This window comes from Dendrobates tinctorius, unplaced genomic scaffold (genome assembly GCF_039654945.1).
Source record: "Dendrobates tinctorius isolate UK_male_01 unplaced genomic scaffold, ASM3965494v1 ptg000104l, whole genome shotgun sequence".
Lineage (NCBI taxonomy): Eukaryota > Metazoa > Chordata > Amphibia > Anura > Dendrobatidae > Dendrobates > Dendrobates tinctorius.
The window spans coordinates 13,524,074-13,596,162 of record NW_027361772.1 but is presented as its reverse complement, the minus strand read 5'-3'; the positions used below and the strand labels follow the sequence as shown (position 1 = coordinate 13,596,162).

General features: G+C 46.3%; 1 protein-coding gene across 4 annotated transcripts; it reads right to left on the bottom strand.

Moving 5' to 3' along the window:
* Window positions 1-17,352: 17,352 nt before the first annotated feature.
* On the bottom strand, window positions 17,353-61,798 carry AKAP8 (A-kinase anchoring protein 8). Of its 4 annotated transcripts, none has more exons than XM_073588774.1 (16): window positions 61,567-61,798; window positions 57,068-57,179; window positions 56,755-56,851; window positions 54,980-55,043; window positions 54,198-54,233; window positions 51,510-51,575; window positions 50,336-50,401; window positions 50,040-50,084; window positions 36,942-37,090; window positions 28,379-28,427; window positions 23,710-23,776; window positions 22,311-22,482; window positions 22,146-22,224; window positions 21,588-21,718; window positions 20,504-20,599; window positions 17,353-19,653 (listed from the first exon to the last, which is right to left on the bottom strand). In XM_073588774.1, exons 1-16 carry the CDS (start codon window positions 61,583-61,585, stop codon window positions 19,354-19,356), a joined length of 1,548 nt encoding a protein of 515 aa, XP_073444875.1. In that variant the 5' UTR covers window positions 61,586-61,798; the 3' UTR covers window positions 17,353-19,353. The 4 variants fall into 4 exon arrangements, with proteins under 4 accessions (XP_073444875.1, XP_073444874.1, XP_073444878.1 ...); XM_073588773.1 differs by having other exon boundaries at window positions 51,510-51,578; window positions 61,567-61,794; XM_073588777.1 differs by lacking the exons at window positions 50,040-50,084; window positions 50,336-50,401 and having other exon boundaries at window positions 61,567-61,792.
* Window positions 61,799-72,089: the final 10,291 nt, after the last annotated feature.

Below are 72,089 nucleotides of genomic sequence, written 5' to 3'. Positions count from 1 at the left end.
TCATCTGTTTTTTTCTCGCCCGTATTATATGTGCAAGAGAAATTGCAGCATGCTGCGATTTCCACCGTATCTCGGCCAAGACTCGCCAATGCAAGTCTATGGGGGTGAGAAAAAAATGGATTACACACGGACCATGCGTGTGACTTGCGAGAAATACGCACCGGTGTCCTTTAGAAAAGCCGGCAATTCAGGTCCCTATACTGTAACATCACACTGAGAGGTTAATAAAGAATAGATAGAATGTGTATACAAATAGTATATGTGTGTGTATATATACACTGCTCAAAAACATAATGGGAACACTAAAATACCACATCCTAGATAACTCTGAATGAAATATTCCAGCTGCAAATTTTTATTCCTTGCATTGTCGAATATGTTCAGAATAATAAAATTATCAATGTAAATAAAAATGAATATCCCATGGAGGTCTAGATTTGGAATGATACTCAAAATGAAAGTGGAAAATCAAATTACAGGCTGATCTAAATTCAGTAGAAATGCCTCATGACAAGGAAAAGATGCTCAGTATTGTGTGTGGCCTCCACGTGCCTGTATGACCTCCCTACAATGCCTGGGCATGCTCCTGATGAGACGGTGGGTGGTGCGGGAAATGATGTCCCAGATGTGCTCAATCGGATTCAGGTCTGGGGAAGGGGCAGGCCAGTCCATAGCTTCAATGCCTTCATCTTGCAGGGACTGCTGACACACTCCAGCCGCATGAGGTCTGGCATCGTCCTGCATTAGGAGGAACCCAGGGCCAACTGCACCAGCATATGATCTCACAAGGGGTCTGAGGATCTCATCTCTGTACTTAATGGCAGTCAGGCTGCCTCTGGCGAGCACATGGAGGGCTGTGCGGCCCTCCAAAGAAATTCTACCCCACAACATTACTGACCCACTGCCAAATCGGTCATGCTAAAGTGTGTTGCAGGCAGCAGATCACGCTCCACGGCATCTCCAAACTCTATCACGTGCTCAGTGTGAACCTGCTTTCATCTGTGAAGAGCTCAAAGCGTCAGTGAAGAATTTGCCCATCCTGGTGTTCTGTGGCAAATGCCAAGCGTTCTGCACGGTGTTGGCCTGTGAGCACAATCCCCATCTGTGGACGTCGGGTACTCAGACCATCCTCATGGAGTCAGTTTCTAACTGTTTGTGCAGACACATGCACATTTGTTGGCTGCTGGAGGTCATTTTGCAGGGCCCTGGCAGTGCTCCTCCTGAACCTCCTTGCACAAAGGCAGAGGTAGCGGTCCTGCTGCTGGGTTATTGCCCTCCTACGGCCCCCTCCACGTCTCCTGGTGCACTAGACTGTCTCCTGGTAGCGCCTCCAGCCTCTACGCTGACAGACACAGCAAACCTTCTTGCCACAGCTCGCACTGATGTGCCATCCTGGATGAGCTGCACTACCTGAGCCACTTGTGCGGGTTGTAGAGTCCGTCTCATGCTACCACGAGTGTGAAAGCACAACCAACATTCAAAAGTGACCAAAACATCAGCCAGAAAGCATTGGTACTGAGATGTGGTCTGTGGTCCCCACCTGCAGAACCACTCCTTTATTGAGTGTGTCTTGATAATTGCCAATAATTTCCACCTGTTGTCTATTCCATTTGCACAACAGCATGTGAAATTGATTGTCAATCAGTGTTGCTTCCTAAGTGGACAGTTTGATTTCACAGAAGTTTGATTTACTTGGAGTTATATTCTGTTGTTTAAGTGTTCCCTTTATTTTTTTGAGCAGTGTATATATATATATGTATATGTATGTCAGTGAGACACATGTGTGTGTATATATATAGATAGCAGAATAGGTTAAAGTTCAATTGTCGGCATCTGTAAAATCATTGCAGAACCCGACAGGATATGAGACATGGTTTACATATAGTAAACCATTGGATATACGTTATTTTTTTTATATGTTCTCCCTAATAATGTTAGTTGTGTATGTGTGTTAAATTTAGGAGCTGTAGGTATTAAATTAAAGGATTAATTCACGGAAAAAAAACTGGCGTAGGCTCCCGTCCAATTTTCTCCGCCAGAGAGGGCAAGCCAGTAACTGAGGGCAGATATTAGTAGCATAAAAAAAATCTGCTCCAGCCACCCCAGAAAAGGCACATCTGTAAGATGCACCAATTCCAGCACTTACCCTCTTTCTTCCCATTGCCCTGCAGCGGTGGGATATGAGGTAATAAGGGGTTAATGTCACATTATTGTAAGGTGACATTAAGCCTGGTTAATAATGGAGGTGTCAATAAGACACCTATCCATTATTAATCCAATAGTATGAAAGGGGTAAAAAAAAAACCACACATTAACCCCTTTACCCCCAAGGGTGGTTTGCACATTAATGACCGGGCCAATTTTCACAATTCTGACCACTGTCCCTTTATGGAGGTAATAACTCTGGAACGCTTCCATGGATCTCGGTGATTCTGACTTTGTTTTTTTGTTTTCTCGTGACATATTGTCCTTCATGTTAGCGGTAAAATTTCATTCATATAACTTGCGTTTATTTGTGAAAAAAAAAAACAGAAATTTGGCGAAAATGTTGAAAATTTCACTATTTTCCAACTTTGAGTTTTTATGCCCTTAAATCACAGAGATATGGCACACAAAAAAATTAATGTAACATTTCCCTCATGTTTGCTTTACATCAGCACAATTTTGGAGCCAAAAAGTTTTGTTTTTTTTAGGAAGTTATAAGGATTAAAAGTTGATCAGCGATTTCTCATTTTTACAGTAAAACACCATTTTTTTTTTATTAGGGACCACATCACATTTGAAGCCACTTTGAGGGGTCTATATGATAGAAAATACTCAAAAATGACACCATTCTAAAAACTGCACCCCTCAAGGTGCTCAAAACCACATTCAAGAAGTTTATTAACCCTTCAGGTGCTTCACATGAATTTTTTGAATGTTTTTTAAAAAATGAACATTTAACTTTTTTTCACAAAAAAATTACTTCAGGTCCAATTTTTTTTTATTTTACCAAGGGTAACAGGAGAAATTGGACTTTAAAAGTTATTGTGCAATTTGCCCTGAGTATGCCGATACCTGATACGTGGGGGGGGGGGAACCTCTGTGCATGGCAGAGCTAAGAAGGGAAGGAGAACCGTTTGACTTTTTCAGCGCAAAATTGGCTGGAATTCAGATCGGACGCCATGTCACGTTTGGAGAGCCCCTGATGTGCCTAAACAGTGGAAACCCCCCCACAAGTGACCCCATTTTGAAAACTAGACCCCCAAGGAACTTATCTAGATGTATGGTGAGCACTTTGAACCCCCAAGGGTTTCACAAAAGCTTATAACGTACAGCCGTAAAATTAAAAAAAATTTCCAAAAAAAAAAAAAGATCTTTTCACCCCCAATATTTATTTTCAGAAGTGTCACAGGACCCCAAAAGTTATTGTGCAATTTGTCCTGAGTACGCTGATACCCCCACAAGTAAACCACTATTAGGGTGCATGGCAGAGCTCGGAAGGGAAGCAGCGCCATGACTTTTTTGGCTGGAATTGAGATCGGACACAATGCCGCGTTTGGAAAGCCCCTGATGTACCAAAACAGTGGAAACCTCCCACAAATGATACCATTTTGGAAACTAGACCCCCCCCCCCCCCAAGGAACTTTTCTAGATGTGTGGTGAGCACTTTGAAGACCAAAGGGCTTCACAGATGTTTATAACGCCCGGGCAGGAAAATAAACAAATCATATTTTTTCCACAAACATGATCTTTTAGTCCCCAATTTTTTTTATTTTCCCAAGGGTAACAGGAGAAATTGGACCACAAAAGTTGTCCAATTTGTCCTGAGTACGCTGATATCCCATATGTGGGAGAAAACTACTGTATGGGCACACGTCGGGGCTCGGAAGGGAAGTAGTGATGTTTTGGAATGTAGACTGTGATGGAATGTCTGCGGGTGTCATGTTCCCTTTGGAGAGCCCCTGATGTGCCTAAACTGTGGAAACCCCCTACAAGTGACCCCATTTTGGAAACTAGACTCCCCAAGGAACTTATCTAGATGTGTGGTGAGCACTTTGAACCCCCAAGGGCTTCACAGAAGTTTAACACGCCCAGGCGTGGAAATAAAAAAATCATATTTTTTCCACAAACATTATCATTTAGTACCCAATTTTTTTTATTTTCCCAAGGGTAACAAGAGAAATTGGACCCCAAAAGTTGTTGTGCAATTTGTCCAGAGTAGGCTGATACCCCATATGAGGGGGTAAACCACTGTTTGGGCGCAGGAAGGGAAGGAGCACCGTTTGACTTTTCCCAATGCAGAATTGGCTGGAATTGAGATCAGACGCCATGTTGCGTTTGGGGAGCCCCTGATGTGCCTAAACAGTGGAAACCCCCCAATTCTAACTTCAACCCTAACCCCAACGCACCCCTAACCCTAATGGGAAAATGGAAATTTTTAATTTTATTATTTTTCCCTAACTAAGGGGGTGATAAAGGGGGGGGGTTGGATTTACTATTTATAGCGAGTTTTTATGTTTGGCAGCCGTCATATGCTAAAAGATGCTTTTTATTGTAAAAATAGTTTTGGCATCACCACATTTTGAGAGCTATAATTTTTCCATATTTTGACCCACCGAGTCATGTGAGGTCTTATTTTTTGCAGGACGAGTTGATGTTTTTATTGGTACCCTTTTTGGGCACGTGACATTTTTTGATCGCTTTTTATTCTGATTTTTGGGACGCAGAATGAACAAAAACCAGCATTTCATGAATTTCTTTTGGGGGGTGCGTTTACACCATTCCGCATGTGGTAAAATTGATAAGGCAGTTTTATTCTTCAGGTCAGTACGATTACAGCGATACCTCATTTATGTCGTTTTTTATGTTTTGGCGCTTTTATGCAATGAAAATTTTATATAAAAAATAATTATTTTTGCATCGCTTTATTCTGCGAGCTATAACTTTATTTTTTTGCTGATGATGTTGTGTGGTGGCTCATTTTTTTGTGGGACAAGATGACGTTTTCAGCAGTACCATGTTTATTTACATAGGTCTTTTTGATCGCGTGTTATTGCACTTTTTGTTCGGCGGTATGATGATAAAGCATTGATTTTGCTTTGTTTTTTATTTTATTTTTTTAAAGGATTCACTAAAGCAGTTAACTAGTGGGACAGTTTAATAGGGTGGGTCGTTACGGACGCGGCGATTTTTAATATGTGTACTTTTATTGTTTTTTTTATTTCCAAAAAATAGAATTAATCTTACCGGTAATTCGGTTTCTAGGAACCTTCCACGACAGCCATATCGGAGGATGTCTCCCCTCCCTAGTGGGGACAGGAAATGCACAAGAGGTTAAATAACCCTCCCCTTCCTGCTACCACCAGTGTTTTTTCTGGACACACTAGCATGTATAGTTACCAAAGTGCAGGAATCATCCAATAAGAGTATCAGCTAGGGAGGGAAATTAGTGCTGTCGTGGAAGGTTCCTAGAAACCAAATTACCGGTAAGACTAATTCTATTTTCTCTAGTCACCTTCCACGACAGCCATATCGGAGGAATACCAACAACTAATTTCTTAGGGAGGGACAACAACCTGCAGAACACGTCTGCCAAACGTTAAATCCCTGTTGAAATTTAGTTTATAATGTCTGGTGAATGTATGGACAGACGACCAGGTGGCGGCTCTGCATATCTGCTCCGAAGATACGTTCCCTCTTTCTGCCCATGTTGTTGATGCTGAACGAGTAGAGTGGGCTTTCAGAGATGTAGGAGGAGGAACGTTCTGTGACGAGTAGGTGAGGCTGATCGCTTGCCTGATTCAATTTGTGATTTTATTTATTGCCGCCTTTGCCTTCATTCCGACCAGAAAATTTGAATGAATGAATTTTGGTAAATCCTCCAATTCTGTCTGCTGGAGGTAGAAGAGAACTATTCTACGGACATCAAGAGTGTGAAAGACTTATTTCGTGTTGGAGGGGTTTGTGCAGAAGGAAGGCAATATAATGTCCTGGAACCTATGAAGGTTCGAGACTACCTTAGACATAAGGAGGGATCAAACCTTAGGATGATGCTATCCTCCGTGATGGTCAGGTATGGCTCCTGTATTGAAAGGGCCTGTAATTCTCCTATGCACCTTGCGGTGGTGATTGTTACAAAACAGTTTTTAGTGTTAATTTTCCCAGAGTCGTGGAAGACAGTGGCCCAAACGGTTCCCTGGTCAAGCCTTTGAGAACTAGGCTCAAGTCCCAGGGGGGAATCTGACCAGAGTCTGGGACGAATTCTAGTTGCTGAGATCATGAATCGCATGATCTTGCCAGATCTTGATCGCAAAATTAACTAAGAGCTGACACCTGAACCCTTAGTGTACTAGGAGTGAGCCCCAGAACTAAGCCGTCTTGAAGAAACTTTAAGATCTGTGCGATATTAGGATGGAAGGGGTTTGGGCACTTGGGGAACACCAAGATGAGAACTTCTTCCAAGCCTTCCCAAAATGGCGTTAGTTATGCTCAGCCTAGAATGGACAGTCGCCCTGTAGAGATTGGATCACTTTCTCGGAAAGGCCTTTAGCTTTTAGAATTTCGGCTTCAGTAGCCAGGCCGCAAGGTTCATTCTGTGCGGGTCTGGGTGTAGTAGGAGACTGGCCCTTTGGGGCAGAATTGGGGCTTCCTGAGCCATGTTCCGTAGGGCTCTGTACCAGCTTCTCCCTGGCCACATGGGAGCCACTAGGATTGTAGCGACTTATTCTGCCCGTATCTTCTGCAGTGTTTTCGCTATCATGGGAATCGGAGGGAAGGCGTAAGCCAGATCGAACTACCCCGGATGGGAGGAGGCATCTACTCCCCACGCTCCGTTGGTGGGACTGAGGGAAAAACATGTTTCCACCTTCGCGTTTTGACCGATGGCAAAAAAGTCCACATCGGGATTTCCCCACCTTGACACCAGAGACAAAAATACTCTTTGGTCTAGGCTCCACCCCAGAATGAACGTCCTTCCTGCTGAGGAAGTCCACCTGCTGATATGGACAGACGTTTCTCTGCCAAAGAAAAAATTCTTGCAGCCACCAATTTTTTGGTTGAAGAGTTTCGTGTCGGATGTAGGACACTGAGGTCGCATTGTCCACGTACCTGCTTTCAACACTTCCTCTACAGCTTTCAGTTCTCTCACATTTGAGGAGCTGGTTCTGATGCCTGGGGGCCATACCCCCTGGAAGTGTGAATACTCCACTATAGCACCACAGACTCTGACTGGCATCTGTGGCAACGATTTCCAGGGAGAGCTGATCCCAGCTGACGCCCCGCTGGAGGTTCTGGTAGTCCAGCCACCATAGGCGAGACACATTCACCTGACCAGGAAAAGGGGTTCTCTTGGTCAGAGTATTCCAATACTTCTTTGAACACCAGAGTACATAGGACTGAAGGGTCCGAGTATGGGCTTGAGCCCAGGAAACAGCTTGGATGCACACTGTAAGTGAACCTAGGATGGACATTTGAGTCTCTCAGGGTTGGTGCTCTCTGGTCTCTGAACCTGGAAGTCCTCTGAACCAAGTCGAGTTGTTGCTCCTGGGTAAAAAAGATGTTCGCTTTCCTGATTCCAGGATTATCCCTAAGAACTTCTTCTTTGAAGAAGGAAGGTCTGATTTCTCCAGGTTGGGGATCCAACCCAAGGACTGTAAAATCTCCAGGGAGTTTTCTACGTCCTGGTTCAGGCGAGATGTGGATGGAGCCATTATTAGAAGGTCGTCTAAGTATGGGAAAATGCAAATCCCCTGCTGGCAAATGAAGATCATTGCCTCTGTCATTATCTTGGTAAACACTCGAGGGGCTGATGACACCCCGAACGGCAGGACATTGAACTGGTAGTGGTTGACCTGGGGACCCTGGGACCTGAGGAATTCCCCATCTGGATGAATCGGTACGTGAAATAAAGCGTCCCTCAGTCCATTGTGATCAATCACACAATTTTGCCCGTGATTGCAGGCTGGTCTCCCATTCTGGACCCAGCCCAACCCCAAGCTGGCCAGCGGCCGCCACCTGACGACTGCAGTCACGCTCAGCCTAGAATGGCTGGTGGCCTGACTTGACCGACTCCATCTTCTGTACTTTACCACTTGGTTCAAGGGTTTAAGTTTATTATGACCCTGTCTGAGGGTTTACACATACGGAGAGGCAAGTCTGTTGGGGAACTGAGGAGATCGTTCCTGACGGGAGCAGTCAAGTACAGCCTCCAAGCTTGCAGAAGTGTTTTTATATCTGACAGCAAGGATTTTTTGGAGGTGCGCCTGCAGGGACGTCACTCTTAGGCATTGAGGGGGAGGACTCAATCTCAGTCTATCGCGAAGGGTGCAAATAACCCATTGGTTTGAGGATATGGATTGCAACGATCTATGCAATTCGATAGTCGGCCCCCGACTGGAGAACCATCATTGTGAAAATTGCAAACTGTCGTATTGATCAGAAAAAACACTGTAGTGATCAGTACGTTGCAATCACCAGTACGTTCCTTGCTGTTGTTGTGGGCAAGAATATTATGCTCTTACCTCCTTTAGGATAACTCCACTGGCCCGCTTTTGCCCTTCCCCCTGAATTCTCTCTGGGAGGATTCTGGTCCGGGCCCAGCCTTAAGCTACTTAACGGCTGTTCTGGAGGCGACTTCTTTTTTATCAGTGGCTTCCTCTGGGATATCATCCAGAGCTGAGCCAAGTAATAAATTTCCCTGAAAGGGAATCGTAAAGTCTCCTCCCCAAGATTTGAGTTGGAGAGGACCGCAGATTTTGCTGCTACCCGGATGGAGTTAGCGGAAGCATCCACTAGGAACCCTGTCGCTTTGTAATAGGGGAAGTGAGTCAAGGGTTTCTTCCCCGGACCCGTTGATGGCCCGCTGGCTAGAGGTCTCCCGAGTGAGGTGATCCTCCAGCGTACGCCACCAGCAGAACAGGGAAGCAGGGTTGTGGACGCATCCCAGGATTTCCTAAGCAAGCTCGCCATTGAGAGTCGCTCTTTTAGATACCCTGGACTCCGCACATCCACTTTAGGGATTTCCCATAAGGAGCAATTTCCCTCCAAGGGACTAATTCCTCAATTTCTGAGGTGACACAGTCTCTCTCGGGAAAGGCCCATTCCTCCAGATTCCGGATAGATTCGTGAATGGGAAAACCCCTTTGGGTTTTAGGCTTTAGCCCCTCCCAAACGTCTCATCCTGTATAGAGAATTCCATTTCCTCCTCACCATACTAACTTTGGAAGAGAAATAGTAATTTCAGAACTGGGGGTGGAAGTGGAACCTTCATTTTCCCAAGCCTCCTCTGAGTTAGAGGTATCAATCTTACCCGAGTCAGTCAGATTCCACAGATGCCCATTTCCTTCAAGCAGGAGGGGCTGTGGTATCAGGTCTGGGAAAACGTCGCCATAGAAGATTAGACTTCTGTGATGAGTTTTTATACTGTCCAGTAGGGAGGCTGTAAGTAATACATCATCCGTGCAGGGCTGAGAAAGCTTCCTATATGAAGAGGGAAGCATGAAACCACACATGCACACGTCTTTTTAGGGCCAGAGGCCTTGTCTCCCTATAAGAGAGAGAGAAGTCATACTAAGTCACCTCCGAGACTACCCCAGGACAGAAAAGTGGGGACCCACCCTGCTACTTACAGTAGGAGGGTGAACACTGGGCTCCGCAGAAGCAGGCAGTAAGGGTTTGTCGCCGTCCATGGTCAGTCTGACACAGTGTACAGATAATGCCTTACCTGGACACACCCAGACCAGGATTTGGAATAACCGAGGTCCACCAGCGTGTTGTGTGCTCCTCCTCCCCTCGATCCACAGGTGGGGGGGGTCATTCCAATCACCCCTTCTCCACAGCTGATTCTCCAGCTGCTCAGCAGCTGCCCCTGCACACTCACCCCGTCGCCTGTGGGGGTCGGCGGTGCTCCATTGTTCCCGGCCCGCCTCAAGCTGCTTAAAGGCTGCCTGACTAGAGCAGTCCTGCTCAGTCTCGAAGGGCCGGTGGCCGGGGCCCCGGACCACGTCCGCAGTCCAGCAACTGCAGGCCGCAAGTGCGCTCCACACAGGTGGGAGGCAAACCGGAAGTTCGGCGCCGGTCCCGACGCCACTTCTGGTGTGCACGTAGTCCCAGCACATGCCGCATGGGGAGGACAACGCCGGGGAGCTCCAGGAGGACCCCGGCTGCACAGCAACGCCCCGCTTTACCCCACTGAGGGAGCGCAGGAGGGGCGGGCAAGGGTCCCGAGTACCACCGAAGTGGAGACGGGAGCAGCCTTCCCACGGAGGAGAGCAGAGCCCCCGTTGGCTGCCCGGCAGTCACATGTATTCTGTTGTAGTGCCTCCGGTCGCCGGCCACGGCAGCACTATCAGGACCTCTTCATGCCCCATAGGGGACAGGAAAAACACTGGTGGTAGCAGGAAGGGGAGGGTTATTTAACCTCTTGTGCATTTCCTGTCCCCCATTAGGGCGGGGAGACATCCTCCGATATGGCTGTCATGGAAGGTGACTAGAGAAAATGAATTTATTAGGAAATATTTTTTATTTTTTTTTAGGGATCTTTTATAAATTATTTTAACACGTATTTTTTTTAACTTTATTTTATTGTCCCAGGGGGGACATCACTGTCTAGTGTCAGATCGCTGATCTGACACTTTGCACAGCGCTGTCAGATCAGCGAAATGAGAGGCGCTGCTGCAGGCTCTCAGGGCCTGCTCGCAGTAGACACTGAGGAAGCCGCTTCCCTGCAGGTCCCCGCAGACATCTTGGATCCGGAGGCCTGCAAGGAAGGAGACCCTCGGAGCAGCGTAGCACATAGCGCTGCTCCGGGGGTCTCGGAAGCACACAGGGGGCCCCCTCCCTGCGCGATTCTTCCCTAATCCCCCGGTACACTGCGATCATCTTTGACCGCAGTGTGCCAGGGGTTAATGTGCGGGAGGCGGTCTGTGACCGCCTGACACATAGTGTCGGGTATCAGCTGTGATAATAAGCTGACACCTGGCTGCGATCAGCGGCGCTCCCCCCGGGGGCGCCGCTGATCGCGCTGACGTACTATCCCGTCCCCGGTCTATGGGCCCGGGTACCGTGGATTGGATAGTACGTCTGATGTCAGAAAGGGGTTAAGAATAAAGACTTTTAATGAAATACACACATTTTTTCCATCTTTATTACACTCCCCCAATCCATTCGATGCCATCGTTCTCCTGTAAAAAAAATAAATAAAAAAGCAACAATATCCCATACCTGTCTGCCGTACAGTCAAGTCCCACTCCGCAATCCATCTGAAGGGGTTAATTAGTTTACAACTGGGACCGGTGCTAATGCAACTGGCACGGCTGTAAACCACTGAGGAATGAAGGAAAAGCTGTCTGCGCAGCCTGACCGGAGATGAGCTCATTAGCGTGGGAAAGTTTCTGAATATTTTCCTACGCTGCTGAGTTCACCTCAGGTCAGGCGGGGGAGTCTGCGCAGCCTCAGTGACGTCAGCGGTATATTTGAGGCTATAGACCCATTACGGTATATGTCCATTTTGCCAGCCGGCGAGAAAATCTCGCCGTACAGATGACATACGAATGCTTAGATGCAAGGAAATCGCATCCTCGCATTGCACACGGATGGCATACAGATCACTGTTCATGAAACATTTGTGCGATTCTCGTCCGTGAAAAATGGACTGATTCTAGTGTGACTCCGGCCTTGCAGAGACTCTTCACTCTTCCCAGAATGCATCAGGAATATGCAAATTATCTTCCCCGATCTTCTATTTCTGGTTAACTATGTCTGGTACCATAGAAAGATGTGCACACCAGTCCTCGCTGGACTGGCCTGTAAACAAAAATTAAGGCCAGTCCTTGGTGATCTACACCACCTGTACCCAGTCTTCAGCTTAGACCCTCCTATCCTTCGATGAGCACGTACTCACCCATGAGAAATTTCAGTTTTGCTCTCAATCAGTCCCACTTTCAATTTGTGGCCCTCTCCTTTGAGTTGACCACGACTCCCCAGGTATGCACAAAGATCACAGCTGCCATCATGGCTCTTCCATGCATCAGGTGGTGGGAGGAAGGTACTTGTCATTCCCTACTTGGATCACAATCTGGTCAAGGCTTTCACCGACTCCTGGGATCTACATAGTCTGCAGATCACAGCGGACACACTAACTTCGCATGGATTGTCAATAAATCAAAGATATCGCTGATCTCTATTCAGTGCTTCATCCTTCTGGGAATGCTGTTCAACATAGTCCAAATTAAAGTTTTCCTTCCAGAAGACAAGATTTTGGCCCTGCAGACTAGCATGCAATCCCTGTACCACACATCTCTTCCTTTCCGTTGCTGCATGAGTCTTTCGCAAGAGGATTGAGGCCTCCAATCAATCCCGTTCTCAGTTACACACCAAGTCACTGCAACTAACGCTATTTTCCAGCTGGGATAAGTCTCCCCTCTGTTTGGATGACACAATTCTTCTTAACCCCCCGGGTCAAACAGTTTGCTATGATAGTGGGACTCGTCCCTCATTCTTTTCGGTAGTTTCTTTTTACCTATTCACGAGCAGATTGTGACAACGAAGGCCAGCCTTCTCAGTTAAAGAGCAGTCTTTCTGGAAGTTGACAGTGCAAGGTTGATGGAAGAGCCACAAAATCTTGCTTTCCATCAACATCCTAGAACTCAAGGCAATTTGTCTTGCACTGTCGCATTGGGAAGATCAACGGTCAGGTTTTCCAATCAGAATCCAGTCTGCCGTCTCTACTGTGGCTTACATTAACCACCAAAGGGGGGGACTGAGCTGTCAAGCAGGTGTCAGAGGTCTCAGATTTTTTCTTGGGCAGATCAAAGAATCCCAGCCATCTCAATGATCCAAATTCTGGGAGTGGACAAGTAAGCCGCACACTTCATCGGGGGTGGGGTGGGGGAGTGGTGTCTGCATCAGTTTTCGTTCAAATTTGTCTACAGTGGGGAACTCCAGATGTCGACCTGATGGCATCCAATTAGAAGGTGCCTATTTGTGTCCAGATCTAGCGATCCTCTAGCAATTCCTTGGTCCGTTTTTCCTTACTTATCTACTCCCGCTTCTTTCCAAGCTTCCTAAGATCAAGTCAGAAGACATCCCTGTAATCTTTGTGGCTCTGGGCTGGCCCAGAAGATCATAGTATGCGTAAGTGGTTAACCTTCTCGCAGATGTTCTGTGGAGACTTCCAAATCGACCAGATCGGACCTTCTCTCCCACGGTCCTCTCTTCTTCCACTTAAATTCCTGGTCACTCAATTTAACGTCATGGCTGTTCAAGGTGCAGCTGTAAGATACTCCACCTGGAGTATCTACCACCTGGAAGTATGACTTCTCTACTATGGTTTTTCTCTTCCCTCCCTTCTGGCAGTCAGGACTTGTTTGGCTTAGCCCTTATTTTTCTCAAGGGTCCGGATTAGGCCCTGTCCATTCTTTTTTCAGAAGGAAGAAGTCAAGACATTTCTTCAGGGTATGGCCCATTCTATTCCTCCTTACCGGCCTCCCTTGGATATTAATCTGATGCTCAACACACTAGTATTCCCCCACTCTGGCTTTCCTGGAAGGTGGTGTTACCGATTGCCATCACTTCTCTCAGGCGAGTTATCTGAACTAGCATTTCTCTCACTTTTTGTCCTTCAACTGGACAAGGTGGTACTGCACCCTGTACCTTCATTCTTTTCCAATGAGGTTTCTCCCTTCAACCTTAATATAGACATTGTTTTTCCTTTGTTTTGTCCTTCTAATCCTGCAGAGAAATCCTTACACTGTTCAGATTTGGTCAGTGCTGTGCATCACTACCAGAAGGCGACAGCTTCCTTTAGATGGTAACATTTCCTGTTAATCATTGCAGAAAGACCTTACCGTTCTCATTTAGCCTCCAAGGTGACCATTGCCTGCTGGATTCTGTCATCCTGGAAGCTTATAAAACCAAGAACAAAGCACTCTGCTGAAGGCCCATTCCTATCGGGCAGTGTGAGCATTCTGAGCTCTTTGCCATCAAGCATCACCCTTCCAGTCTTGAAGCTGCTACTTAATCCACTGTTTACACCCTCGCTAAAATTTTACAAGGTTCACACAGTCAGCACAATAACAGATGCGAGTAAAGGCAGAAAGGTGCTATAAGCAGCAGTCGCTTAGTTTACCTACTTGGGAGTCAACTTACACATCAAGAGGTGCTTCTCACTAAATTAGAATACCATCAAAAAGTTAATTTCAGTTCTTTCATACAAAAAGTGAATCTCATTATATAGAGTCTTTACACACAGAGTGATCTATTTCAAGTGTTTATTTCTAATGTTGATGATTATGGCTTACAGCCAATGAAAACCCAAAAGTTAATATCTCAGTAAATTATGTTATAAAAAAAACCCTACAAAGGCTTCCTAAGCATTTAAAGAGGTCCCTTAGTCTGTATCAGTAGGTTCCACAATCATGGGGAAGACTGGTGACTTGACAGATGTACAGAAGGCAGTCATTGACACACTCCACAAGGAAGGCAAGCCACACACACAAAAAAAAAAATTCACAAACAAATCATGGCTAAAGACGTTGGCTGTTCAGAGTGCTGTATCCAAGCATATTAATGGAAAGTTGAGTGGAAGGAAAAAGTGTGGTAGAAAAAGGTGCACAAGCAACCCGGATAACCGCAGCCTTGAAAAGATTGCTAAGGTCATGTACACACGCTGCGGATCCACAGCGGTTTTGGCCCTGTGGATCCGCAGCAGTTTCTGCTGCGGAGTACAGTACCATTAAAATCAATGAAAAATAAAAAATGTTGCGCACATGCTGCGGTTTCTAATCCGCAGCATGTCAATTCTTTGTGCGGATTCCGCAGCAGTTTTACACCTGCTCCATTGTACAGGTGTCAAACCACAGGGCAAAACCGCAGGTCTTTTGACCTGCAGATTTTGCAAAATCTGCAGCGTGTGCACATACCCTTAGAAAAGGACAATAAAAATTTGGGAGAGATTCACAAGGAGTGGACTGCTGCTGGAGTCATTGCTTCATGAGCCACCACACACAGACGTATCCAGGACATGGGTTACAAGTGTCGCATTCCTAGTGTCAAGCCACTCATGACCAATAGACAACACCAGAAGAATCTTTCCTGGGCCAAGGAGAAAAAGAACTGGACTGTTGTCAGTGGTCCAAGGTGTTGTTTTCAGATGAAAGTAAATTTTGCATTTTATTTGGAAATCAAGTTCCCAGAATCTGGCAGAAGAGTGGAGAGGCTACAATCCAAGCTGCTGGAGGTCTAGTGTGAAGTTTCCACACTCAGTGATGGTTTGGGGAGCCATGTCATCTGCTGGTGTAGGTCCACTGTGTTTTATCAAGATCATAGTCCGCGCAGCTGTCTACCAGGAAATTTTAGAGCACTTCATGCTTCCCTCTGCCGACAAGCTTTTTGGAGATGGAAATTTCATTCTCCAGCAGGACTTGGCACATTAAACAGAAATAAGCACTTGAAATAAATCACACTGTGTGTAAGGACTCTATATAATGAGTTTCACTTTTTGTATTGAAGAACTAAATAGTTTTTGATGATATTCCAATTTTGTGAGAGAAGCAGCGGTATATATATTTTCCCTCCCTAAAGACTGCTTTGGGATGTCTCATGGTTTGTGTACCCATATGAAGAGCCTGAGTAAAGAGGATTTTTGTACTCATCAGAAAATCTCTCTCATAGCCTGCATTGGAGACACAGCGGCCACTCTGCAGACCTATCTGACTGCAGCTTGCCAAATCCTGACAGGTTGCCTGAAAAACAAACAAACATGCCTTTAAAAGGGAATCTGTCACCTGATTTTTGCCCTATCAGATGCAGCCACCGCCATCAGGGGCTTATCTACAGCATTCTATAATGGTGTAGATAAGGCCCGATGTAACCTGAAAGATAAGAAAAACGAGTTAGTTTATACTCACCTCAGAGGCCGGTCCGGTTCGATGGGTGTTGCAGTCCAGTCCGGCACCTCCCATCTTCTAGCGATGACATCCTCCTTACTTCTGCCGCGGGGCTTCTGTGCAGGTGTACTATATCTGCCCTGTTGAAGGCAGAGCAGAGTACTGCAGTGCACAGGTGCCAGGAAAGGTCAGAGAGGTCCGGCGCCTGCAGTACTTTACTCTGCCCCCAACAAGGCAGAGCAGTACGCCTGGGCAGGAGCAGCGGCAGAAGTATAGAGGAAGTCATCGCTAGAAGATGGGAGGCGCCGGACCGGACCGCGACACCCATTGGACTGGACTCCGGGGTGAATATAATAGAACTCGTTTTTATCTTTCAGGTTACATCGGGGGCTTATCCACAGCATTATAGAACGCTGTAGATAAGCCCGATGGCGGTGGCCGCATTTCATAGCTCAAAAATGAGGTGACAGATTCCCTTCAATTTGAATGGCAAATTTCTAATTGTGAACCAAATAAACCAAGTGAAGGGATAACTATTAGATGTTATATCCTCCCTACTGCAGGAAATGATCCCATGGTCAAAAAACATTTTATAATTTACCATATGTACTAGTGTTTAAGCAGACCCCCCTAATTTTGCCACAAAAAATGAGATGCTCTATAGATTATGCCCCATAAGGTGCTCCATAGATTATGCCCCCATAAGATGCTCCACAGAATATGCCCCCATATGCTGCTCCATAGAATACACCCCCCATATGCTGCTCCAAGAAAATGCCCCCATTAGCTGCTCCATAGAATATGCCGCTCTATGTTGCCCCATAGAATACGCCCCCATAAGATGCTCCATATATTATGCCCCCATATGCTGCTGCTGCAAAGAAAAAAATGCCATACTCACCTCTCCTGCTCAGGACCCGGCACCTGAGATATTCACCTGTCCGGGGTCCATCGCTGCTCACCGCTGACTGTTCAGCCAGCAGAGGGCGCAGCGCGCACTAACCACGTCACCGCGCCCTCTGCTGCCTAAACGTCACTGACACAGGACGCAGCAGACAGCGGTGAACAGTGATGGACCCCGGACAGGTGAATATCGCTATACTTACCCCCTCCTGGCGCAGTCTCTGCAGCCCCCCCGCTTCTCCACAGTCTCCCTTCCTGCCTTTAGCGGTCATTTGGTACCGCTCATTACACTCATGAATATGCGCATATTCATGAGTTTAATGAGCGGTACCACGTGACCGCTGAAGGCGGGAAGGGAGACCTTGGAGAAGCGGGGAGGCTGCAGAGACCGCGCTGGGGGGGGAGAAGTACAAACCCCCGCTCCCCCTCCAACCCCCAGGTATATGACTCGTGTATAAGCCGAGAGGGGAACTTTCAGCCCCCCCAAAAATGGGCTGAAAATATCGGCTTATACACGAGTATATACGGTAGTCTTCCTCTGACCCTGATGTACCAGCTACAGGGTCTTAAAAAAATTACTCTGTTGTACAACTTATATTTTTTATTTATAGTTAAGATATTAAAAAAAAATTAAACTAAAAGCACAAAATGAAACAACCAACATTACATCCATACACAAAACAAAATGAAAAGGAATAGTGACCAATTACAGATTTCAGATCCAAGATCCTCTGAATTACCCGAAATGACACTGACCGAATGTTCATGGCAGTGCCGTGGACCTATATGGGATTGTCATCCTCACAAATGAAAATTTTAAGATGTGTCTCCATGTTTGTTGAAGGGGTGCCACTCATATCAGCCATTTAGGGTATAGCCACAGGTGATGCTATAACTGATACATGCAGGCCCCATATCTCTCTATAGAATGAGCCCATTTCACCGCTGTCAATGAAAAGTTGGCCTCTCCCCATTCACTTTTATGAGAAAACAGCCAAATACTATTTTTCAGCTATTGAGTATGTGCGGTGTAAGAGATGGAGCTCAATTCCCGACATATAGATGTGGGTCTCGCTTCTATAATTCCAGCTAAGAATGTATGAGATAGTATAAGGGTGTGAACTAGTGATGAGTGAACGTGTTCGGATAACGTGTTAGCGTCCTCGTGTGTTAATAGAGTATCTTCGGCATACTATGTTCGAGTCCCCGCAAGCTGCATGTCTCATGGCTGTTTGACAGCCGCAACACATGCAAGGATTTCCTAACAAACAGGTAATCCCTACACCTATTGCGGCTGACAAACAGCCATGAGACATGCAGCTGCGGGGACTCGAACATGGAGTATCTCGGCGTGCTCGAATACTATTAGCACACGAGCATGCTCCGATAACACCTTATCCGAGCACGTCCGCTCATTATTAGTATGGGCACAACTATTTTACATAATACACCCCTAAAATATAACTTTTAATATAGATCCATATTGTACTTCTTGGCTTAGTGGTTGTTATGGATACCCCCCCAAGATAATGTCTGTCCTACATATCCATTATATAATGTCTATAGTATGGACACCCCTGTTTAGGGATCGGTAGGGCAGACGATTTGTGAATGTGGGCGCCACTGCCGTGCTCTTATTAGGGTGCCAACCTCTGCGGCCAGAAAGGGTCATTACAGAGGACACTAGGGATAGCATCCTTTTCACTTTTCCCAATGTTCCAAACATCCAATAGCCCTTGGTCCCCCAGTCAATGGTAGAATCCTCTTATATAGTGGTCACTTACGGTTGTGGCCAAGTTGTACCATTCTATGACAAATTCAATATCTCTCCTTGGCTTTTTTTTTTTTCTTTTTGAGTTAATACTTTTATTCTGCATGTATTTCAGTAATTTTTGGTGGGAAATTTTTTGTTTGGAACAATTTTAATATCTATGTTAAGTTATATCTTAGAAGTGTCTCTCTTCTACAACTCACATCAAAGAGACCTTGACATTTCTAACTCATCCTATGGTTTTCATGATAGAAGACACTACCCTTTCCACCGGGGGGGGGGGGAAGAATGGGTAACTTTAACTAATCTTCATAGTCTCTTCTAAAGCTCTCCACTTTGGTCTATGGAGGTTGATTTTGTTTGTCAAATTCTTTCCTAATTTCCTTTAGGCCATGTCCAAGAAAAAAAAAAAAAAACCTGTTGTGCACGCCTCACATCTCATATACTATGTGTGTTACACCCATTTGAGACACTGCATGGTGTGCCCATATATCGTGAGGTTGGCCACTCAAAAAGCTGCCATGTTACATTCTCCCAGTGGCCATTGCAGAGGCTATAAATGGTCAGATGTGGCGACTGGATAATTACCGACCCAGGATCTATTTAAAAAAAGGTCATCTTGGGTAAAACAACCCATTTAAAAGGGAAATGAAGCACAAGGGCATACGGCACTTCTTTACTCTGCGATAGTAGAAGACCATCTTATTGAAGGCAATGGCTCCAGGGCTCATGCCTAAATGTTAATAATATAAAGGGCTTCAGAGGATGGAAATATAAATCAAACTAATAATTCACAGTGGGAGATAAATGACATCATGGGGCCTCGGCCGCCTCTTCTTCTTCTTCTTCTTCTTCTTCCTCCTCCTCCTCAGCTTCTTCTTTAGCCGTTTTATCAGTATTCATAGACACGGCTGGGCCAGAATCTTTGTTACCAGGAATCTCTTCACCAGCATTAGCAATGGTATCATCAGAGTGATCCTCCTCCTCCTCCTCCTCATCATCATCATCCGCCAGATTAACATAATCTTCATCATCCTCCTCAGCGACTAGGACTTCAGGTGTGCCGCTTACCTGCGATGAACAGGCCGCTGTGTCCTTAAATGGATTCCTTCCCTATAAAGACCACACAAAACGCAGACGTTTCTATAAAACATTAAAGCGTTCTCCCTACATTTGTGTGGGTTTCCTCCACACGCCAAAGACATACTGATAGGGAATCTAGATTGTGAAGACCAATGGAGACGATGATCATCACTATCATGTAATGGAATATGACTGCGCTAAATGGGTTACAACTAGAACGGTCGACACGTTTCTCTGGTGCCAGTCTTCTAGTTATCTAAAGCCCCCGTTACACATAGCGATATCGCTAGCAATATCGCTGTAACGTCACCAATTTTGTGACATAGCAGTGATATTGTTAGCGATATCGCTATGTCTGATACTTACCTCCGACCGGCTCCCCCGCTGCTCGTCATGCGAGAATGTCCTGGACCATTTCTCGTCGGGCGCTTCCTGCTGGGCTTCCTGTGGCGCCGACAAGCGACGCGTGGACGCGGGCGGGAGGACGTCCGGATCGACTAGTGTGACAGGCAAGTAGCGACCCCCGACCCCTGCTATGTCACTGGTGAGATCTGCCTGTGTGGCAGCTCACTAGCGACCACTTAGCGATGCACCAGCGATCCATATCGTTGTCGGGATCGCTGGTGCATCGCTAAGTGTAACGGTACCCTAACCTCTGCAACCAATCGCTAGCCTCAGACAGAAGAGTGACATCATCAGATGCACAGCAGACTACCAAATACACAGGTTAGGAAGCTGGAAAGTGTAGCTTTGTTTGTCATTTTCACTACATCTATGCCTCCATAATGTTTTTATCTAGCCCCCTGACATCCTCCTTGATCTTCACACTACACCTGCCCAACAGAAGAGAAAGACCCAGCTGGATGCGGTTGTTACTCACCGAGATGTAGGTTTTTAGCATTTGCAGAATTTCTTGATCCAGTAAAAGCTCCCGTGCTGCTGCCAGGCTGTTCACCTTTACGTTTTTAAATGTAACCTGGTAAAAAGCACAATGTTTAGGAATAAGGTAAGGAAACCATCTGAATGACCAGGCATCTCATTCGCAGTTCGTCCTCTCTGGAGTACATCACCATGCAGTGAAGGGCGGAAACATCACATAGAAGTGACTATGCATGCTCGACCATAAGAGGAGACACAAGGCAGTCGGTCTTATAGAGAGTGTCAGCACAGAATGACTGTACAAACCAAATACAGGCAGTCGGTGCACCCTTGGTGTGGCCAAACACTTCAGTGCCCCTTCCCACCTACTTGTTTTCCATCCCTCGTTTTTGATTGACAGCTCTGGCTTTGTAGGGCTAGAGAAGGACAGATGAATGGTGGGAAGGTGTACCGAATTGTTTGGCCACACCAAGGGTGCACTGAGGGCCTGTATTTGGTTTGTACAGTCATTCTATGCCGACAGATGCATTGCTTTGAGTTAGATTAAATCCTTACCTTCATTGCAGAAATCTGTTTTGGAGTCTCACAGCAATCCAGAGAGTTTGTACTTTATGGACATGAGCTTTGGGAAAGGGCCTTGCACTTGCAGCTATCCTGCCCTCCCTCTCTATTCCCAGTCTGCTTATGGTGTCAGTGACTGTCTTACAGGGAGATGTTTTCCCTACGAAAAACGCTCAAGAGCACCCGCTAGACCCTGGGGCGATGCATGCGCACATCAACTTTGCTGGTCCAGATACATCACAAGGACTTTAGTCCGCACGCGCTGAACCTGGCAATAATGGCGCTTCTGACAGATGTTGAGGCAGGTCAATCAAATAAAACCGATTTGTTACGCCGATACAGGCAGCGGAATATGAAGGGAGGGCAGGAGAGCTGCAAGTGCAGTGTCCCACCCATAATCACTTGCAGCTCATTACGATAACATTTCATCGCTAGATTGCTGAGGAATGCCAAAACAGATTTCTACACTTCAGCAATAAATCTGCCGGGTGTGAATATATCTTTATATTCCAGTCGATTTTTACCTTGCAATTTTGTTCGTGGACTTCCGATTTTATATGATTGGTCAAAAGTTCTGGGACATCTGGGATGAGAACGTTGCATGCCTGACAGAGTGCGGCTTGGACACGATGGAGGAAATGTTCCTGACCTATTCCTGAGAGACAGATGGAAATACAAGAAATTCGCTTATAGAAGAGATTCCCAATCGTATCACTGCAGGAAAATCCCTAATTCCAAGACTGTCTCTAACTAAGATGTTCGGTGCAGTAAACGGTAAAGCATTCCTTATTGTTGCCTGGCTCATTCACAGCAAATCCCTCACTCCCTGGGCAGAGCCAAGAAATCCCCGTCAGGTCCTCAGACTGCCCTCTTCATATGCTGCTCTCACACCCCTCCAGGGTTGCCCATGTTTCAGGCTGTGACCTCCTAATCCTGGCACCATACAGCACATACCATCAGACCCTTCTTGCTTTTTGTTGGTGTATTCGGGGAGACCCCCAAAAATATGTCAAGGAATTGGATAGGTTACACTGCCCCATTTTAAATAACTCTGACAAGGAAAGATCTGCAACAGGAACTACCTTTAAATTTATCCTTAATAGGCAGTAGGTTGTTCTTCTGCTCCATGGACATTTTCCTCTTCTTAAATAAGAGGTAGTTCTAGAAATAAAAGACACCACAGTTAACCCCCTCCGGGCCAGGAGTGAGCAGCTTTGCAGACGGAAATTGAAAAACTTCTCTCTCACATTAAGGAAGTCCACTCTCTGTCTGGGGTAGAAGATGTACAGATGTTTCAGGACCTCTTTGTGCTGGGAGGAATAGAAATGGACCTGCATTTCACGCTCGTCCGGGGTATAATATCGACACAAGCTACATGAGAACATTGTGCTGGTATCACCTCGCCATCCATGGATGGGTCTAATAATGAAAAACAGGAAAAAGAGAAGCATCGTAACCGGATGGTGATTCTAAGTTCCAGGTAGTTATAGGGAACCTGTCATTGATATTGGACACTGCACTGTGAAACAATGAGGCGTTTCAAAGAAAACACATTTTGAAAAACTGTCAGTGGACTAGGACTCTCAGATGACTAGTCCTATGTCGTTCTCCCCATCTGACTGAAAGGTCTCTCCCTATTTTTTGCACATAGGCAGAGACCTGTTGGTTTCGGGGATTTGAAAGAAGAAGCCAGTCAGGGGATCGCATCAGACTAGTCATCTGAGATACAGTTCCTGGCCGGTTATTCAAAGTTTACTCTTCAATGGTTGTTATCAAGTGATCCTCTATGGAGATCTTAAACAGTAACATTAAGAATTTAAAGGGAACCTGTTACATCCCATAAATGTTTACAATCGCTACTTTGGTGGCATATAGCCATTATATCAATGTTGACTTTTCAGTAGCACAATAATGCTTCTAATGTTAAAAAAAAAAAAAATGAAGTTTCATCCTGCGGCGTTGCATATTTTAATGAGGTAGGGCTAGTCCAGCAGAGAGTCTCTTCCCCAGGACTAGTCCTGTCTCCGATCTTTTAATCATCCCTGTGGGTGACAGACATCCTTGTCTTGTTAGGAATACAAAAAGAATCTCAGACGTGAATGGGACATAACGCCAGTCTTACCAAGACTGGAATTGCATCGAAGTTGTCAGGTATGACCTGGAAAGTGCATTTAGAAGATGTGAGGCAGGACTCCTCCTGGGGAAGAGACGCTCCAATGGACTAGTCCTACCTTTATATAATATGCATGGATAAAATGGCATTACTGTGACACTTAGATGACTTCATTAGAAGAGAGGATTTGCCATATGTCCCATTATTAGTAATGGTCAAGAATTTTTCACCTCTCGAACAGACTTTGTTCCCTGCACTGCTGCCCTCACTAAGGGGGTAGGAGGGGCAATTTGTACACGTCTATTCAAAAGAATAGCAGCTACGCTCATAATGGCCCCTATAAGCAGCTCATACTTGGGTATGTTACTTATATATTACTTCTATGGTTTGCTTGTATGGTCGTCATCTCGTTCTATTGTAATATGTGGATCACGTTCCGGACTGGGTGTGTAAACTCTTGTAAGCCATCACCACCCATGTTTCTGAAAAGCTGGGCAAGTGAATTACACATGGTCACCATCTATGGTTCTTACAGCACTGCTGGAAGCATCGTCTCTTCTGTCTTCAATTTCTTGTGCGGTGGAGTTGGCACATCAGCATCTAGGAATGGATACCAGTCTAATGTTAATTGATTAACTCCTTCATACCTGCACAATTTGCTTTTTTTTGCACTTTTTTTCACCCCTTAAGGAGAAAGGGGGAAAAATATGCAAAAAAAACCAACAAAAATTCACATAAACACAACCTTTTTTCAGTTTTTTTTTTTTTTTGCAGAACAAGTTATAGTTTAGAACATTCATCTTATGTGACATGCTGAATGGAAAAAAAACAATTCCACTACTGGGTTTCTGTTTTTGCGCTTTTCATCATTTGGCAAAAATGACCTGGCAACATGACTCAAGGTATGTGCACACGTTGCGGATTCTTGTGCGGATTTTTCTGGGCAGAATCTGCAGAATTCGCAGGTAAAATGAACTGCGTTTTACTTGTGGATTCATCATGCATTTTTACACCTGAGGATTCCTAGAATGGAATAGGTTTAAAAACGCTGCGGAATCCACACAAAGAATTGACATGCTGTGGAAAATAAACCGCTGCGTTTCCGCACAGAATTTTCCGCAGCATGTGCACAGAATCTGCTGCGGATCCGCAGGCCCAAATCCGCTGCAGATCCGCACCAGAATCCGCAACGTGCGCATACCCTCAAGCTCCAAGCGATTACGGCAATAAGGTACTTCTCGCTTTTCTGTCGAGCTGTGTGAGGGCTTGTTTTTTTGCGTGGCCAGCTGGAGATTTTAATGATACCATTTTAGGGTACCTCTAAGTTTTTGATCCAGTTTTTCCTTTTTTTTATGGCAGCAATGGTGACAAAAACAGGGTTTTTTACAGTAAAATCTGTTTCTCGGAGCCTTCATTGGGGGACACAAATCATGGGTGTATGCTGCTGCCACTGGGAGGATGACAACATGCACAAAAAAAGTTAGCTCCTCCTCTGCAGTATATACCCACCAACTGGCACTAGGTTAATCAGTTAGTGAGAAAGCAGTAGAAGCAAGATAGAGAGAAAACAAAAACAGAAAAAGTCAAACCGTAACAACAGAACACAGAAAAAAGAGCTGATAAACACGGGAGGGTGCTGTGTCCCCAATGAAGACTCCGAGACTCCTGTTTTCTCTATCGCTTCATTGGTGGACACAGGAACCATGGGACGTCCCAAAGCAGTTCCTGAGAGGGAACAGCAGAAACTAAGTCCGTTCAGGTCGGAGAACTCACCACTGCCGCCTGCAAGATCCTTCTGCCTAGGCTGTCGTCCCCCGAAGCATAGGTATGGATCCTATAAAATTTGGCGAACGTGTGGATGGAAGACCAGGTTGCCACTTTGCGAAGTTGCAGGGCAGACGCCCCTATGGTGTACTGCCCAGGATGCGCCCACTGCCCGGGTAGAGTGAGCATTAAACAGTGGAAGAAAAGACATAGCACTCACCAGCATAAATCAGATCCAACAGTCCTTTATTCACATGTGACATGGACAGCTAGTGGACAAGCAAGACATGTGAGACGTGCGGGGGAGGGAGGATGACGGCCATTTCACGATTACTCGCTTCTACGGGTCCAGCACCAGGTTTAATCTGTTCAGTGAATGCTCCATAGGGCGATCAGGACAAAAGGAAGGGAGGACAATATCCTCATATAGGTGAAAAGCGGATATCACCTTGGGCAGGAAGGAAGGCGGAGGCCGCAAAACCACCTTTTCCTGGTGAAGAACCAAGAAAGGAAGGCGACAGGAAAGAGACGCTCACTCCAAGACGCGCTTAATTGATGTGATGGCCACAAGAAACGACATCTTCCAAGACAAAAAAAAAAAAAAAAAAAAGAGGGAGACCTCTTGGAGAGGCTCAAAGGGAGAACTCCTCAGGGCCTCCAGAACTAGATGGAGGTCCCAGGGGTCCGGTATGGGGGCGCCGTATGCGCAACCCCTTGAAGAAAAGTTCTGACCTGAGAGCGGGAGGATAAATTTTTCTGGAAAAGAATGGAAAGTGCTGACACCTGGCCCTTTAGCGGACTAAGAGCAAGGCCAGTGTTAAGTCCCGCCTGGAGAAACGCCAAAATGGAAGGGAGAGAAAAGGACATAGGTGGGATGTGATTAGACTCACACCAGCTGAAATAGGCTTTCCAAGTCCAATAATAGACCCTGGAAGATGACTGCTTTCTAGCCTGGAACATGGTGTGAATCACCCGATCTGAAAATCCGGACGCTCTCAGAACTGCGGTTTCAACAGCCACGCCGTTAAATTGAGCGCCCGAGAATTCTGGTGGAAGATCGGTCCTTGGGACAGAAGATCTGGTCTGTCTATGGCCAAGGGACCCTGACGGAAGTTGTTTAGCCCATGCAGCTATTGACCTTGACACCCAAGTTGATGCAAAGGCCAGGCACAATGTAGAAGCAGCCGCTTCAAAGGTTGACATAGCGAAAGATTCAATGATCCTGTCATTGGAGTCCTTGAGGGATGCCCCATTTGCCAGCGGGAGAACCGTGTTGATGGACAGTATGGAGACTGGCGGGTCCACAGCAGGAGAGGATGTCCAGTTAGCAGTGAGCTCAGTGGAATAGGATGCCAAGGCGCTTCCCTCTTTGGAAGCGTCTGGTAGGGTTCTCCCTTTCCCTGATAAGAATGCCCTCAAATTCTCTGTGTGGGGAAAAGACCTTGGGAGCTGGTTTTGACCGTTTAAACAAAACCGCCTGTTCTGCGGGATCCATAGTGGTGTCCTTAATGCAAAAAGTCTGGTTGACCGCCACAATGAGGCTCTGGTCCATTTCTCATGTTAGAGGCTTGATCAGAATCCAGGTTTGAATCATCCTCTGATAGTGCATCCTAAACCACCTTGCCTGACTCAGGGGAGGAGAATCAGGAAGAGGCAGACCGCCGGGAAAGACCGGGGGGGGAGAGAGAGCGGGAAGAGGACCTGGAACGACGAGCCTGCCTGGATCTCTTACGGTCTATGTTGGTAGGCACAGTCAATGAATCCTGCGACCCACTAGCCACGGCGGAGGCCGGGAGGGGCAACCTGTCAAGAACGGATACCAGGGTCTGCGAGACCTTGGTAAGGTCTGCCACGGACTGAGAAAGAGAGGAAGCCCACACTGGGATAGGAGCCTCACCTGGGGTAGAAGGGGACTCCTAGGCAGTGGGCACAGGGGGAGTTGATGCAGTCCTGACAGAAGGGAGAGGATTGAACAGAAGAGGGCATTTGGATTTACATGAAAAATGTGCAGTGTCTAACGAGCAGAAGAAGAGGGAGCAAGAAGACGGGGATGCCCAAAGAGCAGAAAAGAAAGGGGGCTGAGCCAAAGCCGAAAACTAGGCCTGAGAGAAGCCAGGACGTAGATTAAAATCAGTGACCGCCAGAGCGGGGGGGGGGGGGGGGGTGCAGAGGCCCAAAAAGCAGAGCAAAAAAGGTAGAACAGTGCCTCAATCCATCTTAAAAGTAGGGGATAATGGCCCCTATAGTCTAAAAGGGACCCCAAAACTCTAACCCATAAAATTAAGTGAGGAAATTTTTTTTTCTTCTTCTTTTCTTCCTTTGATCCTTTTCTTCACCTGAATCTTCCTGTGGGAACGTCTCCTTGTCACCTCTGGAGAACCTCTCCATCCAAGAATGTCAAACGTCCAAAACTGCTGCATTGCGGGACGTCCACACCTCCTAACACAGACAGGCTCTGGTGGGCGAGTGGGTGGGAGACGGGGGGCCAGGACCGGATCACCTAAACACGCTTCTGTGTTAGGGGTTGGGGTCCTGCCAACTAGACCCAAGAGTATACGGGGTGGTACTCAGTCTCTATGTGGGATTATAGTTGTGACTGTTCATACTGGAAAACGCCAAAAGCCGAGGTAGATATCAGTCAAGGGAAAGACCCGTGTCCACCTCCTACTGACACTAAGCTAAAACTGATTAACCTAGTGCCAGTCGGTGGGGTGTATACTGCAGGAGGAGCTAACTTTTTTCGTGCATAGTGGCAGCAGCATACACCCATGGTTCTTGAGTCCCCCATTGAAGCGATAGAGAAAAGCAATTCTGGTGTTACGATTTTTAATTCCTTTATAAAGCATTTACCGTACTGGTTCAATAATTTTATATTTCGATAGATCGGACTTTAACAGATGTGGCGATGCAAAACATGCTAATTTTTTAATGTATTTGTTTAAAAAAAAAAAAAAAAAAAGGGACGATTCAAGTTTTTTTTTAAAAAAAAATTATTAAGAATTTAATTCTTTTTAGTCCCCAACCTGTGATTGTATTATTGATTGCTGCAATATAAAGAGAAAATAATAACCTTGCTACGATTTACAGAAAGACTAAGTTGGCAGCCATGGGGGTTTCTTCATTGGTCCCTGTCAGTGATGACAACGCATCATTTGGGGAAAGCCGATGGGAGCAGATGCAGGCACTTGTCAACAGCGACGCCATGGCCAGTGACTGAGTAGCACCGCTTGCTGCTTTTACAGGAAGATGCAAGGCAGTGTAACACAGCCAGCATTAGCCGAGCAGGTTGCAGGCTCAGCTGCTCCGCTCCATATGACGACACCTCAGGTGTGATGTACCATTATTTTACACATTGTGAAAAGGGCACCTCTCATGATGTGGAAGTGAGAAATGCCAGACAACATCATTAACATAAGATACAGTAGGAATGTCAGCTACCTTTGGTCTCCTCAGTAGTCCCTCCATTTTCGGTAGCGGTTCGTTTCTCCTGCAAAATGAAATGAAATATAACCCTTTATTGAGACTTACATAGAAGTTTCTAATTTAGAGCTGGAGAACAATAGAGGCAATTTACGATAGCTGTGTACCGTTTACACCAATCTTTTATAATGCGGAAAATTTATTAACACGTCTCTGGATGGTCTTTAGAGGGTCTCGTCTAAAAGCCCATTTAATCACTGAATCAATGTTCCCAGAAAAGCCTTTCTAAGCAGGCTGTCAAACAAGCAAAACGTTGGTTCATCAGGTGCAATGAATTTTAAGGCATCTTAAAAATAAATCGGCAGCGCGTTGTCCTGTGTAAACCAGCGATGTGCTGCAGAGAACATGATGTTCTGTTACAGAGAATCTTCTCCACAGTGAATAATGACACTAAACGACCACCGATTCGCTTGCATGTAGCTGATAGGCTGTCATTAACACCCTGGATCATGCCGCCTAAATCCAGCATAGGTTTATACCATTTATTTGTTGTTTTAGTTCATTTATTTTTTGGTTTTATAGAAAATTGTATAAGAACAATAAAAAAATGTAATAGTGGATAAAAATAAAAGATTATACAATTTGTACACCTCAACATAACTTGTCCAATTAATTCTAAAAACATTATTCATAACCACACATCTCCCACCCGATACAAAGCTATGCACATACAGCTGTGTGGTTTTGGATTATCCCCAACAGGGGCCATCGCGTCTTGCTGTTTACGGTCTTCTGGATGTGATGATATGTGGCAAAGGTCAGACTGAGCCACAAACTTGAATTTTATGTATGGATAGCACAATGAGTGTAAAGTGCTGAGTGGTATTTTCAGCTTGTGGAAGAATATGGGGTCAGAATATGATTTTTTTTTTAATATTGTCATTTATAATTTGAGTGTTGCGGAGAGTGAAAAAGATTGTTTAGATGTCAATAGGTTAAAGGAGGGGGGGTTGTCCACTACTTGACATCCGCTGATTAATCACTCCAGGGCCTCTTACAAAATGAAAATAGGGATTTTTGTGTACTCACCGTAAAACCCTTTTCTCCGAGTCAATCATTGGGGGACACAGACAGTGGGTATTATGCTGTTTGCCACTAGGAGGACACTAAGTAAACAAGAAAAAAACTTTGCTCCTCCCCTGCAGTATACACCCTCTCGCTGGCTGAGATTTCTCCAGTTCGGTGAAAAAAAGCAGTAAGCAGCATTAGCAGTCAACAAAAACCATAACTTTGTCAAAATCTAAGAATGCTACATACAGTGAGCCAATAGGCTAAACAGGGTGGGTGCTGGGTCCCCCGATGATTGGCTTGGAGAAAAGAATTTTACGGTGAGTACACAAAAATCTCTATTTCTCCTACACCTCATTGGGGGACACAGACAGTGGGACGTCCTAAAGCAGTCCCTGGGTGGGGAGCATACATCTGCTAATACCCCATGTACCACTGACTCAACACTGTGGTACTGCCGGTTGCAGGATGCGTCTGCCGAGAGCTGCATCCGCAGAGGCCTGAGAATGAATTTGGTAATGTTTTGTAAAGGTATGCAGGCTGGACCAATTCGCAGCCTTGCAGACCTGTTCTGCCGAGGCCTGGTGCCAAATGGCCCAAGAGGCGCCCACTGAGCGGGTAGAGTGCGCCTTAATCCCTGCTGGGACAGGCACGTTCCTGACACGGTAGGATTCCTGAATAGCCAAGCGAATGCACCTGGCTAGTGTTGCTTTTGAAGCGGCTAGACCCTTCCTATGCCCCTCTGGAAGTATGAACAGGGCATCTGACTTGCGGAAGGGAGCAGTCCGCGAGATGTACCGTCTCAGAGCCCTAACTACATCCAGGGTGTGGAGGGCCTTCTGAATGCGATGGACTGGTGTCGGACAGAAAGAAGGCAAAACAAATTCCTCATTGAGATGGAAAGAGGATACGACTTTGGGCAGGAAGGATGGGGACGTCCTGAGAATTGCCTTGTCCTGATGAAAATTCAGGAACGGAGGACGTCAGGACAGGGCCGCCAATTCCGAAACTCGTCTGATTGACGTAATTGCCACTAGACCACCTTCCAAGAGAGAACGGTCAGTGGCACGTCTTGCAGCGGTTCGAAAGGAGCCTCCTGTAAGGCCCCGAGAATCAGATTAAGGTCCCATGACTCCAATGGCCTTCTATAAGGAGGCGCCACATGGGAAACTCCCTGAATGAACGTCTTGACTGGAAGTCTGGTGGGAATTTTGCGTTGCAATAGCACTTACAAGGCTGAAATTTGGCCCTTGAGTGAGCTAAGGCTAGTTTCACACTAGCTTATTTTCCACGCAGCGCTCGGCGCCGCTAAGCCCCGACCCCTGCCGGCTCCCTGCCTGCCCCATCCGGTCATCGCCGGCTGCATGCGATCTGCGCACCCTATCTTTAGCATAGGGTGCGCAGACCGTGCGCTAGTAGGATTTTAGCGTGCGCTGTGCACTTTTGAAGGTGCGGCGGTGTGTACCGAACGCACCATGTTGCATTCTGGCGCACCTTCAAAAGTGTGCAGCGCACGCTAAAATCCTACTAGCGCAAGGCCAGCGCATGGTCTGCGCACCCTATGCTAAAGATAGGGTGCGCAGATCGCATGCGGCGATGACCGGATGGGGCAGGCAGGGAGCCGGCAGGGGGCGGGGCTTAGCGGTGTCGAGCACTGAGTGGAAAATAAGCTAGTGTGAAACTAGCCTAAGCGCGAGGCCTGACTTTAATCCGGATTGAAGGAATTCCAAAATGGCAGGAAAGCAAAACACCAAAGGGGATCGACCATGATCCTTGCACCACGAAAAGGTTTTCCACGTGCGGTGATAGATGCGCATGGACACGGGCTTCCTAGCACTAATCATGGTGGAATTTACGTCGTGAGAGAACCCAGCCTGTGCTAAAATCCAGGATTCAACGGCCACACCGTCAAAGACAGGGCCCTGGAGTTCTGGTGGTAAATCGGACCCTGAGAGAGTAGATCCATGCGATCTGGAAGTCGCCAGGGGACGTCGGCGACTAGTTGTATTAGTTCTGCGTACCATGCCCGGCGTGGCCAATCTGGCGCAACTAGGATCACCGGTACTCCCTCTGTTCTGATTTTCTTGATGACCCTAGGGAGCAAGGGGAGAGGGGGAAAGATGTACGGGAGCTGGAACTGGTGCCACGGCAGAACTAGAGCGTCCGCTCCGATGGCGCATGGATCGCACGATTAGGCAATGAATCGAGGAACCTTGTTGTTTAGTCTTGAGGCCATGAGATCCACATCCGGAGTGCCCCAACGATGACAAATCTGCTGAAAGACTTCCGGATGATGAGACCATTCTCCCGAGGCAAGGCCTTAGCGACTGAGAAAATCTTCCGCCCAATTCTCTACGCCCAGGATGTGGATTGCTGAGATGGGCGAATGGTTGGTCTCGGCCCAGTAGAGGATGTGACTCACTTCGTGCATAGCCATCCTGCTCCAAGTACCCCCCGACGGTTGATATACGCTACAGCCGTGGCATTGTCGGATTGAATCCTGATAGGGTGACCTGCGAGGAAATGGTGGAAATCCGTAGGGCTAATCTGATCGCTCGTATCTCCAAAATGTTGATGGGGAGACACGATTCTCGAGATGAACAACGACCTTGGGCTGTGTGGCGACGAAAAACCGCGCTCCAGCCTAGAAGACTTGCGTCGGTGGTTACTACCAACCATCGTACTGGGAGAAAAGACCTCCCTTGACTCAGGGAGGATTTCAGTGTCCACCATTTGAGGGCTTGTCTGAACCGCAGGGACAGAAGGAACCGACGGTCCAGGGAGAACGGGTTCTTGTCCCAAGCTAACAGCAACGCATGTTGTAAGGGACGGAGATGGAACTGTGCGAATGGGACTGCTTCCATCACTGCCACCATCTTTCCTAGAACTCTCATGCTGAAACAAATGGAGTGGGAAACCGGTTGGGAAAGAGTCCACGCTGCTTGTTGTAAGGCTTGGGTCTTTTCTGGAGGGAGAATGACCAACCCGCGGGAAGTGTCCAAGATTATTCCTAAAAAGGAAATCCGCTGAGCCGGTTTTGGGAAAGGCTTTTCGAAGTTTATCTTCCACCCCTGGTGAGAAAGTGTATTTACTGTTAAATCCACGAATTCCTCGCAGGCTGGAAGGGACGGACCCTTGATGAGCAGGTCGTCCAGATACGGTAACACCACCACTCCCTGAGAGTGGAGAATGGCCATGACCTTGTTAAAGACCCCTGTGGGCGGTGGCAAGTCCGAAGGGCAAGGCAACGAACTGGAAGTGCTCCTCGTGAATTGCTAAACGCAGGAACTGCTGGTGGGACGGGCAGATCGGAATGTGAAGGTAAGCGTCTGATGTCGATGGATGCTAGGAACTCCCCTTTTTTCATGGAAGAGACAACTGATCGGAGAGATTCCATTCGGAATCGCCGTACCCTGGCATACTGATTTAACAGTTTGAGATCCAGTATGGGCCGCATCCTCCCATCCTTCTTTGGAACCACAAAAAGGTTTGACTAAAAATCCCAGAACCTTTAGTGTTGACGGACTGGAATGATGACTCAGTCCCTTTGCAGAGCCTGAACAGCGCGAAGGAAGGCTCTTGCCTTTTTCTTGGGGGGGAAAATTCTATCTTGTATCCGGAGGACACCAGCTCCCTGACCCACTTGTTGTGGACGACCGCGAGCCAGGTGTGACTGAAGGAAAGTAGACGACAGCCTACTTTGTCGGTGTCCGCAACAAGTCATTTCGTAGAAGATCTATGAGATCTGGCTCCCCTAGATCCAGATGCCCTTGGCCTGGGCTTACAAGAGCGGTTAGGTCTGTATGAGACCTGGGAGCCTCTGTCTCCGCGCGGGGACCGACCTGATCCGGAAGAGAAGGTAGAAGAGGACCAACTGGAATTGTTGCGAAAAGATCGAAAACGCGTCGGCTGTTGGTTGCGAAACCGCCGAACAGCCTTTTTTTGGGGAAGGAATTTACTCTTTCTACCGGTAGTATTAGAAATGAGTTGGTCCAGTTTCTCTCCAAAAAGGCGACCAGTTTGATAGGGCAAAGAAGTCAATGATCTTTTAGACGTGGCATCCGCCCGCCAGTCGCGGAGCCATAGGGCTCTTCTAATGAAGATCGCATTAGCGGCAGTTTGAGCAGCGCAATTGGTGGCATCTAAAGATGCGTCCACTACAAAGTCCCCTGCGCGAATTATCTGCCTGGCGATGCTGGTTGCCTCCAGAGGAAGATTGCTACCCTGGAAGGCAGTAATTAAGACTTCTGCCCAAGCGGCCATTGCCTTAGCGACCCAAGTCGCTGCGAAAGATGGAAAAAGCGCTGCTCCTGAAGCTTCAAAAACTGAGCGGGCAAGGTAGTCAATTTGACGATCGGAGGGGTTTCTGACTGAGGAGCCCTAAGAAACGGATAGGAGTGTTTTTGAAGCAAGACGCAATACAGGAGGGTCCACCGAAGGGGACTTAACCAATCCTTCATTAGGTCTGGAGCAAAAGGGTATTTAGCCTCAGACTTTTGCCCGGTGAACCGCTTATGTGGCCGATTCCTGTTTCTGGACAATGTCCTTAAACTCTGGATGGCTGGTAAATAACCTGCACACACGTTTGGTCCTCTTAAGTGAGATAGCGTGTTCTGGAGCGGAAATATTTTCCTCATCCAACTTCAGAATCCTGTTGACTGATTCTATAAGAGAATCAAGCGACTCTTGGTCAGATGGAGGACTCTAAGGGACTGACGTGTCAGATTCGAATTCAGAGTCGTGCTCGCTGTGAACATTAGGAGAGGGAGAGCGAGAGATAGAACTCGCTGATGCTGAAGCGCGAGCGTGACTAGGGGACGCGTCATGGGTCCGCTTTCTAGAGACCTGACCATCCCTTGAACGAGTATGGCCCCTGCTGGTGGACGTTTCCCGGCCAACGCCAGAGCCCTCCTCGGACAGTAAAGACGCTTTCTGACTTAAAGAGTATTCCCGGAGGGAGTCTATAGCCTGGGTGAGTGACTCCACAGACCGTGACAGGGACGCAGCCCACTCAGGGGGACTAAACGCAGGGATCACCGCAGCAGCGGCGGGCGTTTGAGCGCAGGCCGGGTCGCAATCTTTGCATAACGGATTAGTCTGGGATCTGGGCAAGGCAGTCTTTCAAGTGGTACACATGGTAAAAAAAGCAGTGTGGTTCTTAGCAGCCCATTTAGCTTCCTTAGATTCAGACATAGCACCCCTGAAAGGGTTAAGGGCAGAGTCTGGGCTGCAGCCGCAGGGAATGTGCAGGGAAGGGGTTAAGCTTTGTTCTGAGGGCAGATGCAGCTTACCCACGGTCCTGTGCTGTGTTCCCGGGAGGAACAGCGGTGGCCCTGTGTTGTCATCCAGTGTCCAGCAGAGGGCCATCCAGTGTCCAGCAGAGTGCGTGCCTCACAGCCCGTTCCCAGAGCTGGCTGGGGTAAATTACATGGCCCCCGAGACTAGGATTGCGCCTTTTGTAAGGAGCGAGAGGCGCCAAAGAGAGGGGGCGGCGCTATTCAAATTGCGGCCTAGTAGGCCGAAAAAGTCGGGGACTAAATTTTTGGCCTACCCGCGGTAAGCGCCAAGGGGGGGGGGGGGGGTATCACGACGGGTCGCCGGTGTACTGCCGCTGAGACAAAGTCAGCGCTTTTCCTGGGGACCGGGACCCCACCCCATACCTCCATCCAGTGCTCAGGCAGGCCACACTGTCCAGGGCCATCCAGATGCAGGGGTCTCATCCTCCCGGGCGATGCAGCAGAGCAGGAGGAGCTCTTAAAGTCATATGCTCAATCGATCCTCCCTATGGGCAGGGGGATGGAAAGCTCTGGGACTGATTCAGGGCATCCGAAAGCACTGCTCAAGTCTTCTCCATGTACTCCTGTGCTTCGTCCTGTTGCTCTTGTCCTCGTATCCGTGAGGGGTACCAGGACCGTAAGGGAACCATCGTCACAGGAATCAGCCCCATTCGTTGCAGGAAAGTGTACAGGGAGGTATACTCCGCGTGCTTGCCTGTTGTTGGTTCGGGGGAAAGCGGGCCATAGAAAGGAACCGTCACCCCCTTCACTCGGTTAATTAAAAAATAAAAATGTACTAAAAATTAAAATAAAAACGGTGGGGTCTGAAGCCAGACCCAAGTGCCTCCTACAGACACTAAGCAAGAACTGGAGAAATCTCAGCCAGCGAGAGGGTGTATACTGCAGGGGAGGAGCTAACTTTTTTTTCTGGTTTACTTAGTGTCCTCCTAGGAAAAAAGGAGATTGACGGCACTCCAGGAATAAAGAAAAAAATATATATTTTATTGTGGCAAATTAAGCCATATTAAAATCAAGTTGCCTGACGTGTTTCAAGTGCCTGATGTGCACCCTTAGTCATATGACTGAGTGCACACCAGGCACTCGAAATGCGTCAGGCAACTTGATTTTAATATGGCTTAATTTGCCACAATAAATGATTTTCACTTACTGCAATTCTGGGGGGGGGGGGGTATGACCTGATATTGTTGTCTAGCGTGACCTATACAGCCTTTACTATTTCGTGAAAGCCGACTGCTCCGACGGAATATTGATGATGAGATGCAGCCACAGATTGGCTGCAGTGGTCACGTGACAAAAAGCGGCTGCAGTCAGCTTTCAACAAGTGAAAGTCGAAGACATCTGAATCCAAAGGATAAGTTTATTTTATTGCTTGTCAATAGAGACAATTGCATACTCAGCAGGTTGTCAGCTTATAAAAGCAATACAAGCTTTGGCTAACATTTAATATTCATATAGCAAGGGCAGTTTGAGGCCGATTCTTTGTAGGAGGCTTTTGATCGAATTATTAATACTGGGTTCTGTTTACAGTTTCTGCTCACTTCTCGAAAATTCAGTCTTGAGTGTGACTGCAGAGATGACACTTGTGATTTTAGTCATTTTCCAGTCACGCCATATGACTTGGCAACTATAGCTCTACAGTATTAATCTCTATCATTATAAATCTTTCATTGCATGCCCTTCAATGTTCAGTAGTGAACACTGCGTGTGTGTGCGCTAACAGATCAAGAAGAAATTAATGAGATTGTGGCAATCAAAATACAGCTCCCTGTCAAAGAATGCAGTCCCTGAGAATCTGCTCGGGGGCCTGATAAAAGGTCATCGAGGGCCGTAAATGGCCCTGGGGCCTGAGGTTCCTCACCCCTGATCTGGGAGCAGAAAACAGGCACAGAGCTCGCTCTCCAGCATTGGTAGTTAGATACAAAGCAGACAAATAATTTAGACCAGGTTTATCTACACTGGATACAATGGGACAAAACCTGTGATTAGTATCAATACCAAACTTTCAACAGGCCCCCTTGTTCTTATGTAGTCCTAGAAGTCATCTATATACCTACCGTACACATTCGTGGTAAGAGAACCACTATAAGGCCGGGATCACACATCCGCTCCCGAGTTCTGGCAGCAGTGCCGGGTATTAACATGCGAGACTCGGCCGTGTTTCTCGCATGTGTGATGCCTGTCTAAGGGTCCATCCCAGCAATGGCCTCAATACTCACTTGTTTGGCTCCTGTGTTTGCCGTTGGACTGACCACTGGAGTTTTCGGCTGCTGTGGAGTTTTCGGCTTACTGACCACTGGAGATTTCAGCTGCTGTGTAGTTTTCGGCTTACTGACCACTGGAGTTTTCAGCTGCTGAGGATTTTTCACTGCATAAAATATATAAAAAAAAATGTATACACAATACAAACATTGATCGAAGAGTGGTTATTACACCCCCATCCGCCACCTATCATTCAAAGATATAGAATAATTGAGACCTCACGGTCGAAATGCTTGGGTCGCTAGCCATCCTGGGCTTCCAAGTGTACCCACTATACAGTACAGACCAAAAGTTTGGACGCACCTTCTCATTCAAAGAGTTTTCTTTATTTTCATGACTATGAAAATTGTAGATTCACTCTGAAGGCATCAAAACTATGAATTAACACATGTGGAATTATATAATTAAAAAAAAATACTGTGTCTTATATTCTAGGTTCTTCAGAGTAGCCACCTTTTGCTTTGATTACTGCTTTGCACACTCTTGGCATTCTCTTGATGAGCTTCAAGAGGTAGTCATCGGAAATGGTCTTCCAACAGTCTTGAAGGAGTTCCCAGATGCTTAGCACTTGTTGGCCCTTTTGCCTTCACTCTGCGGTCCAACTCACCCCAAACTGTTGTGAGGTCATTTTCTCGTTCACCTTTGATGTCCGATGAACTCCCTCTGCTGGTGAAAGGAGGTGGTGAAACTGATTTGGATGGTAGAAACCTGTCACCTGAACAGGTGGATTGCGATTGGACATCCGGAATTTGAGTGGATATAAGGCTGCCGACGCCCTGTAGGGTTGCTGGTGATTTCCCTGCTCTGAGCTCTGGCCTCCAGTTCAGTTCATGTCTTCTAAAGCTAAGTTTTGCTCTGTTATTGTTCCATGAGATTTTGTCTGATTTGCTTAGTTTTGTGTTCTGCCAGCCCCGGGCTCTGCTGAATTTCCATTTTTGTCCCTGATCGGTTAAATCTCTTTTGCTCTGTCTTCAGAATATATCGGAGTGCTGATATAGGGATTTTGAAGTCTAGTGACTTCAGGGCTGTTTTTCCTATCAGACGTGTTGGGACATTTTTGGTAGGGTTTTTGCGGATTGCAGCCAGCATCTTTTCTGTCCTTTCCTATCTAGTTAGTTGGGCCCCATCGTTTGCTCTGCTTGTCTTTGTGTTTGTGTTTTCATCTATTTTCACCGACAATACTTGTTGGGGGCTGTCTATTGCAGTTTACATTTCCCCTCTTTCTTTCTTTAGGTTTATTTAGTTCTCTGGCTGTGAAGAGGCGTCTAGGACCACCGTAGGAACGCTCCACGGCTACTGTTAGTTGTTGTGAATAGGATCAGGGGTCTGCAATCCGCTAGCTACCAACCTCTCCGGTTTTCTGGACTTAGCTTGCATTTTTGTTTTTTCCTCCTCCGGTGACTCATTCATAACAGAATCACCAGCCATACGGCAGATTCTAGGGTACTCAATAGCAAGAAAGAATTGTAAAAAAAAAAAAAAAAAAAGTGTCAGAATTTTTTTTTTTTTTTTAATGTATATTTTTTCCTTTTCCTCTGGGGCCGTAGGAGGAATTTTTTCTTAATGGAGATTAAGCAATTGTCTGATCGTGTGGAGCAGCTCGCTGCTGAAATGCAGGGAATTTCCGCCTACCTTGCTCATTCACATGCTGCTGAACCAAAGATCTCTACTCCTGATGTGTTTTTTGGGGATCGGTCTAAATTTTTGAATTTTAAGAATAATTGTAAATTATTTCTTGCCTTGAAGCCTAGCTCATCGGGGAGCGCTGCGCAGCAGGTTAAAATTGTCATCTCTTTGCTACGCGGCGATCCCCAAGATTGGGCGTTTTCTTTGACACCCGATGATCCTATTCTAACTAATGTGGACGCATTTTTTCAAGCCTTGGGGTTGTTGTATGATGAACCTAATGCTATTGATCAAGCTGAAAAAGCCCTGTTGGCATTGAGCCAGGGTCAGGATTCTGAAGAGTTCTACTGTCAAAAATTCCAAAAGTGGGCGGTCCTTACTACCTGGAATGATGGTGCCTTGGCAGCTCTCTTTCGGAAGGGTTTGTCAGAAACCGTAAAAGATACTATGGTGGGATTTCCTGTTCCCTCTGGTCTAGACGATTCTATATCAGCCATTCAGGTTGATCGGAGTTTACGTGAATGTAAAATTACATGAGAAATGTTGCCACCTGTTGAACAAATGTCTGAACCTATGCAATGTGATAGTTTTGTCTAGGGCGCAACGTCAGGAGTTCAGAAGGCGTAATAAGCTGTGTTTTTTCTGTGGAGATGCCTCTCATAATATTTCTGTCTGCCCTAAACGAGAGAAACGTTTTGCACACATATTTGCTGTGGGTGGTGTACAACCTAAGTTTCTTCTGGCAATTACTCTGATCTGCTCCCTGTCTACATTTTCCGCTAAGGCTTTTGTGGATTCAGGAGCGGCTCTGAACCTGATGGACTTGGATTTTGCTAAACGTTGTGGGTTTCCTATGACACCTGTGCGGACGCCTATCCCTTTGAGGGGTATTGATGCTACTCCTTTGGCGAAGAATAAACCTCAGTTTTGCACCCAGGTGGTAATGCGGGTCGCCCCAGACCATCAAGAAAATTGCAGATTTTTGGTGTTGCATAATACCATTGTTCTGGGGTTTCCCTGGTTGCAAATCCATAATCCAGTTTTGGATTGGAAATCTGCGTCTGTGGTGAGTTGGGGTTGTCAGTGTGCTCTTAGTGATGCTCCTGTTTTCTCCACCTCTCCCCAGTCGCATGATGTTCCTGACTATTTGGCTGATTTTTATGATATATTTAGTGAGAATAAGTCTGCGTCTTTGCCTCCTCATAGGAGTTATGACTGTGCAATTGAGCTGAGCCCTGGGTGTAAATTTCCCAAGGGTCGACTTTTCAATTTATCTGTACCCGAGCATGAGGCTACGCGATCTTATATTAAGGAGTCGTTGGAGAATGGTCATATTAGACCATCCTCTTCACCCTTGGGTGCTGGTTTTTTCGTGGCCAAGAAAGATGGTTCATTAAGGCCTTGTATTGACTATCGTTCCCTCAACAAAATTACTGCTAAATATCAGTATCCGTTACCCCTGATTTCTGATCTATTCTCCAGAGTTAAAGGTGCTTGCTGGTTTACCAAGCTTGACCTCAGGGGGGCATATAATCTTATTCACATTAAGCATGGGGATGAATGGAAGACAGCGTTTAATACTCCGGAGGGACATTTTGAGTACCTGGTGATGCCTTTTGGGCTCACTAATGCCCCTTCTGTCTTCCAGTGCTTCATGAATGATATTTTCCGTGACTTTGTGGATAAATTTTTGATCATCTATCTGGATGATATTTTGATCTTTTCCAGGGAGTGGGACTCTCATGTGGAACATGTTTGGACTGTGTTCCAGATTTTGAGGGAGAATGCCCTGTATGTTAAGGGGTCGAAATGCCTTTTTGGTGTACAGAGTATTTCATTTTTGGGATTTTTGTCTCCGTCAACTATTGAAATGGACCCGGCCAAGGTACAGGCCATTTATGATTGGGTTCAGCCCACTTCTTTGAAGGCCCTCCAGAAGTTTTTGGCTTTTGCTAATTTTTATCGTAAATTTATAGCTAATTTTTCTGGTATTGCCAAACCATTGACTGATTTGACTAAGAAGGGTCCTGATGTGCTGAATTGGTCTCCAGAGGCTGTTTCTTCCTTTCAGGAGCTGAAGCGGAGGTTCACTTCTGCTCCGGTTTTGCGGCAACCTGATGTCTCACTCCCGTTTCAGGTAGAGGTGGACGCTTCTGAGATTGGTGCAGGAGCTGTTTTGTCCCAAAAAGATCCGGTAACATCTAAAATGAATCCCTGTGCTTTCTTTTCCCGAAAGTTCTCCCCATCCGAACGTAACTATGATGTGGGGAATCGGGAACTGTTGGCCATGAAATGGGCATTTGAGGAGTGGAGACATTGGTTGGAGGGAGCTAGACATCAAGTCGTGGTCCTCACTGACCACAAGAATTTGATTTACCTTGAGTCGGCCAAACGCTTGAATCCTAGCCAGGCTAGGTGGGCCTTGTTTTTCACACGTTTTGATTTTGTGGTCTCTTTTCTTCCGGGCACTAAGAATGTCAAGGCAGACGCCCTCTCTAGGAGTTTTTTGCTGATTCTCTTATTGTGACCAAGCCTGCTACCATCTTAGGTGAGGGGGTAGTTCTTTCTGTCATCTCGCCCGATTTGAGAAGTGCTCTGGAAGAGTTTCAGGAGGACAAACCTGAGCGTTGTCCCATTGGAAAATTGTATGTTCCTGACCAGTGGAGGAAGAGAGTAATGTCTGAAGTTCATTGCTCCGCATTGGCTGGTCATCCAGGTATTTTTGGTACTAGAGATTTGGTGAGACGGTCTTTTTGGTGGCCCGCCTTATCTCGTGATGTCAGGAATTTTGTGCAGTCCTGTAGTACTTGCTCCCGGTCTAAATCTTGTTCTCGCTCTAGTGGGTTGTTGATGCCTTTGCCGGTGCCCAGGAGGCCATGGACCCATATTTCAATGGATTTTATTTCTGATCTGCCTGTCTCTCAGAGAATGACTTATCTGGGTGATTTGTGATAGATTCTCTAAGATGGTCCATCTTGTACCACTCCCTAAGTTGCCATCTTCCTCAGAGTTGGTGCCCTTGTTTTTGCAACAGGTGGTTCGCTTGCATGGGATTCCTGAGAACATTGTATCTGACAGAGAAGTTCAGTTTGTCTCTAGATTTTGGAGGACTTTTTGTTCAAAGCTGGGAATTCAGTTGTCCTTCTCTGCGTTTCACCCTCAGACCAATGGGCAGACGGAGAGAACAAACCAGACATTGGAGTCTTATTTGAGATGTTTTATCTCTGCTGATCAGGATGATTGGGTCTCATTTTTGCCCTTGGCCGAATTTGCTTTAAATAATAGAGCTAGTTCTGCCACTTTGATGTCACCTTTTTTTGTAACTTTGGGTTTCATCCTCGATTCTCTTCAGGGCAGGTGGTGTCTTCTGCCTGCCCAGGTGTTGACACTGTGGTGGAGAGAATGCACTAGATTTGGGACCAAGTGGTTGATAAGTTGTCTCTCTCCCAGGAAAAGGCCCAGCGGTTTTCCAACCGGCATAGGACCATTGGTCCCCGGTTTAAGGTGGGTGATATGGCTTGGTTGTCATCAACGAATATCGCTATGAAGGTGGCTTCTCCAAAGTTTAAACCTAGATTTATTGGACCTTACAAGATTTTGGAGATTCTTAATCCGGTCTCTTTTCGATTGGCTCTTCCTGTTACATTTAAGATCCATAACGTGTTTCATAAGTCTCTGTTAAAGAGGTTTGTTGAGCCAGTAGTTCCTGTGGTGGCACCTCCTGACCCTGTATTGGTTGAAGGTAATGTGGAATATGAGGTTGAGAAGATACTGGATTCTCGTCTGGCTAGATGGAGACTCCAGTATTTGATTAAGTGGAAGGGTTATGGCCAGGAGGATAATTCTTGGGTCTCTGCATCTGATATTCATGCCGAAAGATTGGTTCGTGCTTTTCATCGGGCCCATCCTGATCGGCCTGATGGCGTGGATGAGGGTTCAGTGACCCCTCCTCAAGGGGGAGGTACTGTTGTGAGCTCATTTTCTCGTTCACCTTTGATGTCCGATGAACTCCCTCTGCTGGTGAAAGGAGGTGGTGAAACTGATTTGGATGGGAGAAACCTGTCACCTGAACAGGTGGATTGCAATTGGACATCCGGAATCTCTGAGTGGATATAAGGCAGCCGACGCCCTGTAGGGTTGCTGGTGATTTTTCTGCTCTGAGCTCTGGCCTCCAGTTCAGTTCCTGTCTTCTAAAGCTGAGTTTTGCTCTGTTATTGTTCCATGAGATCTTGTCTGATTTGCTTAGTTTTGTGTTCTGCCAGCCCCGGCTGGGGCTCTGCTGAATTTCCATTTTTGTCCCTGATCGGTTAAATCTCTTTTGCTCTGTCTTCAGAATATATCGGAGTGCTGATATAGGGATTTTGAAGTCTAGTGACTTCAGGGCCGTTTTTCCTATCAGAAGTGTTGGGACATTTTGGTAGGGTTTTTGCGGATTGCAGCCAGCATCTTTTCTGTCCTTTCCTATCTAGTTAGTTGGGCCCCATCGTTTGCTCTGCCTGTCTTTCTGTCTGTGTTTGTGTTTTCATCTATTTTCACCGACAATACTTGTTGGGGGCTGTCTATTGCTTTGGGGTCTGCTCTGGGACAGTTTAGATTTCCCCTTTATTTAGGCTTATTTAGCTCTCCGGCTGTGAAGAGGCGTCTAGGACCACCATAGGAACGCTCCACGGCTACTGTTAGTTGTTGTGAATAGGATCAGGGGTCTGCAATCCGCTAGCTACCAACCTCTCCGGTTTTCTGGACTTAGCTTGCATTTTTGTTTTTTCCTCCTCCGGTGACTCATTCATAACACCAAACCATCTCGATTGGGTTCATGTCTGGTGACTGTGGAGGCCAGGTCATCTGGCGTAGCACCCCGTCACTCTCCTTCTTGGTCAAATAGCCCTTACACAGCCTGGAGGTGTGTTTGGGGTCATTGTCCTGTTGAAAAATAAATGATGGTCCAACTAAACGCAAACCGTATGGAATAGCATGCCGCTGCAAGATGCTGTGGTAGCCATGCTGGTTCAGTATGCTTTCAATTTTGAATAAATCCCCAACAGTGTCACCAGCAAAGCACCCCCACACCATCACACCACCTCCTCCATGCTTCTCGGTGGGAACCAGGCACGTAGAGTCCATCCATTCACCTTTTCTGCGTCGCACAAAGACACGGTTGTTGGAACCAAAGATCTCAAATTTGGACTCATCAGACCAAAGCACAGATTTCCACTGGTCTAATGTCCATTCCTTGTGTTCTTTAGCCCAAACAAGTCTCTTCTGCTTGTTGCCTGTCCTTAGCAGTGGTTTCCTAGCAGCTATTTTACCATGAAGGCCTGCTGCACAAAATCTCCTCTTAACATTTGTTGTAGAGATGTGTCTGCTGCTAGAACTCTGTGTGGCATTGACCTGGTCTCTAATCTGAGCCGCTGTTAACCTGCGATTTCTGAGGCTGGTGACTCGGATGAACTTATCCTCCGCAGCAGGGATGACTCTTGGTCTTTCTTTCCTGGGGCGGTCCTCATGTGAGCCAGTTTGTAGCGCTTGATGGTTTTTGCCACTGCACTTGGGGACACTTTCAAAGTTTTCCCAATTTTTCTTAAAGTAATGATGGCCACTCGTTTTTCTTTACTTAGCTGCTTTTTTCTTGCCATAATACAAATTCTAACAGTCTATTCAGTAGGACTATCAGCTGTGTATCCACAAGACTTCTGCACAACACAACTGATGGTCCCATCCCCATTTGTAAGGCAAGAAATCCCACTTATTAAACCTGACAGGGCACACCTGTGAAGTGAAAACCATTTCCGGTGACTACCTCTTGAAGCTCATCAAGAGAATGCCAAGAGTGTGCAAAGCAGTAATCAAAGCAAAAGGTGGCTACTTTGAAGAACCTAGAACATAAGACATATTTTCAGTTGTTTCACACTTTTTTGTTAATTATATAATTCCACATGTGTTAATTCATAGTTTTGATGCCTTCAGAGTGAATCTACAATTTTCATAGTCATGAAAATAAAGAAAACGCTTTGAATGAGAAGGTGTGCCCAAACTTTTGGTCTGTACTGTATGTCCTTTTAAGGTTTCTACAATAAACGTGAAGTTTAATTTCTGACCACGCTGGAGAACCTCTTTCACATAGAATAATTGTACTCCCAAATTAAAAAAAAATAAGTAATTTTTAATGGAGGAGATAAGCAGCTGCCAAACATTCTATGGGGTAAAAAAAAATTGATTGAATAGCTTCAAATTCAAATAAAATGACACTGGGGGTCGGCCGACAACAACCCAAGTCACTGGTTTTCAGCTACACAAACATGAGTGATTCCACCATATTTTTTCTAAAAAATTGCCACGATGTATAACCAATGTTGTTTTACCCCTTTAGCGACCATGTCTTGAAGGGATTAAAAGAGAATCCATATCAATAATCAAGAGAGGAAGTTTGCAGCCACTGTGAAAACTCCAAAAGCTTTTCAAAGCTTTTACGCCCTCACGTGAGCCCCGGGAATGCGAAAGCCAACACTGCTGGAACAGCACTGGCATGGGAGGGGAGTATAAATCTTTTTTATTTTACTGGGGGCAATCCAAACATGGGGAGTGTGAAGGGATTGTCCTAGTAGTGGACAAAACCTTTCAGGACCATCTTTGGTGTAAAGAAAAATGAGGAGTCCTTTCTGGAAGTGATGATATGGCCCCCACAGAGCCCTGATCTCAACATCATCCAAGTCTGTCTGCGATTACAGGAAAAGACGGAAGCATTAGTACAAGAGACAAGATCTGTGATTAGTTCTCCCAGATGTTTGGAACAAACTTTCCGCCAAGTTCCTTCAAAAACTGTGTGCAAGTAGAAATATACCTAGAAGAATTGATGCTTGAAGGCAAAAGGTCCGTCCACACAAAATATTGATGCGATTTAGTTTTTTGTTCACTTTGCATTTTAATTGATCAAAACTAGTGAAGAGCGAACGTGCTCGGGTAAGGTGTTAGAGCATGTTCAGGTGCTAACCAAGTGTCTCCGTGCCTACTGTTGGACTGCAACACATGCAGGGATTGCCTAACAGGCAGGCTATCCACGAACAGCCATGAGACATGCAGCTGCGGGGACTAGAACATATTTTTCGAAAATACTCGGTTAGCACACGTGCATGCTAACACCTTATCTGAGCTAGGCTCATCACTAATCAAAACCATTAGCACTTTTATTTTTGAAAGCATTCTTAGGGCTGTTTCAAACATCTGTGATAATTTGGTCAGATTTCGGATCGCAATACTCGTGCTGACCGCACATCTAACTGATTACTTCATATATTTCGATCACGCTCGGGTCAGGAGACGTGCAGCCAGCCGGTGCTTTGCGATAAGACCTTGGACATATGAAAGAGCCCTTATTGTGCAGTCTTTTTCCCTAAACCTGGCTAAAACTTATGCAAGGTGCTGTATATATCAGCGTAATGCAGGTGGAATGGGTCTTATATTGCGCAAGTTGCAAAAAGTCCATCTGATTCCAACGTTTTGCAGTACCCTGTAGATCACAAAGTGAACCTAGTCACCTGCTTTAAGCTATGATATTGTAGCCGCATAAAGCAATTTTTGTCAACACGGCCAAAATCAAAGTCCCAACTGAAAAAAAAAGGCTTTTGAAGTATAAAATATGACATCAACAGGACCCAAAACCAATTGCAAGAAAGAAGAGATCTGACCATTACTGTACGATACAAGAATTTGGAGATATAAAGATCTGTAAAGGCCAGGACTAAAGCACTCAACGCGATCTTTTACTACACTACATTTCTATAAAAATTCCCTGCTCATTCTCGCTAGTTCCAGCAGTCTGACCTGCAGATGATGCACAATACTGTTTATAGACTGTTTCTAGGTTAACAGAAAATCCAATCAATGTATAACCATGTGTCAATTAATCAACACTTTCAAGGTCTCTGCTCACTGTCAGTGAACCTATCCTCATCCGGTCTAACTGATGCCAGTGCACAGTTCAGTATAACAACGGATGGCATTTTGGTTCTCACGAGTGATAAAAAGGCTGATAATACACAGGTGCTCCTCACAAAATTAAAATATCATCAAAAAGTTAATTTCAGTTCTTCAATAGAAAAAGTGAAACTCATTATACAAAAAGTCATTAAAAACAGAGTGATCTATTTCACGTGTTTACCGTATATACTCGCGTATGAGCCGAGATTTTCAGTCCATTTTTTTGAGCTGAAAGTCCCACCACCCCCCCACCACGTGACCGCTGAAGGAAGGAATAGCTACTGGAGAGAAGCAGGGGGGCTGCAGAGACTGCGCCAGGAGGGGGTAAGTATAAGCGATATTCACCTATCCCCTGTCCATCGCTGCGCGCCGCTCTGTCCTCCACGTCCTCTGTCAGTAACGTTCGGGCAGCAAAGGGTGCGATGACGTAGTTAGTGCGCACCGCGCCCTCTGCTGCCCGCATGTCACTGACAGAGGACCCGGCAGACAGAGCATTGGTGGACCAAGGACAGGTGAATAGCTGAGGTACCGGGGCCCTAAGCCGGCGGTGACACTGGCACCTGTCCCCCATAGCGTGCCAGTGTTCACGCCTGCTCAGGACACCGGCACTTGGCCCCCAGCGATGAGAGGCGAGTATGTCTTTTATTTGCAGCAGCATATGGGGCATCTTATGGAGCAGCATATGGGGCATATTCTATGGAACATCTTATGGGGCAGCATATGGGGCATATTCTATGGAGCATCTTATGGGGCAGCATATTGGGGCATAATCTATGGAGCATCTTATGGGGGGCATAATCTATTGAACATCTTATGGGGCCACAACCTTTATGGAGCAGCATATGGGGCATATTATTCTATGGAGCATGCTATGGGGCCATTATTAACCTTTGTGCAGCATTATATGGGGTGTATTTTGTATTGAGCATCTTATGGGGCCTGTTGTGAATTCGCTTTCTGGCCTACCTCTGGTTACTGCTGAAGGTGGTGGAGCTGGTCAGGTTGACGGAGGGGTTGCAAGTTCTCTTTCTGGGCTCCCTCTGGTGGTTACTGGAGGTAACGGAGCTGATCTGATTAACAGAGGCTTGCCACCTGATAATGAGGATGACTATTGGAGATCTGGGGTTTCAGACTGGATTTAAGACAGCTGACTCCCTCTATCCCTGCTGATTTTTTCCTGCCTCCTGAGTTCTTAGTTTCCAGCTCAGTCCCTGCATGCTCAGCTTGGTGTTCTTTTCCTATTCTGTTCACATTTGATCTGGTTTTGTCTATTTCAGTTTTGTGTGGGTCAGCCAGCTCCGGCTGGGGCTGTGCTGAATCTCCATCCATATGTTACTGCTTGTGCCAGTTTGTTTTTGTCTCTTTTTAGATTGGCCTCTTTTTGCTCTGCTTTCAAAATATACCAGAGTGCTGATATAGTGGGTGAAGTTGTGCGACTTCAGTATTTTTGCCTCACACTTGTTGGACCTTTTTTGCGTGATTGCAGACCGTGTCTTTTCTTTCCTGTCTAGTCATTGTGGGCCCCATGGTTTGCTCAGCCTATTCTCCTACCTGCGTTTGTGTTTTCATCTTGTCTCACTGACAATATGTGTTTGGGGGCTATCTATTCCTTTGGGGTCTGCTCTGGGGCAGTTTAGGTTTCCCCTTTCTTGCTTTAGGCTTAGTTAGCTCTCCGGCTGTGCCGAGACGTCTAGGATCATCGTAGGCACGCTCCACGGCTACTGCTAGTTGTGTGGATAGTATCAGGGGTCTGCAATCCGCTTAGCTACCAACCTCTCTGGTTTTCTGTGGCTTAGCTTGGGCTTGAGATCCTCCTTGGTGACCCAATCATAACAGGGGCCATCATGAACTGTACGGAGCATTATATGGGGCTCCTGATTCAATATGGATAGTCAAAAGCATTTAAGCTACTAAGTTTCCTCATTTTTGTGTGGCAAAATTGGGGGGGGTCGGCTTACACACGAGTATATACGGTATTTCTGTTATTGTTGATTATGGCTTACAGCCAATGAAAACCCAAAAGTCATCTCAGCAAATTAGAATAATTAACAAAAAATAACTGCAAAGGCTTCCTAAGTGTTTAAAAAGGTCCCTTAGTCTGTTTCAGTAGGCTACAGAATCATGGGGAGGACTGGTGACTTGACAGATGTCCAGAAGGCAGTCATTGGACACACTGCACAAGGAGGGCAAGCCACAAAAGGTCATTGGTGAAGAAGCTGGCTGTTCACTGAGTGCTGTATCCAAACATATTAATGGAAAGTTAAGTGGAAGGAAAAAGTGTGGTAGAAAAAGGTGCACAAGCAACCGGGATAACCGCAGCCTTGAAAGGATTGTTAAGAAAAGGAAATTCAAAAATATGGGGGAGATTCACAAGGAATGGACTGCTGCTGGAGTCATTGCTTCAAGAGCCACCACACACAGACGTATCCAGGACATGGGCTACAAGTGTCACATTCCTAGTGTCAAGCCACTCAGGACCAATAGACAACGCCAAAAGCGTCTTACCTGGGCCAAGGAGAAAAAAGAACTGGACTGTTGCTCAGTGGTCCAAGGTGTTGTTTTCAGATGAAAGTAAACGATGCATTTTATTTGGAAATCAAGGTCCCAGAGTCTGGCGGAAGAGTGGAGAGGCCACAATCCAAGCTGCTTGAGGTCTAGTGTGAAGTTTCCATAATCAGTGATGGTTTGGGGAGCCATGTCATCTGCTGGTGTAGATCCACTGTGTTTTATCAAGACCAAAGTCATTGCAGCCGCCTACGAGGAAATTTTAGAGCATTTCATGCTTCCCTCTGCCGGCAAACTTTTTGGAGATGGACATTTAATTCTCCAGCAGGACCTGGCACCTGTCCACACTGCCAAAAATACCAATACCTGGTTTACAAACAACAGTATCACTGTGCTTGATTGGCCAGCAAACTCGCCTGACCTTAATCCCATAGAGAATCTATGGGGTATTGTCAAGAGGAAGATGAGAGACACCAGACCCAACAATGCAGATGAGCTGAAGGCTGCTATCAAAGCAACCTGGGCTTCCATAACCCCTCAGCAGTGCCACAGGCTGATCGCCTCCATGCCACACTGCACTGATGCAGTAATTGATGCAAAAGGAGTCCTGGACCAAGTAGTGAGTACATTTACTGAACATACATTTCAGTAGGCCAACATTTTTTTTGAAATAATTTACTGAGATTATGACTTTTGGGTTTTCATTGGCTGTAAGCCATAATCATCAACATTAACAAAGATAAACACTTGGAAGTAGATCACTCTGTGTGTAATGACTCTATATAATATATAAGTTTCACTTTTTGTATTGAAGAACTGAAATAAATTCACTTTTTGATGACATTCTAATTTTGTGAGAAGCACCTGTATGCTTGGCAATGAGAAACAAGATTCCTAGCAGTCCAAGAGACCTAACATCATGGAGGCCAAAGCAAGGTATGGATCCTCACCTACTGTAGCTTGCGCTTGTCTGTTTTGTAGTTTTTTAGCGGCACCTGGAAATAGGAAAACATAACCAGAAAGAATCCTGAGTTGTGAAAACTGGTTCAGCCGAATAAAGCTGATAAGTTGCCCTTATCAACCCAAGAAACTCCCGCTATCATACTGAAAGTGCATTGAAATCCGCCGTCCCTTGAGCGGCTTTAGGATGCAATGAGCAGTTGCCAGTTTGCCAATCAATGCGTTTTCAATATCTACAGTTTTGTTCTTGTACCATTATGTAGTAATATAGTATGGAAACTCTCACGTCTTAATTTTTTCGCTCTTTTACGTAAAGCTTTCTCCGTCTCCTGGTTAGGATTTTTAGCAGCATCTGACAGCAAGAGAAGAAGAAGAAAAAAAAAAAAAAAAAAAAAAGGGAGGACATGAAAATGCCTATGAAAAGTGGAGCAGCCGCCGACATTAATAAATCAGGCGCATCCTCTGAAGAAACCAGACCATTACTCTCCAGCTAATTCATTTTAATAAATCTCCAAACTCTTGTATCGTAAAGAGCTTCTGAGCGGTCGTCATTTCTGACAGACGGTAGCAGAGGATCCGCTGACAAAACTACTATGGTCTTCTATACTCGTCCCCGAGTCCCACTAAGCTGGGTGGATAGTGAGTCTTTACTTATTATGAAGATTACTATTATGTAAGAAACATTTATGTACAGAACACCTATATTCATCAAGGGTATAAATATGAGGGGGTACCTGAAAAAAACATGATTTTCTATAGGCAAGTGGATTGGTCGTGCTGCCCTCTCCCGCTAGGTACGCTTAGGCTAAGTGCACACGTTGCAGAAAATTTCTGCTCAAACACCTGAATCCCTTCCCAGAAACCGCACCTATTTTTCTGCGGCGGTTTTTGCGCGGTTTTGATGCTTTTTTTCCGCAGCGGTTACAAACCGCATGGAAGAAGCCAAAACCGCGGAAAAATCCGCAAAATTAATGAGCATGCTGCGGTTTTTACCACCATGCGGTTTTTTCGCGGTAAAAAGAAGCATCAATGTGCACAAAAAGTGCAAAATGCATAGAAATGACTGGGAAGCTTATTTTTAGCGGTTTCATAGTGAAAACCGCGGTAAAAACCGCTAAAAAAACGCTGTGTGTGAACACAGCCTTACTAGACCCTCCCTGCTCAGTTAGCCAACTAGCGTTCGTGAGAAACCATCGCAGCGGACACTGATGAAAACTGATGCAAGTCAGATGGTTGTATTTCTTGCTGGATGCCGATGGAATCTCAAAACCTTCTAAATTGGACTTAGAGCAGCTCTTAAACTACCAAATTAGTCCGTGTCGGGTTACCGAAGCTTGGCCATAACCAAACCACAGTCTCCTGCACGTCTTACAGTTCCTTAGTTAAATCAGCGCAAGTCAGTATCTTTCTCCTAACACAATCCTGTATTCTCCCCACATGTACACCCCATAGGTCCTTACCTCCGGAAGGCTTGGTGGACTGGTTGGCGTTTGTCTTCTGTTGGTGCTGTGGATTCTTCGCTGCACCTACTGACAATGAAGAATGGGATTAGGGCAGTCCGAAAGCTTGGAGATGATAGTGTACACAGGGTGGTCTTTATATATTACACAGGAAAGAAAAACATGAGTAGGACCTGTCTCTGTAAGAAAGTCTGCTGAACATCTCATGAATATGAAGGTGTCTTGACTCTCCAACGATTGCAGATGCCCAAGGAAAAGATTGGACATGTTGGAATTAAATATGCCTTATCCTTTAGGCTAGGGCTAGACGGCAACATTGAGATTACTGCGATGTAAAGTAATCAGTTTCCTATGGAGTCGCATTGCGAAATAATACGACACATAATCACAACTGTTCCCGTGTCTTTGACCTTCTGTTGCTGGTGGAAAGTGACTCACTTGCCATAGGCTTTGATGCACGCTGGACGCGACTTGGCTTTATTTTTATTTATATTTTTTTTTAATTTATAGCAAAATCGCAGGTCGAAAATAGTTGCACAACAGCAAGTTTCAGACAAGTTGCATACATGATTTTGGTTTTGCAACTTGTCTGACATCTGATGACGGAGAGTAGCCCCAGGCTTTGTCCAAAGTATCTGGTGATCCCCTTCTCTACCCGCATGCATGATTAATCTAGGGGAGTCGGGAAGAAAAGCTGTCCGTTTGTCCTGACAGACTGGAAAAAAAAAAAAAAAAAAACCTTGCATGTTCATGGCAGTCGACAAATGTAGGTCAGTCATCTACCGGAAAAGAAAATGAATAAAGCTGAATTTAGATGTATTGGTGCATAGGGCTATTGGGTGCAAAAAAAAAAAAAAAAACAAATACACAAAAAAAATATGCTAATTTCTAATAATTTCCCAAGGAGGAAAAGGGCAAAGGTTAAAACACAACTCTTCCTCCATCTTCTTTGTTACCATTGAAACAACCCACATGCCCTAGTGAGGTGGTGGATGAGGCTCTTCCTTTAGGAGACCACCATTCAACCACTGGGCATGATCATGTATTACACAGCCACAATGATCATCATGTAATGCTTCATCTAAATAGCAGCGCCCTCCTGTGATGCCAGCTGATTATTGGCGGGTCTGGCAGCCGGGCTTGAGGGATAATAAAGGGCGGCACAGTGGCTCAGTGGTTAGCACTGCAGCCTTGCAGCGTTGGGGCCCTGGGTTCAAATCCCACCATCAACATCTGCAAGGAGTTTGAATGTTCTCCCCATGTTTGCGTGGGTTTCCCGGTTTCCTCCCACACTCCAAAGACATACTGATAGGAAATTTAGATTGTGAGCCCCATCGGAGACAGCGATGATAATGTCTGTAAAAGGGCTGTAGAATTAATGGCGCTATATATAAAAGAGTAAAATAAATAAACAGTTTTCCGGGGAACACTGTCCATAGATCGGCCACGGATTTGCTGACTTGAAAGCGACAGCCTGTTATATGCCGATGTGGCCATTCTATGGACTGTGTTCCAAAGACAACCAAGTTCACCCTTTATTATCCCTCATGTGCAAGCCCGACTGCCGAAATCGCTAAGCTGGCATCACAGGAGGGAGGACACATGGCCGATCTGTGTGTCACAGTCCGTACTCTGATGTCTGCCAAAATGTAGGCAAGATTATTGTGCAAGTGTCTGGGATAACAGAGGATCCAAACAATGAATTATAAATGCATTTATATATATTTTCAGTTTAGCAATAATTTTATAGGGTTATAGGAAGAAAAGGTTCATTTCACGGGAAGTGCTGCCTCACTCCCCATATCTGTTATTTTTGAGTTTTCCAGTTTCAGAAAACGCATGTATCTATATAAAAAAAAAACCTAGACCATACTACCCTTTATTTGCCTGCAGCGCTGACGTCATGTCGACAGTAATACAGTCAGTGAGTGAACTCAGTGGCTCTGCCTGAATAGACAGCACGAGTTGCTCACCTCACATCACCGATTGCCTGCAGCACTGACAGTTAATGAGCTCAGTGGCTCTGCATGAATAGACCACATGAGCCGCTCATCTCACATCACTGATTGCCTGCAGCACTGACATCATGTCGACAGTAATAGTCAGTGAGTGAACTCATTGGCTCTGCCTGAATCAACAGCATGAAGCGCTCAGCTCACATCACCGACTGCCTGCAGCGCTGACGTCATGCCGACAATACTACAGTCAGTGAGCTCAGCTGCTCTGCCTGAATAGACGTCATGAGCCGCTCAGTTCACATCACTGCCTGCAGTGCCGACGTCACTCCGACAATACTAGTCAGTGAGCTCAGTGGCTCTAGCTGAATAGACTGCAGGAGCCGCTCAGCTCACATCACTGATCGCCTGCAATGCCGTCAAAAGCAGGCAGTAAAGAACACCTGGAGCAGGGGTGGAGACTCATTGCTGGACCTGAGAAGGTTGCGTAATGGACAAAGTTTTGCTGCACCTGGGCTTGAGTGTTTTGTGAAATAGAAAAACCCTTTAAAAGGTCTCCACTTGCTGCAATTGAATCATCTATCGCTTATATTCAGAGGACGAAATCCCATCCTGATCACGCCCGACAATGGTGCACAGCTCATCAGCATTTGCGGGAAAAATGAGAAACTAGATTCCCAGTATCCCCAGAGAACTAACATTATGATGGCGGAAACAATGCATAGATCCTCACCTCCTGATGTTTGCGGTCGTTGATTAACGGCGGGACCTGGAAGGGGAAAAAAAAAAAAATACCACTGCGGCAGCCAAATAAAGCTGATGAGTTGCCCATACGGACAAAAGAAGCTCCCCGCTAGCATACCGAAAATGCACCGAAAACCGCCATCCCATGAGCAGCTATGGGATGAATTAGCAGCATTTTTTTTTCGCTCTCTTAGGGTACTGTCACACTTAGCGATGTACCAGCGATCCCGACCAGCGATATGACGCGGTCAGGATCGCTGGTACATCGCTAAGTGGTCGCTAGTGAGCTGCCACACAGGCAGATCTCACCAGCGACATCGCAGGGGTCGGGGGTCGCTACTTACCTGTCAGACGCGGCGATCCTGCGTCCTCCCGCCCGGCTCCACGCGTCGCTCGTCATCACAGCAGGAAGCGCCGCAGGAAGCTGACGACGAGAAACAGTCCAGGACATTCTCGCGCGATCAGCGATAACCAGCGTGGGAGCGGGTCGTAGGTGTCAGACACAGCGATATCGCTAGCAATATCGCTATAACGTCACAAGTTATAGCGATATTGCTAGCGATCTCTCTTAGTGTGACAGGCCCTTTACAGAAGGTTTTCTTCCTCTGCTTTGTATTAGCAGAATCTGACAGCAAGAAAGAAAAAAAGGGACTTTTAGGCCCATGAAAAGTGGAGCTGCGGCCCACAGTCATGGATCAGGGGCGTCCTGGGGAAACGAGAGCTGGAGAATGACCGAGCGCTATGGGAAATCTCTCCCCCCAAATACTGTACCTTTCTGCTTCTGTTTCTGAAGCTTCTGCTGAAGGAGAAGGTTCTTGTATTTCTTCTTGTTCCACTAGAAAACGCCAGCAAGAAAGAGAGAGATATGGTCAGCAGCATGCAAGTGTGAATGAGCGGCTATGGATGGGCAGAAAGCATCCAATCATTAGATGGGGGCGGGGTTACACAGAGCTCAACATTCAGAGAACTGCTAGATCTGCAGCAGATAAAACAGGGATTTTATGAAAACTACAGTAAACAGCGCAGTAAGTGACACATCGCTGAAATCAGGGTCTCTGCCCCTACATCACGCTGCTCTCTATACAGCCAAATTCCCTTTAACCTCAACCGAGCAGCCACTTACATGCAAAATTAAGTTATTGCGCAGGGAAATGGTGTAAAGACTGCAAGTACACAGGACTGCGGCGGTTTAATGCCACGGCATGACAGCAGCACTTTCAGCGCAGACCAAGTCCTTCTTATAAAAGTATTCTCCCGGACACAGCGATCCACTGCTCTGGCCTCACTTTATATACATTTTTTATTGTGCATTTGGGGATAACCACCTTAACCCCTTCTGCCTCAGCCAATTTTTGTTTTTGCTCCCTCATTTTCTCTTTTTCTATGAACCATTACTTTTTTTCCCCCCATTGATATAGCTGTACAAGGGCTCATTTGTCTGAGTTTTTTTTTTTTCCTAGAGGAGTGGGGGAGGCTAGTTATAACTTTGAATGCCATCAACTGATTGTAGAAGCTTCACACTAGACCTTAGAAATCAAGGTCCCAGAGTCTGGAGGAAGAGTGGAGAGAGAGAGACAATCCAAGCTGCTGGAGATCTAGTGTGAAGTCTCCACAATCAGTGATGGTTTGGGGAGCCATGTCATCTGCTGGTGTAGGTCCACTGTTTTTTATCAAGACGCCTGCGCACTGCAGTATTCTATTCTGTCCTCACTAGGGTAGAGCAGTGCGCCTGCGCCGGAGCCACTACAGTACGGGAAGAAGAGGATGGCATCGCATGAAGATGGGAGGAGCCGGACCGGACCGCCCCCTCCGGTGAGTATAATATAACGTGTTTTTCTTCTCTTTCAGGTTTCATCGGGGGCTTATCTACAGCATTACAGAATGCTGTAGATAAGCCCCTGATGTCGGTGCCGGCAGCGGATAGGCAAAAAAAAAAAAAAAAAAAAGGGTGACAGATTCCCTTTAACCCCATAGAGAATCTATAGGATTTTGTCAAGAAGAAGATGAGAGACACCAGACCCAACAATGCTGAAGGCTGATATGAAAGCAACCTGGGCTTCCATAACCTCTCAGCAGTGCCACAGGCTGATCGCCTCCATGCCACGCCACATTGATGCAGTAATTGATGTCAAAGGAGCCCCGAGCAAGTACTGAGTGCATTTACTGAACATACATTTCAGTAGGCCAATATTTCGGATTTTACAATCATTTTTTCAAGCTGGTGTTATAAAGTATTCTAATTTCCTGAGATAATGACATTTGGGTTTTCATTGGCTGTAAGCCATAATCATCAACATTTGCAGCAATAAACACATGAAATAGATCACTCTGTGTGTAATGACTCTATAGAATATGTGAGTCTCACTTTTTGTATTGAAGAACTGAAATAAATTAACTTTTTGATGGTATTCTAATTTTTTGAGAAGCACCTGTAGGTGCGTTAGTGACACTAAGGCGAGGACAACTAGCAGTAGTGTGGGCTATATAGCAGAAGCATAATCAGCGTTTCACTTATGAATGATCACTGGGACGTAATGGGCACTCACCTGAGAATACTTTGGGTTAAATGGCTCTGACTCTAATCCAGCCACAAAGGGGTCGCTGTGCATTTCGGCATTATCAAACTGACTATAACGGAAAGACCTGAAGAGAAAAATAATGACACATTACACATATACCGAGCTCAATAGGGGGCAGGTTCGGGGTGGTGCTCTATGCGCCCCCAAAGCACAAACAATTTAGCTTCCTTATAAGGGGGAAGTTCATTTTCCTAAATGTTTGGTGACTATGCGGGACACAAGATGGCGGGTCCGTAGAGAGTGATCGGCTGTGAAGAAATCTCGGCTTGTGACGGGCTACCTGTTAGGGAGCAGAGACATTATCCGAGAACTTGATCTTGGTCCTGACGCATTCCTGGGGTAACGTCCACGGAAGTTCATTGGTGAAGGCGGAAAATTATAGGCTGGGCGACCTAGAGAAAAAAAAAAAAAAAAGAAGATACGTGGTCAGCTGTACACAATAGGAGAAAATCCCAAGTCCCTCCATATACATCCGATGGATAGATAGATATCTCAGGGTCCTAATAATGATCTAGAGGAGAGAAGTGAAGAGGCTAACGTAAGGGATCTCAGGCTGGCCCCTCCACAGCTTATCACATCTCCAAGATGGGACCTCCCCCAATTGCAGCAGATTGCCAACCAATGGCATCCCAGAGGGACAATTATTATTATTATTTATATAGTACTATTGATTCCATGGTGCTGTACATGAGAACTACAAGCGAAGATGCCAGCAACAGATCTTGATGATTTGCTTAAGAGCATTCAGTGGAGCAGGACATTCCTCAGACAACCAGTAACAACCTCATTGATGGCAGCCAAGGCTGTAAGTGCGGAGATTTCTTCACGTGGAGCTCATACCCCATACCGAATAAAAAGAGAGGTTTTGACATTTTTTTCCATCATTAACATGTCTTAGCCATCCTGTGGTTTCCACAATTCCATGAAGTTTCCTTCCTTGTGTTGCAATTTCAATGTTGAGGAGTGTATATACTGTAATATTGCAGACTTGCAGTATATATAGTACAAGCGATTCCAAAACTAAAAATGTCAGAAGTGATAATGAATAATAAGTTTAAATCACCGCCCCTCCTATTTAACAATGAAGACCAAAAAAATACAGCATAGTTGGTATTGTTCAGTCTGTAAAATTGCAAAATTGTAAGATTTTGATAAACACCCCCCCAAAAAAACAAACAAGCAAAAAAAATAAAAAAATAAATCCAGAACTGCCATCCGTTTTTCAGTCACAACACTTCCCCTAAGAAATGCAATAAAAAGTGATCAATACATTGTATATACCTAAAAATAATATGAATAAAAATGTCAGCCCAGCATGCAAAAAAACAAAAAGCTATCATACAGCTATGACGACAAAATAATAATAAAGAAGTTATCACTCATGAAGGGGTTAGAGGTTTTTATCATCCGCCAGGGGGCACCACTGCTCTGCCAACTGACTTCCTGCTTTATTAAACTTTTTTTCTGGCTTCATAGGAAAAGTCTGCAGACACTACGGGACTGCTGACAGCCAAATAGTGACAGGGTCCAATGTGTACACTGTCACAATACCCTTGTGTGCCCCCCGTGAGGGTAGGCGGTCACGTAACCATATATGCAATTTTCATCCTTGCAGTCAAGTGCAGACTAGACTCTCCTCTGCTTCTCAATGTTCTAGAGAAGGAACTGCTAGTCGGTAGGTGACTGCCCACTCACAAAAGACATACAGAGGCATCCTGACAGTGGGCACATTGCCCACTGACAGTATTTGGCAGTCTGCAGACTCTTCTACTTACAATACAAGAAATAAACCACAATCAATTATCCCACAATAATATTCAAAAAAATTGCAAAAAGCTTTATTCAAAATTATAAAGATAAATGAAGGCGGGGGAGGAAAAACAAACCGACGCGCGTTTCGGCTGGCAGAGCCTTTGTCAAGGGGCAGTGAAGGACCGGGATGTGTGAGAAAGACGTCCCCCACTAATGGGAGCGAGGCGTCCATTATGTGTGACGTATGATAACTTGAGACGCCCAGTGGCGTCGGAATTGCAGTGTCCACTGTGTGACGCATGCGTCGTCACGGTAACCAGGACGCTCGGCGGAGTCAGCATCACACGACAAGCGGCGTCATGATGATAATTTGTAATTTTACAACCCTAATTATGTGATATGATTGTAAGATATTGGTTAAATTAATTTAGTATATTTTTCTTGTGTTGTCAGCATGGTTCTGCACCATCTTTCTTTTATGATTGTGACATCATGGGTATACATGTTGGATATTATGATTATACAAGTTTGTCTATTTGTACTCGTCTTGCCATATATAATATGTCATATTGCCAATTGTTGGGTTATTTTATTACCTTTGAATTTAGGGGTCGGTAGACACGTCATGGAGTTCTACGCTGATATGAATTAAAGGGAACCTGTCACCCCCCGAAGGCGTTTTTAACTTAAAGAGCCACCTTGTGCAGCACTAATGCTGCCTTCTGTCAAGGTGGCTCTTATTTGGCGGCCCTTCCACCGCCAAAATAATCGTTTTTAAATTTTGTCCGTCATACCAGAAATTTGTCTGGGGGGCAGGTTTTTCGCCCCGGACACAGATGCCTCACATGTATCAGTCATTCCTCCTTTCGAATTTGGCGTCGCCTCCTCTGCGTTTTCTTCTCCTGGCGCCTGCGCTGTAATATTTTTCTTGGGCATGCGCAGTTAGGATGGGCAGCGCTATGACATCACATGATGTCTTTCTTATCATGCCTGCGTGGACACGCGCCCAAGATCCCGCCCCGAAGTCTCTTCTGATTTATTCACAATGCGGGGCTGGGAATCTTGGGCATGCAAAGTAGTTCTCTGCGGCTCTCCCTCAAATCCCTCCGCCTCTTTCCTACTGTGCAGCGCCATAGGAATTAGTTTCTGCTGCGTTGTACAGTACCATTTTAGTCTATGTAAAAAGAAAAATGCACTGCACACGTTGCGGATTTTTCCGTGCGGATTTGCTGTGGATTTAAATCGGCAGCATGTCACTTCTTTGTGCGGACCACCATATATCGATGTCCTCTGCCTATACATCTCTGCTCAGGGACCCCCCGTGTATCGTTGACCCCGGCCTGTACGTCTGTGCTCAGGGACCCCTGTGTATCTGTGACCCTCTTCTGCACATCTCTGCTCAGGGACCCCCATGTATCGGTGACCCCCGTCTGTACATTTCTGCTCAGAGACCCCCATGTATCGATGTCCTCTGCCTATACATCTCTGCTCAGGGTCCCCCGTGTACCTGTGACCCCCTTCTGCACATCTCCGCTCTGGGACACCCATGTATCTGTGACCCCCGTCTGTACATTTCTGCTCAGAGACCCCCATGTATCGATGTCCTCTGCCTATACATCTCTGCTCAGGGTCCCCCGTGTACCTGTGTCCCCCGTCTGCACATCTCCGCTCAGGGACCCCCCGTGTATCGGTGTCCCCCGTCTGCACATCTCCGCTCAGGGACCCCCCGTGTATCGGTGTCCCCCGTCTGCACATCTCCGCTCAGGGACCCCCCGTGTATCGGTGTCCCCCGTCTGCACATCTCCGCTCAGGGACCCCCCGTGTATCGGTGTCCCCCGTCTGCACATCTCCGCTCAGGGACCCCCCGTGTATCGGTGTCCCCCGTCTGCACATCTCCGCTCAGGGACCCCCCGTGTATCGGTGTCCCCCGTCTGCACATCTCCGCTCAGGGACCCCCCGTGTATCGGTGTCCCCCGTCTGCACATCTCCGCTCAGGGACCCCCCGTGTATCGGTGTCCCCCGTCTGCACATCTCCGCTCAGGGACCCCCCGTGTATCGGTGTCCCCCGTCTGCACATCTCCGCTCAGGGACCCCCCGTGTATCGGTGTCCCCCGTCTGCACATCTCTGCTCAGGGACCCCCCGTGTATCGGTGTCCCCAGTCTGCACATCTCCGCTCAGGGACCCCCCGTGTATCGGTGTCCCCCGTCTGCACATCTCCGCTCAGGGACCCCCGTGTACCGGTGTCCCCCGTCTGCACACCTCCGCTCAGGGACCCCCGTGTACCGGTGTCCCCCGTCTGCACACCTCCGCTCAGGGACCCCCCGTGTATCGGTGTCCCCCGTCTGCACATCTCCGCTCAGGGACCCCCCGTGTATCGGTGTCCCCCGTCTGCACATCTCCGCTCAGGGACCCCCGTGTACCGGTGTCCCCCGTCTGCACACCTCCGCTCAGGGACCCCCGTGTACCGGTGTCCCCCGTCTGTACATCTCTGCTCAGGGAGCCCCGTGTATCGGTGTCCCCCATCTGTACATCTCTGCTCAGGGACCCCCGTGTACCGGTGTCCCCGTCTGTACATCTCTGCTCAGGGACCCCCATGTACCGGTGTCCCCCGTCTGTACACCTCCGCTCATCCATACTGTCACGGTTTCCTGTTACAAGTTGCCTATAGCGAGAGGTTACGTAGCCCCGGCCATGAGTTGTGCTGCTTATTACTGGGGCCCGCACACAACATAGCGGAGCACAAGGTTTTACCATGAAAACTCCATCGGCGACTTTTTCGGTGAAGTACAAGATAACCTGTAAGGTGGTTTTTGTGCCCACTCAGGGCAACTCTGAGCTCTCAGTTATTACACTGCACAGCTTCATTAGAACGAGAACTAGAAGTCACAGCATGCCCTGCCAACTACTGGCCTGCCTGTAGGAACTTGCAGAGGATTGCAGCTCCCCCTTCCTGGTACATGTAGGGTCCTGGTGTATCACGACATGTGAATGACCGCAGGGGCTGCAGCCCCCATCTTCATGCTCACCCCAGTTTCCAGCATCCATGGCGCCCGCGTTGTTTCCAGCTCCCCTTCCGAATTTGGATAGAGCGCATGCGTACAACGCGTGAAAAAGGTCCGCTCTGATTGGACAGTTCACCCGTCCATCAACTTAATCAGTGAACGCTATTGGTTGATATCCGGATGTGACGTCAGGAAAGTAGCTGAACGTCGTTTATTTTTTTTCCATCTTTGTTGGGTAAAGTTCGCTTCTCGCGTTAGTTGTGACAGTGATGGCCGCAGCAGTCTGGGTAGCGACTAGAGTGGAGTTGATTCTTTCAGGGAATTATGTCACCGGAAAGGGCGGGGCTTCCTTCAGTCCAGTTCAGCCCCGAGAACAGGAAGCCGCCTGGTGTGCTGCTAAGTGATGGGAAATCTAGTGCCTTTAGTTCAGTGATTCTCTGGATTCTGCTGAGAAGAGATTGATCAGTTCTAGTCCGTCACACAGAAGCTGCGGCTCCGAGGATGAGTTCTAGTAGTTAATCCATCTGATCATTATATAACATTAGCAAGACTGATCTTCTAGGCTGCAGGAGGCTGATCCTCTACCGGAGGCTGCTCTCATCACAGACAGGCGAGGGGCATGAACCACACACAGAAACTCTCTCTCATACACACATATGAGCGGTGTCTGTCTACTGTGCAGTTTCAGTTTTTATTAATAATATTATTACTATTATATTTGTATCTGATGTGTGGTATAGGGTTTTACTACCTTTTCCAGCATCAGGAGCTATAAAGTGTGAGACAGAGCAGGGGGCGTCCTGTAGCTGGAGGAGGGGTCACTCTCTGGCTCCTCCCACTTGCTGTTTAGGTCAGAATGAACTAATCTCTGCCAGGAGGGTGATGAACTAGTTCACTCTGAAGATTAGTTCATTTTGAACTACTCACTCACGAATTACCCATCACTAGTGCTTAGGCTGCTGGAGAGGAGGGAAATAAGGGGCTGCATCATGGAGCCGTGTGAGGAGAGGACTGAGGGGCTGCACACTGGATCCTTGTTCAAATAGGAATGAGGAGACAGGAGTCGGTGTGAGTGCACTGAGGATGTATTTTGGAAAGGGTTAAAGTTACTTGAGTTGGGCTGCATAGGGAAGGCGACGATGAGGGGCTGTGCGGAGAAGGGGGGACGATGATGAGGAGCTGTGCGGAGGAGGGGGGATGATGATGAGCTGTGCGGAGGAGGGGGGGATGATGATGAGGGGCTGTGTGGAGGAGGGGGGATGATGATGAGGGGCTGTGCAGAGGAGGGGATGACGATGAGGGGCTGTGTGCAGGGGGGGGATGATGAGGGGCTGTGCGGAGAAGGGATAATGATGAGGGGCTGTGCGGAGGAGAGGGGGATGATGAGGAGCTGTGCGGAGGAGGGGGGGATGATGATGAGGGGCTGTGCGGAGGAGGGGGGATGATGATGAGGGGCTGTGTGCAGAAGGGATGATGAGGGGCTGTGCGTAGAAGGGATAATGATGAGGGGCTGTGCGGAGGAGGGGGGGATGATGATGAGGGGCTGTGCCGAGGAGGGGGGATGATGATGAGGGGCTGTGCCGAGGAGGGGATGGCGATGAGGGGCTGTGTGCAGAAGGGGGGGATGATGAGGGGCTGTGCGTAGAAGGGATAATGATGATGGGCTGTGCAGAGGAGGGGGATGACGATGAGGGGCTGTGCCGAGAAGGACGGGATGATGAGGGGCTGTGCCGAGAAGGAGGGGATGACGATGAGGTGCTGTGTGCAGAAGGGGGGGATGATGAGGGGCTGTGCGGAGAAGGGATGATGATGATGGGCTGTGCGGAGGAGAGGGGGATAATAATAATAATAAATAATAATAAATTTTATTTTTATAGCGCCGACATATTCCGCAGCACTTTACATTTCAGAGGGGATTTGTACAGACAATAGACATTACAGCATAACAATAATCACATACAGTAGATTATAACAAATACCAAGAGGAGTGAGGGCCCTGCTCGCAAGCTTACAGTCTATGAGGAAAGAGGTAGACACGAAAGGTGGGTGGTAACAGTTGCCCTGATTGTATGGACCAGCCATAATGTTAAGTGTGTAACAGTACAGACACAGAGGGCTAATGGATGCATAAAGCATGTGGGAACATGATGCTGGGAACCTGGTTATGGTAAAATTTTTGGCTCTGCCACACAGGGATAGGTTAGGTTAATGTGTTGAGGCGATAGGCCAGTCTGAATAAATGCGTTTTCAGGACACGCTTAAAATTGTGGGGACTGGGGACTAATCGTATTGACCTGGGAAGTGCATTCCAAAGAATTGGCGCGGCACGTGTAAAGTCTTGGAGACGGGAGTGGGAGGTTCTGACTATTGAGGATACTAACCTCAGGTCATCAGCAGAACGGAGGGCGCGGGTAGGGTGGTATACTGAAACAAGGGAGGAGATGTAGGGTGGTGCTGAGCCATGGAGGGCTTTGTGGGTGAGGGTAATAAGTTTATACTGAATTCTGGAGTGGATGGGTAGCCAGTGTAATGACTGGCACAAGGTAGAGGCATCGGTGTAACGATTGGTGAGGAATATGATCCTGGCTGCAGCATTCAAGACAGATTGGAGAGGGGAGAGTTTTGTAAGAGGGAGACCGATTAGAAGAGAGTTACAATAGTCGAGACGAGAATGAATAAGAGAAACAGTAAGAGTTTTTGCAGAGTCAAAAGTAAGAAAAGGTCGAATTCTAGAAATGTTTTTGAGGTGCAGATGACAAGAGCGAGCCAGTGATCGAATGTGGGGGGCAAAGGAAAGCTCGGAATCAAGTATGACCCCAAGACAGCGGGCATGTTGCTGGGGAGTAATAGTGGAACCACAGACGGAAATGGCAATGTCGGGTGTAGGTACATTAGTAGCGGGAGGAAATACAAGGAGTTCAGTCTTTGATAGGTTCAGTTTCAGATATAGTGAGGACATGATATTAGACACAGCGTTTAGACAATCGCCAGTGTTTTCTAGAAAGGCTGGCGTGATGTCAGGAGAAGAAGCGTATAATTGGGTGTCATCAGCATAGAGATGGTACTGGAAACCAAATCTACTGATTGTTTGACCAATAGGGGCAGTGTACAAGGAGAAGAGGAGGGGGCCTAGAACCGATCCTTGAGGAACCCCAACAGTAAGAGGAAGGTGAGAGGAGGAGGAACCGGCAAAAGAAACAGTAAAGGAGCGGTCGGAGAGATAGGAGGAGAACCAGGAGAGAACGGTGTCCTTGAGGCCAATGGAACGGAGCATAGTGAGGAGGAGCTGATGATCCACAGTGTCGAATGCTGCAGAGAGATCCAAGAGAATTAGCATGGAGTAATGACCATTTGATTTAGCTGTTAGCAGATCATTAGAGACTTTAGTGAGGGCAGTTTCAGTGGAGTGTAAAGAGCGGAAACCGGATTGGAGAGGGTCGAGAACAGAGTTTTCTGAGAGATAGCGGATAAGACGGGAGTGGACCAGGCGTTCCAGGAGTTTAGAGATGAAGGGAAGATTAGAGACAGGTCTATAGTTAGCGGCACAATTTTGGTCGAGGGATGGTTTTTTAAGTAGTGGATGTATGATGGCATGCTTAAATGAGGAGGGAAAAATACCAGAAGAGAGAGAGAGGTTAAATATTTTAGTTAGGTGAGGGGTGACAGCAGGGGAAAGGCACTGGAGGAGATGTGACGGAAATGGGTCACTGGTGCAAGTAGTTGGGCGAGAAGATGCAAGGAGCCTGCTTACTTCTTCTTCTGTGACTAGTTCAAAATCAGAGAGTGAGTTAGATGCAGTGGGGGAGGGAGGACAGTGCATGGTATGAGGGGATTTGGAGATAATTTCCTGTCGGATCTGGTCAATTTTTTCTTTGAAGTAATTGGCCAGATCGTCAGCTCGGAGCTCAGTGGTTGGGGCCTGTACTCTTGGATTGAGTAGAGAATGAAAAGTGTCAAAGAGACGTTTCGGGTTATTGGACAGTGAGATGATGAGGGTGTTGAAATAGGTTTGTTTGGAGAGGTGAAGGGCAGTGTTGTATGTTCTAAGCATAAACTTAAAATGGATGAAATCTTCGTGTAGATTGGATTTTCTCCACAGACGTTCGGCGCACCTGGAGCACCGCTGCAGGAAACGTGTTTGCACCGTGTGCCAGGGTTGTCGCCGTCTGCGTTGTGGTGTTCTATTTATAGGGGGTGCAAATTCATCCAGGGCAGTTTGAAGTGTTTCATTGTAATGCTTCAAAGCAGAATCAGGACATGAGAGGGAGGAGATAGGGGCCAATGAAGACTGCAAGTTCTTCAGAAGTTTCTGGGTGTTAATGGCCTGTGTGTTTCTATAAGTCTGGACAGTGGGGGTGACCTGAGCAGCCTGGCAGTTCTTTATAGAGAATGAAAGAAGATTGTGGTCAGAGAGCGGGAGAGGGGAGTTTGCAAAATCATCCACTGCACAAAGCCGAGAGAAGACCAAGTCGAGGGAGTTTCCGTCTTCATGCGTTGGAGAATTAGTAAGCTGCGAAAGGCCAAATGAGGAGGTTAGAGATAAAAGGTGAGTAGCAGATGGGGAGAGGGGAAGAGCAATGGGGATGTTGAAATCTCCCATGATGAGGGTAGGGATGTCACAGGAGAGAAAATGTGGAAGCCAAGTGGCAAAATGATCCAGAAACTGATGGGAGGGGCCGGGAGGACGATATACCACCGCCACTCGCATGGAGAAGGGGGTGTAGAGTCTGACGGCATGGACCTCAAAAGAAGGGAAGACAAGTGAGGGTAGTTGAGGGATAACCTGAATGGGGATGACGATGAGGGGCTGTGCCGAGAAGGAGGGGATGACGATGAGTGAGGGGCTGTGCGGAGAAGGAGGGGATGATTAAGATGGGCTGTGCGGAGGAGGGGATGATGAAGAGGAGCTGTGCGGAGAAGTGGGGATGATGAGGGGCTGTGTTGTGAAGGAGGGGATGATGATAATGACTTGTATGTATAAATATATTTTTTTACTAGATTTATTTGTGCGTAGTTGTGTTTTTAATAAAACTGTTTGAGAACTATGGGTTGAATGCTCATTTCTGTATTTCTAAAGCTCGGGGTATGTTCACACATTGCAATTTGTTGGGGAAAAGATCTGTAGCAAAGTCCTCACCAGTAGACCCGCACTGAATCGTTCAGATCTCGCTGACAATTTCTTTCCTGTCCTCAGCAGCATTTAGCATATTTTTCTGACTAGAAAAGGGAATTTTTTTCCCAAAAAATTTGGGCGGAAAGTTGGGGTGTGTCTTACATAGCTGAGGGGGGGTGTCGGCAGTTGTGGAGCGGGGTCACAGGAGGCAGGATCCCTGCTGCAGGAAGCCAGTTGCAGACGTGGAGTGAGGCTGCAGGGCCTGAAAACAGTGGCCCATGGGCTGCACCATGTGATCGCTTTCTCAGTGACCAAAGTTGCCAACCGTCCAGAAATTCCAGAAGGACAGTCTAAGAATATGGAGATTTATTTTTTTTTGCCCAGTCTGTAAAAAAAAAAATTAAGGTGGCCATGATTTTTTTTCAAAGCTGAAGAAACTTATGCAGATAATGTTGACTAACGCTACTTTCACACTTGTCAGCGTTCCCATAGACTTTAATGTGTTTTTGGGTGAATTGCGTGCACATGCGTTTTTTTGAGACAGGTCGGACGCACAAAAGATGCAACAGGATGCATTTTGTGCGCCTGGGCGCACACTACAAAAAAACGCATGCGCATACAAAGGCGTACAAACGCATGACAATGCGCACCCATGGTAAGTATAGGAAAAAAAACGCATGTGCATTTATGCGCAAAAACAGCGCAAAAAAAGCAAGTGTGAAACCAGCCTAAGGGTTATTTTACACTTCCCGTGTTTTTTTGCTGGCCGTATTGGGTAATTTTCACGGTCTGCCGCAAAAATTCCTCGGATCGCCATTTTTCTGTGGTTTTGAAAAGTTGGGGGGAAAAATATGGCATTCTGCAAATACGGTGTACCGCAAAAACAACCTTCCATTGTTTTTGCAGCCTCATTGATTTCAATGGGAGCGGTGAAAAATATCGAACAAGCTTCGACGAACTTTTGCGGCCCCATACAAATCTATTGTTGCCGCAAAAACGGCCTGCAAAAACACGGCAAGTGTAAAAGAAGCCTAATTCTCATAATTTTACATTGAATACGGCTATTGTCTTCATAGTAGAACTATGGACTGTAGATATGTACCATTTATAGCCATAATGATTTTTCAATGTGACCATAATTTTTTATTTTTTTTTGCCTGTCTGATTTTTTAATAAGCTGTCCAAAAAAAAATAATAAAAAAAGTCAAGTTAGTAACCCTACCGGTGTCTGAAAATATAGTGGAGGAAGCAACCATAGTGACGTCTCAATGTATAGTGGAGGAGGCAACCCTACCCGAGACCCAATACATGGTGGAGGAGGCAACCCTGCCTGCGTGAATCTCTTGGAGAAGGCAGCCGCTGGCTACTCCCACTATTTGGCACAAGCAACTGTGACAGCAGACGCGATGGTGTCACATCAACAAGGAAGAGTGACAGAGGATCCCCAAATCCAGGGGTGAAAAACTTGTTGCATTATTCCCAAGAAGACTCATGGCTGTACTAGCTCAAAAGGTGCTTCTACTAAATACTGAGCAAAGGGTCTGAATACTTATGACCATGTGATGTTTCAGGTTTTCTTTCTAAATTTGCAAAAATTTCTACATTTGTTTTTTTTCAGTCAAGATGGAGTGCAGAGTGTACATTAATGAGAAAGAAATGAACTTTTTTGATTTTACCAAATGGCTGCAATGAAACAAAGAGTGAAAAATTTAAGGGGGTCTGAATACTTTCCGGAGCCACTGTATATTCAAGCAAAGTGATAACTGATTTATAGAGGTATATGAATTATAACTTCAGAGCTAAAACCTTCATGAATGAAATACCTAATTAGTCACGATAGTTTCTGTGAGGACACAGAGCAAGTGCATATGTAATTAAGAACCTCCCGCTCATGAAAGAGTGATCAGGCAAAATCTAATACATGCCAGTGCTATGCCATATATGTCATAAGCATGGTAAAAAAAAACAACCTGCAAAAGACTCAAGGTAAGTACAAGGGTTGAGATCACATATTTACTACTATCCCTCTTACACGCGTTTCGCTGTGTCAGTTTCCTCCTGGGTTCCTGTCCCGATGGGGGTGCACTTATATAGCGCTGGGCAACACGCCTAATCTAATAGTATAGACGTCACTAATAAGCCAGACACTGTGCACTTCACTTATGGCCGGGGTCACACTAGCGAGGAATACGGACGAGTGAGAGGCGTTAAAAGCACGCATTAGACACGGACCAATGATTCTCTATGGGGCAGCTCCCATCAGCCGTATATTTATCGGCCGTATTCTACGCTCCGTGCCACTCGCTGCATGCTGCGATTGTCAGCGTACTACGCCTGTAATACGCCAATGCAAGTCTATGGGTGCGCAAAAAATACGGATTACACACGGACCAGACGTGTGACCTGCGAGAAATACGCACCAGGTGTCTTTTAGAAAAGCCGGCAATTCAGTGCAGGATACAGTAAACTCACACTGACAGGTTTAATAAAGAAAGAAAGAATAGCTATATACACATAGAATACATATATATACTGTATATTTATATATATATATATACACACACACGTCTTTGAGATAAACATATATATATTTCACAGAGTTCTGCATAGCAGAATAGCCGCTAATTAAATTGCCGGTTTCTCTCAAATCATTCCCGAACCCAACATGAAATGACACATGGTTTACATTCAGTAAACCTTTTAATTTCAAGTTTTTTAATATGTCCTTGACTAATAATTAGATGAGGGTTTGTGTGCAAAATTTTGGAGTTGTAGTTGTTATTTTAAGGGGTTAATTAGTTAATGCGTGGGCTTCCCATTGCCCTATATTGGTGGCGAGTGGGCTAATCTAACAAAGGGTTAATGTCACCATTCGATTGTAAGGTGACATTAACCCTTTGTTAGATTACCCCCTTCGCCACCGCTACAGGGCAATGGGAATCCCACGCATTAACAACGAATTAACCCCTTAAAATAACAACTACAACTCCCAAATTTTGCACACAAACCCAAATCTAATTATTAGTCAAGGACATATTAAAAAACTTGAAATTAAAAGGTGTACTGAATGTAAACCATGTGTCATTTCATGTTGGGTTGGGGAATGATTTGATAGAAGCCGGCAATTTAATTAGCGGCTATTCTGCTATGCAGAACTCTGTGAAATATAAATATATATATGTTTGTCTCAATGACTTGTGTGTGTGTGTATATATATATGTATATATATATATATGCATTCTTTGTGTCTATATCTATTATTTCGTTTCTGTTAGAAACCCTGTCATAGGGCTCCATTATATGTCCATTTTGCAAGGCGGCGAGAAAATCTCGCCATACGGATTACATACGGATGCCATACGGATTACATACGGATGCTGACATGCGCAAAATACGCAACCACACCTTGCTTACGGATGACATACGGAGCACTGTTTAGGGGTCATTCATCCGTATTACGCCTGTAAACTACGGACCGTATTTTGCGTCGGTTAGTGTGACCCCGGCCTATCTGTGTGACTGGCGACCTATAAAAGTCATTTATGTGCAATTCTAATACTAGACGACCACCCCTTCCATGAATTGATGTGTTGCGAGTGGTTATTTAATCAGTATTTTCCATTTGTGTTGCCTCTGCCTTTATCAAGAGGGGTTGCTGCATCCTGTAAGTGTATTAGTTTTTGTGACTTGCGGTGGTAAATATGGTGGCTTTCTTATTGATGTTGTCAAAGTCTTTTATTAGACTGTGGAAAAAATGCTCTTATGACTGAATGTATAATGCTATCAGATCTCAAATCTATGGCTGAGCTTATTTTTATTATTGATATTTATATTGTTGGTTTTGTGGCGTGGGGCTGTAGCCGTGGGCAAGGTACTCGTGTGAGAAAGGGCCAGGGCCGTAGTTGTGGCTGAGACTAGTGGCTCTGTCGCACCCTGGCCTCCCACCACATGAACACAATGTCCCCTTCTGCTTCATCTTCTGCACCGTCAGGGTCCCATGGGGCTGGTTGAAGTTCCGTTGTTGTACAATAAAAGACAGAGTCCATTTCAAACTTAAAACAAAGAACTTTACTCTTTGCTTGTCGCAGCACATTCTTGTCAGTTTCAACATCAGCATTAGGATCCATACAGTCCACGTTTTCCGTTCTCCCTACGCTTTCTCCTACATCCTTCAATACATTACAGGGTCCTCCCTGTGCAAGCTCAATACGCCTGGGAGTTCCCTCATCCGTTTTGTCCCAGAACAGAGGGCATCAGCCCATGCAATGATTCGCCACATGGTGAGCAACCAGTGTCCCTGTACTGGTCAAGGACCGCTTCTCAAGCTCCAAACTGCGGTAAGGCTACTGCTTCAGCTGCACTTCTATCCATCCAGACCCTGAATGGCTGGGTACGTTGCTTAATGTTCCAGAGCTGTCCACCCAACATGGGCACTAGGCCCCTACTGACTGCAAACAGGAAGACCTCTACACTTAACCACGGTCAACCCCTCCTAAATATTGATGTACTCTATTGTGCCCCATCTAATGTCCGCTTCAGGGTACTACAATTACCCTAACTACATATAGCAGAATGAAAGGCACATATACATTGTGTTGCAGTGACCACTGTGTCAGCTAGGGGGCGCTGTGTGGGTGCCCCAGGACAGGCATACAGGAATGTCCATTGTGGTAATGGAAATAGGATGAACGGCAGGATGGTAAATGACCGTTATGTATCCCAGGGTGGCCCTGGGATGGAAGTTTGAATGTGTGTTAATCAGCAGAGGTACTGCTGAGGTTTTTTGTTACAGTGTGTCAGGGAAGGCTTCCAGGTGGCTGGTGAGACAGATGGGACCAGTCACCTACAAACCCACCCAGGGGCGTGTGTCTGAAGTAAAGCCTATGAGTGTGGTTGTGAATCTGAAGGACCTGCAATGAGGTCATAGCCATGTGATGCTGTGGGTGTGGCTAAGGACCATATAACGTGACCAGGGTAGGTCACATAAGTGAATGCCTGGATCTGATTGGTCCATGTGGAAGGTCCCGGAAGGCCGATGTACTAGAAGGTGTGCTGCCTTCCTGAAGCGCACATGTGGACACCACTGATCGTGTGTGGCCTGTGTGTAATAGCCTGTGAGTATTGGACAGTCCCCAGGAGGGAAGGGACATCAGGACTGAGAAGCAGCTAAGAGGTAACCCCGGACAGGGGGAATTAACTGAGACTGTAGAGCCTGTTTGCTGGACAAAGCGCAGCCTGTGTGACCACAGGGCTAAGAGAGTGGAGCTCTACATTGAATCTTCATTTGGTCTGATGTAAAACTGTTGCTGCTATATGGTTTATGCTGCACAATAAACCAGATGGACTGATTTATGTGAACAACCCATGCCTGACGTGGTTAATCCGCTGCTGAGTGAGTGTCCCTCAACATGAACACTGGGCGCTACCTTAAGAA

Bases quoted from the DNA above. Each gene is read 5' to 3' on its own strand.
- AKAP8 (XM_073588773.1), bottom strand. The intron at 22,483-23,709 runs GTAAGAACCATA...TTTCATTATTAG, and splicing joins ACGATGCTTCCAGCAGTGCT to ACCCATCCATGGATGGCGAG. The intron at 21,719-22,145 runs GTAGTTCCTGTT...TCTGTCTCTCAG, and splicing joins TATTAAGGATAAATTTAAAG to GAATAGGTCAGGAACATTTC.